We start from the raw sequence: 72,089 nt of genomic DNA, 5'->3' as shown, positions 1-72,089 counted from the left end.
TTAAATAACTTGTGCATATTTTATAACATACCCATCTCCAGTTGTAAATTATTAGTTGTTTTTTTTTTGAGTTAGATTATTAGTAGATTATACTCTCTTTAATTGTTTCTCAACTAAATATATTTTACTTTTATCTCATTTTTTAAATAAAACATCTGAAATCTAACCCTCATTCTATTTTTCGATTATCAAATATTTCTCACAAGAAGCCATTTTATTCTTTGTCATCACAATATAACTGTGTTAACAACAACAATGCTTTCATAAATTTTCTAGTATTTACTCCCTGCTTTTATTTTAAACATTATTACATTATTTATTAATTATAGGAACTATGTGCTTAATAATATTAATTTACTACTCCATAATTTCTAACTCTGTAAAAAAGGTTTTGTCTTTTTAAATCCATTAGATATCAATACCCCACTGTATACCATGGTTTAATTGTATTTGCTTATGGACTATAATTTAATAATTTATATATTAAATATTGTTTAGCATCAATATAATTCTTAATTTATTGATTAGTATTTTTTTTTTTTTTTTTTTTAAATCTTAACTCAAATTAATTTTTAATTATTTGTAATTTTTACCATTATTATTCTACTACAGATTTACAACTTGAAAATCCGCTCTGCGGTGAAACTGAGTAATTGTTTTTATCTCAAAAATAATAAATTATTAATTATTAATCTCCCTTGTGGATGGATTACTGTCCTATTTATTTGTTTTAAACTCTATAGTTAAACTATAGTACATTCAATTTAAATTTTACAAAAAACTGAATATTGATTCTGTATAAACCAACCTTGAGCATTCCAATAACTATGATGAGAAGAGTGCTGTTGTCAACTAGTTGATGGTCCATACAAGTGATACTATGGTTGATACTTTTGAAGGACAATGACTAAAAATTTAGATTAGCTTTTAAGATGTATTCAACAATCTAAAAAGTTTCCAATACAAGTTTATTTATTGACAACGCACCCGTTTTTCAATGTAAACTTTCTTTAAAAAAAATGTTTTAAAATGTAAACGTTTCTATAATTTTTGATTTAGAGCTGTAAACCTTCAGAAAGTATTTTTTAAACAATTTTAAAACAGTTAATGTGTTGAAATTTTGAAAACATCCCAATTTTCAAAAGTATAAATTTTCAAATTAGTTGAACATCTAAAAATTTTAGTACATATTTTTTTCTATTAATTAATAATAAACAGTTTACTTTTCAAGATAATTAACTTTAAAAAATATTTTTAATTCTACGTCAACTTTAAGAACAAAACTATTTTTAAAGCAAAAACAATAAAATCCTTGTAATCAGTAGAAAAAGTAATTCAAAATCAAAACCTTAATATTAAGCACAATATTACTATTTTACTATTTTTTCAACTGTTTAAACTTCAAATATTGAAAAATTTTAGCCCTGAAATAAAAAACTTCAGTTTTAAGAAAAATTAACTTCAAAATATTACATTTTATCTGTTTTTAAACCGACTCTACATCAATTACTATTTTTTATTAAAGTTTATATTTTAGAAACTTACACACTGAAACATTTTTTAAAAGACGTATAACTAGTAACCATTTAACATATTAGAAAAAAAAGGTATTTCAAAATTAAATATTACATATACATTTTAAGTACAGATAATTTTTCACATATTAAATACTAAATATACCGTAAGAATATTTTTGTTAAAAGTTAAAACACATCATCTACACAAAGTAATAAAATCTAATATTTAAATTGTATACATAAATTTTTAAGAGATGCAGTAGAAAAAAAAAGCTTCTATAATGGCTGTAAAGGTGTAAATTTAAGAACTTTTGTTAAAAGCAATTCTACATTTAAAACAGACTTACGTTTAATTTATTTCTAATAGCATCCACTCCCTGATCATTTGATCCTTCAAAGCTTAAGCATGAATCAGTTCCCTGAAAGTATGATGCTTATGTTTATACTATTGCACTAGATATATTAACAGAATTTATCTTGCAGAAACAATAACAGTATCTATTTGTAGAAATAATCAAAGTGTTAGTGAAATACTGTTTGCAACCATGTAAACACTGAAAAAAACTTATTAGTAAATAAGCTAGAATATCACAGTTATTAGACCATTAGACAACAATATCCAAAAAAAAAAGAATAAATCTCAACGCAATTTGAACTTTGACTGAAACTTACAAGGAAATTTATCCCACAAAAAAACCAATCCCTTACGAAGTTAAGGTGTAATTTTGGTAATGATTACATGATAAAATGTTTCCACTTACAGATTGACAGGTATGTGCCAAAATGCTCAAAAGCTGAAGGATCTATCTAAAGACCTTTAAAAAAAATCTTAAATTGTCTTAACTTGTAAATTTTAATGCAAGTTGAAAATTTGTTCAACAAAATATTTTGTTATCTTTAATTATATATAGAATTGTGAAATCCAAATCATTGTAAAAAGAAAAAAAAACAAAATTCATACTGAATTGTTTAAAGTTGACTTTTATAATAATTGTTTTCTTGTACAATTTGAAATTTTGTGTTTTAATTTTGCTTATAGTGTTGTAATTTTAGTTTCCTAAAATTTAGAATTAAAAAGTTCAAAACCTTCCACCAATAAAAAGTAATGTTTTATGAATTTTTAGTAAAATTCTAAATTAAAACTGTACATAAAAAAAATCTACAGTTATTACATAACTGTTACTATACAGAGATCCAAAATCTTTTTATACAAATAAACCTTGACGTTTAAATCAAAGCTTGAAGTATCAAATATAGTAAAATTTTCAAATAATGTAAAAATTGTATCTATATTTTAAGATATATTCAGTAATTCAGCATGTTTTCTTTTGATTGATACAATGGGTCATCATAGCTATTTCTGCCTGGTGAGTCTAATAAGGACAAAACAAGGTTGCAGATTGTCACATAAACTAGTGTATATGGTTGTGCAGTGCAGTCTTGTGCTCATGTTTTTAAGTAAAATAAAACCTCATACAAATTATTAAATAAAAAATTTAGTTTGAAAAAGTTATGTTGATTTTAAATTTTTATGACACAGACAACAGAATTTTTTTAATTTAAACAACTTGTAAATTTCATAGAGATAATTTGCTATAAGACAAAAAATAGTTTAATAGGTCGCTATTCTAAGTTTGTGGTAAAACATTTTTTAGGGTAATGACAACCTTGCAATTTTCAGTTTAACAGAATGATAGTGAGAAAAATTTATGGAAGTTAAATATTTAAAACTAACATATAAAGATGCTAGGTCTGTTCCTCTGACACCAGCTGCTCCTTTGTACTTTTCATAATACACTTGGCAAAATTGTTTAGCTATTGCTTCAGGGGAAGACATGTTTTAATATAAACTATTCAAAAAGCTAAAAACATATTCATAACTATTTTTTATAGCTGTTATTACTAATTTTTGAAATAACTAAACAAAGTTGTTTAACTTTAAAGGAATAGGTTAGATTAAAGTTCAAAAAAAAACCTAATTAAAATTATATATCTTATTTATAAATTTAGTTAGTCAATTAAAAGTGGCTGTAATATATAAAAATTCAACTATTTTTTCAATTTTGTAAACTGATGTTCAACTTCGGTAATACTCACTGGCTCATTGTTTTCATCATTATAGTCATACCACTCTTTTTCATTTAAATCAACATCCTCAAATATTTTATTCATATCTGAGTATACAGACCACCCACTACGAAAATCATAGTCAATGGGTTCTACACCTCTACACTCAAATGCCACTATAACTTTGAAGCTTTCAGAGTCATCCATGGTATAGCTTTTAATTGTGTCTTTTAGGATATCTATATGGTTTTCTCGTTTACACATTTTACATTTTAAAACCATGCTAGCTGATCCTCTTCCACCTTTAGTTTCAACACTCTCAGCAAGGCATACATACTGCCAACTGTCTGTCACTTCGCCACAACTAGTGCATTTTAGTTTCAAGTAGTATCGGAAATCATCATCAAGACATTTAACCTCAACAACATTTTCAAGCACAGCTTTAATGGAAAGAGCTATTTTGACCATTATATTAGTATAACACTCTAGATTTGTAAAATATGTATCAAAAATATTTTGACTAAGACTTTATATTAAATAAAAAATAAAAAATAGTACTATTGACTAATCTGGTGTAAAATCATTTAAGACTATTCATTAACAGTAAAATTAAAAACATTAAGATTTTATAAAACCAACTGTCTTCACAACTAATACTTAGTACAATTCAAAAATAATTCTTCTAGGTTTTACAATTTTCTATGGTACAAAAATATGGTACAAGTTCTTGTCCCTTTTAAATTCAAAATTAAAATCAAGATAAATTGTTAAAATTAGTATAAATTTGCTGAAAAGATACAGTAATGCTATATTTAAAACGTATTTTTTTCAAGTTATTTAATTTTTTTTATGCAACATTTAATTTCTATCTAATGTAAATTTGATTACTTGATGAATAGTTTGTTTAAAGTTCTAGATTTTTTATATTTGTCTTAAAAGTTTCTAGTTATTTCAAGTAAAAATGGCATAAGTGATTTAAAAAAACAAATAATATACTTGACAATGTATAGCATACACAAAACATATGAAGTTTATAAAGTATTTAATTAACTTGATGATGTACTAGCTTTGTTTATGAAAAGTTCTATAAAATAGTAAGCCTTAGATGTGGTAGAATCAAAAAAATAAGTTATCAAGAAAATTTATCTGAGGCTATAGAAAGCAGAATTTTTTTTATAAAAGTTAATCTTTTTTTTTTGATGTATAACTAAGCTATCAGTTTTTTTATACATTTTCAGACTCAAAGAATTTTTTGAAGTAGGTACAACATGAATGGTTACATGACAATTCAAATTTGGACAACTCAAATTCCGACAATTCAAATTCTTAAAAAGAAATTCATAAGACTATATCTCAAAAAGCAATAAAATTTGAAAAAGATTAAAAATACATATGTAGATCTTATTTAAATCTACAAGCCACTTTTTCTTTTTTGCAAAATCTTAATATTTTTCTAATATTTAAAAATTACTAAGGATAAATACGTTTTTTACTTTATTTAAGGCCATAAGGAGGGCTAAGCCATGTTTTTTACAAGTTGATTTTATTTTATAGTTTTTAAAAAGTTTCAATTTGCTTTTTTTAAACTCAAATTATTTTCTGAGATATGGCCAGTCAATTTTGGACCGCATAATAGGTTCCTTATGGGAATCAAAAACTAAAACAGCAAAAATAGACTATTCTATTTAAAATCTATTTCCTCCTACATTTTTCAAGCATTTTTTTTTTCAAACTTTCACAGTCTAATCTTTATACAATAACAAAAAATGTTACTTTGGACTTAAAAAATTTCAAGTAAAATTACCTTTTTTTTGAGAAAAAGACTATTTTTTTATTTTTATCATAAAATTTTTATTTTTTTAAATTATTAACATTCATAAATATTGTTATTTTCTTACAATATAAGGAACATTCCTGAAAATTTGAAGAATATTGTTTGAAAAATGAAGGAAATATATTTTTAGTGAATTTTAAAATTTCCAAGAAAATTGACCCTGAAAAATTTGTGGTCCATAGGTTTGTATCAAAAACTTTTTACAAAATATAAATTATCTCAAAAGTTAAATGGTATTTTTGAATTCTATAAAAACTGGCTTGTAGTTTGTACTTAACGCTTTCATATAAAGTTAATTTTGTAAAAAAACATGGTCCTGAACGTTAAGGTTTTTTTTCCAGATTTCCCAAATTTCTTCTAGGTTTTTAAAAGTACACATTTTTGGGCCTATTTTTAGTTTAAAGTTAAGTTTAGAGTAAGAAACTGTGTTAAATAGTATAAAAACATTGAAAAGATACTATTAAGCTACTATAAATGTGTTTTTTAATAAAAAAGATATTTGATGATGACCAAATTTTTTTCTATATGATAGATTTTTTGTGTCAAATCAAAATTTTACTACTTAACATGTAAAATATGTTAAAAATTCCAGGTTTTTCATGGTTTTTTTTTTGTTTTTTTCAAATTCCAGGTTTTTTTTTTTCCTAAATAGTCAAATTCCAGGTAAAGTGGCAACCCTGTATTAACCAAAAACTGAAAAAATTACTAATAACTTATCAAAAATACAAAAATACTAACAAAAAATCTTAACAATCTTCAGAAAAAAAAATTTTAAGTCATAAAAACTATCTCAAAAATTATGAAAAATTTGTAAAAAACAACCTGTATATACTGAATTATTTTTATTTAATTTTTTTTTCAATTTAGCAAAACAATGTTTGTTTATTTATTATTAAGGGCATAGGGGGGGGGGGGGGGGGGGGTAAACACCCTTTTTTGGTTTTTGATCTTATTTTATATAGTTTTTACCAAGCTATAAAATGCTTTTTACAGATTTAAAAAATTCAAAACAATTTTTGACATATAACCGGTCAAAGTTGGAGGCAACAATAGGATCCTTATGGGAGGCGCAAACTAAAACAGCAAAAATAAACTATTTCACTAAAAATCTATCTTCTCCTACTTTTTTTGAGATAACTACCTGAAATTTTCAGGAAATGTTCCTTGATATATTTAGAAAATTCTGTTGGAAGGGATTTTTTAAAAGTTTAAAAATAAAATTTTATATAAAAAATAAACAAAAAAAAGTTTTTTTTAGTTTTTTTGTTATAAAATTTTTATTTTTAAATTTTTTTAAATTTTGTTCTAACAGAATTTTTTAAATATTGCAAGGAACATTTCCTGAAAATTTGAGGTAGTTATCTCAAAAAATGTAGAAGAAAAAAGATTTTTAGTGATTTCTAGTTATTTGCCGTTTTAGTTTGCGCCTCCCATAAGGATCCTATTGTTGCCTCCGACTTTGACCGGTTATATCTCAAAAATTATTTTGAATATTTAAAATCTGTAAAAAGCATCTTGTAGCTTAGTAAAAACTTTATAAAATAAGATCAAAAACCAAAAAAGGGTGTTTACCCCCCCCCCCCCTATGCCATCAACTTTACTTTTAATCAAAGTCTAATATCTATAAGTTGGTCATAATTTTAAGAAGAACATTTCCATAAAAAATGAAGTAAATAAGTTTCTCTAGATACATAAGAGAAAATAGATTTTTAGTCATTTAATATATTTGCAATTAGTTTTCTACTGACATAAAGAATCTATTGTACTCTCTGACTTTAACCAACTATACATCAAAAATTAATTATTAAATCATTTTATAAGTCCTAGACAAGACGTTAAAAGGTATCCAAAAAGGGGTGTGACTCAATAACCAAAATATTCTTTTGTGCATCAAGTCCTATGACTAAGTATTTTGGCTGCATTTTTTCATTTTACACATACTTTTTATTTAATTAAATCATTTTAAAATTTAATATTTAAAGCATATTTTACCTTGGTTAAAACTCTACAAATTAAAATCAAGTTGAAAGAAAATATACTTACCCCCAACTTATATGCCCTTTAAATAACACTTGACAAAAAATTTTCTTTTTAAAAAAATGAATTTCTTCCAGGTTTTTAATAGTACAAGCCTTTTTTGCCTATTTTTAATATAAAATTATGAAATATCAGAAATGCTGCTAACATCCTGCTAATGTTAAAAAGTATAAAACTATTGAAAAGCTACTTGATAAAATTTAATTATTTTGTGATACAAACTTTTTTTTTAAATAGATTTTTTATATCTAATCAAAATTTCAAATTTTACAACAAGAATTTGTTTAAAATTCCGGTCTTTTAGTGGTTTTCGTAATTCCAAGTTTTAAGAGGTTATTTTAAATTGTTACATTCAAGATTGTTCCAGGTTTTTGTCTACATTGTTAAATACCAGGTTTAATCAGGATTCCAAGGTTTTTTGGCAGCCTTTTTTAATTAAAATAAAATTTTAAATAAGATTTGAAATATGTATTTATAGTAAGGTTAAAGGCTTAGGGGATTCCAACATTTTTTTTTACAAAAACTAGATTAGACCTTACATGAAAGCTATAACTATATACTCTAAGGTACTTTTTATAGAGTTTATATTTATCAACTTTTGAGTTAAAATTAGTTGTAGAAAGCTTCTGATACATACGTATGGAGGAAAGACTTTTTATTGTTGATTTTTATTGAAATTTTCAAAAAAGACTTAAATTCTATGTTCTTCTTCATTTCTAGGTAAATTAACCTTGAATTTTTAGGAAATGTTCCTTGTATTATTAGAAAAAATCTTATAGTACAAACTTAAAAAAAGATTGAAATTTAACAATTTTACATACAACAAATAAAAAAATATCAATAATACTTTTTTAGTCAAAATTTAGAAAAATCTTACAAAATAAATGTTTATAAATAGTTAATATTAAACTAAGAAAGTTTCAAAAAGATTAGTTTAACTTTTCTTAAAGTCTAACTTTAGGAAAAGTTAGACTTTTTAATGAAATAGTCTTTTATTTGCCTTTTTACTTTGGTACTTCCATAAGAACCCATTGATCTTTCCAACTTCGTACCCTTATATCTCTAAAACTAATTTGAATTTTCCAAAACGGTAAAACGCAACTACTAGCTTACTTCAAGATCTATAAAAAAAAAATAAACAGCATGTAAAAAAGTGCCTACCCCCTTATGCCCTGAATAATAATTTTAACTGTTAAAACTAAAAATACTAATATTTTAGACTAATACTGTTATTTGAAATTTTTTTTAAGTTATGTACTATATTTATATTGATATATACATTACACAGGGTTGATGAAGGTTTTCCTAACTCTTCCAGGTTTTTTAAAATACAAGTATTTGTTTTTTTTTAGTAGTAATTAAATTAAGTTTATGGTAAAAAACTCTCTTAAATAGTATAATAATATTAAAAAGCTACTGTAAACAGAGTTGCCGAAGGTTTTTGGCAAATTTTCTCCAGGTTTTTTAATTTATTTTAAATACCAGTTAATTTCGGACTGCATAATAGGTTTCAAATGGGAATCAAAAACTAAAACAGCTAAAAAAGACAATTTATTTAAAATTTATCTCCTACATTTTTCATACATTTTCTTTCAAACTTTCACAGTCTAATCTTTATACAAAAACAAAAATGTTACTTTGGACTTAAAAATTTCAAGTAAAAATACCTTTTTTATGAAAAAAAGACTTTATTTTTCTATTTTTATCATAAAATTTTTAATTTTTTAAATTACTAAAATTCATAAATATTGTTTTTTTTCTTATAATATTAGGAAAATTTCCTGAAAATTTGAAGAAGATTGTTTGAAAAATAAAGGAAATAAAATTTTCAGTGAATTTTAAAATTTCCAAGAAAATTGACCCTGAAAAATTTGTGGTCCATAGGTTTGTATCAAAAACTTTTTACAAAATATAAATTACCTCAATAGATAAAGATATTTTTGAGTTCTATAAAAACTGGCTTGTAGTTTGCACTTAAAGCTTTCATATAAAATCCAGAGTTAATTTTTGTAAAAAAAGTGTTTAACCCCCCTATGGCTTTAAAATAGTTTTATTATTACTTAATATTTTCAGAATATTTGTAGAGTTTTATTATCTTAATTTCCAAGTTTAGCTGTTCATTATTAGGAGTGATTTTATTTTAAGTAGTTTAAACAAATTCAAACAATTAATAGTGTTAGATTCGATTGATTAAAACTGAATTGTCTACAAATCTATAAAACAGTTGAACAAACTTATAAATGCTCTAAATTTTTACCTACCTACAACAACATTTACTAGAAAAATAAAGACACTATATAAAAATATAAGTTGCTCTTACAGTTTATGATTCTAATTAATATTTTAAGTATACTGACATTACTAATTCTCCCCTCTTATTTAATTATGAGATATTTGGTGAATTTTTTGTGGTTGCTCTTGTAGTGAGGGCAACAAGAAAAATGTGAATGTAAATGATGATAAAAATCAAAATCTAGGGGAGGAGACGGTGTGGAGCCCATGGTTTTCTGGTCAATTTTGTTAAAAAAGGATGCTTATCATATTTAAATTACAAAATAAACAGGAAATAAAAATAGGAAAATATTTAGTGTTAATATAATTACCTTTCAAGATTTTGTTTTTATGTTTTCATTATTGTTTTAAAGTTAGCTCAAAGTATTAGTTACAAGTAAATGGTGTGCAACTGGTTTACGGAATGGGGCCTTTCTCCACGCCAATCTATTGACCTTAGTTGAAAGCATTCACATTTTTCTTTCTTTCTTTTTTATGTTCTGATAGATTTTTGAGTAAAATCAAATTTTTACTACTTAGTATGTGGAAGTTGTTAAAAATTCCAGGTATTTCCAGGTTTTTGTAGCTATATTTGTTCAAAATTCCTTTTTTTTTCAGGTTTTTTTTCAAAATTTCTCAAATTTTAGGTTTTTTAGCCTAAATTGTCAAAATCTATGTTTTATGTTTTTTGGCAACCCTGGTATTGGCATTTGTTAAAATTAAGTTTTAATTATATCTAGCCATTTTGAATTAAAATAGTGAAGATAGTTTTTTTATTTTTGATCATTTAATGGGTAGCTTAACTTGAAGAGTGCTGGAATCCTTGAATGAAGCTGCTGAATATTTCATTAATGTCTCGTTGATTCGTTTAAAATTAAAAGTGCTAAAAAATATAAACAATTTTTAATTAACATTTATTAATACAAAACCAAGGACAAAACTAAATTTTATTCTTTAAGTTTAAGATATCAAAAACAAAAGAGTCATTTTAAATTAAAAAATGATGAAATAAATTTAAGGTAAAACTTTTTTGTTTTAATTAATTTTTTTTTTTTTAACTAAAGTTAAAATTTAAAAAACAAACATATTATTGATAAAAAATCCAAACATCTTAATTAATTTTCAAGTATACTAGTTAACTATTCTATCAAATAAAATATTTTCTTAATGCAAAATCGATAAGTTTTTGTATTTTTACCAATTGTATTATTCAAATAATTTAATTGAACAAATTGGTTAAGTTTAGCGAGTTATAATAACTATAAAATAGTGGAAACGTACGCAGACTTCAAAAAATAATTCTTTAAAGAAATTGTTTTACAGATAATTGTTAATTAAAATTTAAATAATAATATAATATCAAATAAATCGCTACACAATAATTATAATATAAATATTTAGGTACTAATAAAAAAGTTGATTTTATCAACTATCTTTAATTAACTGGTTCCAAAAAAACGCCTTTATCATTTTAGTATAATTGAAAACAGAAAATTTTTAAGGGGCAGTTCGTCTTGCTAGAATCTAGATTATCTAAAAATAAAGTAACAACTATGATAAATAAAAAGGTTTACGTAACTTCTTTTAATTAATTTTGAAATATATAAAGACGTGTTTTATGTATTTAATCTCAGGGCAGAAACGTAACATTTTCATCAAATTAGCGACCTATAAGCTTGATAAAAACTTGTTTGTCTTAACATACAGCTATATTTTAAGTAATTTGTGGCGTTATAAGAATATCTTGCAAGTAAGGATCAATAAATAAAAGTTATTTTGGCCTTAATTTGAAGTAAAGTAAAATAATCTGTTTAGCGCACGCCGTTTTTATTTAAGCTTTTTTGAATTTAGATTTTATGTTTTATACTTTTTTACAATCTACCCAGACGCATAATGATATAAAATAAAAGGAGGAAAACCATACAATAGCACAGTGGTCGACACGGTGTACACTGGTGCACACTAGTGTACATGAAATTTCTTTTAGGGTGCACGAGACTTTTGGGGTGCATGAAACTTATTTTGGGGTACTTTTTTTTTTCGCGCAGAAATTAAATTAAAGTTTTTTTTTTAATCTTTCTACATTTAAGACATTACCAACCTTGATATCTAATTGACTATTTTGTTGTTAATAAAACGACCGTTTTTGTACTCTCTTAGTTATACTCTGTTACATTATGTAAAAATTCTTCGACCCTTAGCTGCCCAAAGATAAACCGAAGTGAGCAAAACTCATAGACTCTTAAAACAAAATAAAACGGTTAGTATTCTATTAATGTTTAATTTTATTAACTCTTGTTGTTTAAAAGCGTTAGGTCACCAAACTTGGGTGTTACCGAATTATTAGGAAAAAACGATTAAAATTGTTTACATATTCTTAAACACTAGCGGTGCTAAAGAATGCAAATTGGGGTGCACGTAATTTTAATTTTGTGATTTAGGGTTCACGGATTCGAAGTAGCGTGCCGTGCCGACCAGAGTTGGTAAAATGCTAATAGTTACTATGGTAATTCAGCAATGAAGCGTATGAACTTTGGTTTGTTTTAAGTTAGTAATTTCACGCTCGAGTAAACAAAGCAGAGCTTTTTAACATGTCTGGTGCCGACCACTGATAGCATACTTAATCTTTAAATTAACATAAACTTCAAATATGACGATTTGGTTTCAAAGTGCTTTAAGTTCAATAATAATTAGTTGTTGTAGTTGCTAAATGTTTGTTTTTAACATATATTTTTAAACTAAATTGTCAAAACAATGTTTCAATCGATATCCTAAATTGTTTTGTAAAATCTGTATTTTTTTTATATAGACATGAAAGAAGACATTAGGCTAAACTTGAAATAAAACTAGCATTTATGTGTAAAAATACAAATAAAATAAAATTTACAATTTTAAAGTATCAGCTTAAAAAAATTATAGTATTAACAGGTGAAATAATCCTAAGGTTATAAAAATATAAGCTGTTTAAAATGATTTTAAATTTAAAACGAATCAGCATACTTACATTTAGTAGGCTTGTTAAGTTTTTAAATAAACAAAACTCTTATAATTATCACACTAGAATAAATTACAATGCTTCAACTTTTAACTATTATATATAGACCTAATTAAAAGTTTTGCCTAAAAATCTAATACTATAATAAATTTGTGGTTGTTTTTATCGGTTTTAATTTTTACATATACAAATTAAAATTGGGATGTATCTATTAATAAACAATGAACTTTACCGCAAGATCAACAACAACAGCATCCGAGACAATCCTACGACCGGTTTCGTCCTTATTAGGACTCATCAGGCAGGAATAGTCGCGAGAAACCGAGATGTTTATTATCGATTGCATAAAACATCTCAACTTCGTTGATGATGGCCGAAATAAATACTGGCTAAAACTGATCAAACGAGCGCAGACTACAATCTCACAACAAGCTGACAATGTCTGAGACGTTGGGCTGTGAATGATTTAGCTGTGTCATTTTTTCAACTTTACCCACAAACGATCGCTTCAGTACTTCGTACTTAAGCCCGCTTGTTTAAGATCACAATAGCGGTTTCTCGCGACTATTCCTGCCTGATGAGTCCTAATAAGGACGAAACCGGTCGTAGGATTGTCTCGGATGCTGTTGTTGTTGATCTTGCGGTAAAGTTCATTGTTTATTATAGTATTAATAAAGAATTTTTTAAGTTAAAAGTTTTTTTTCTTAAAATGGACACACAAACATATTAACTAGTTCCTTTTATTTGGTAAAACTTCTCCGTTAGCTTTCGCTATTTCAATCTTCTCGTGATACAGGTCATACAGATTCTTTGTGGATTTATTATTTCTCCGATGTTATGTAAAATGTTCCAGTTAATATAGTCAGTATCATTGTTTTTTTTATTATCCAGATAAATTTCGAAAGTCTAGTGTCATTTACCTTTTGGACTATTAAATCTATAATCTGGCCATACAACCTTCTTTCAAAATGCTACCCAGTGCTCCCAATATACTGCTTGATTTTTTTGGTGGTCACCGTAGCTTTACAAATTACGTTCTTAATAAAACATTTGATTTTAATTGGACATAATTTTTTTCCTGCTTTTGCAGAGTGTCTTTTTAGTTTCTGTGTTAGTAATTTCAGTGTTTCTATATTGTTTAAAGTTATTAAATTTTGCCTTTGTATTACCTTTTTTATTTTAATCATGCAACTGTACGACAATTTGCAGTTGTTTAATTTTATTAAACTGTTTAGACTGCTGTTTTCGTTGAAATGCTTATTTATTAGTTTTGATATATTTTCGTACATTTGTCTTTACTGAGTCGCAAAATAGCGGATTAAAAAAAATTATTATTTTTGATCTGTTTTTTTTTTGTTAAAATCTTCCGTATAAGTTAATTTTTTTAACGCGTTTTGATAATTGCATATATTTTTGTCAATTTTGTTTTTTTTTTTAGATAATTTAATCAGTCTATTTTCTATCATTGCAGGTAGGTTAAAAAAAAGGGATGATTGGAATTGTTTTTAATGAATCTAATTTCTGTTTTTTTATATTTCATAAGGTTTGAATTCATTGTTTGTTAGGTCTAACGTTATGTCTATGAAATTGCACATAGTCGCACCAGTATCTATCGTTGTTTTAAAACCAATGTATTTAAGTATTTTTGTTGTTTTTTCTTTTTGTTTTCTAAATCTTTTTGTTTTTCGGTTGGATAATGGCAAGGCCGCTGTCTTTATATAACCCTCTTTCTTTAAAATCATAAAGATATTTAAGCTTACTTAATTCATTTAGCCCAATTAGATTGCACAATTCGGCACCGGAGAAGGAGCTCACAGGAACACCTAATAGATTACTACTGACTTTTTAGATCCAGGGTTTTTTTAAAGGTTAGAATTATTTTATATGTATGCTTAATTAATTTACTGTCCTTGTCCTCTATTGTAGTGTATTTTTTAACAAACTTTGTAGCTTTATCAAATAGTTTTAAGTTTTGGGATAAATTTTCAAAATATCAAAATTTATAAAGCAGTTTTTGTTTTATTTTGGACGTTAATGAACAATTCAATTACTTCAAACGAGATTTTCCTTTGAACTAATCTTGCCGCGTACCATATCTTTGTCACAGCTCTTTCTAAGGTTTTTACTTATCCTTCCAAGTTCGTTTTTGTCTTGGTTTAAGAATCTACACTCAATATTGAAAGGGAATTGTTTTTTGTGGTCCTTTACTGTTATTAAGGCATCCGAGGTTGAGAACTTTGGTATTTTTATGTTTTTGTATTCTCTGTCGGTAATTATTTATTGAGACTCAGAACTTGTTTGTTCAATTAGGTATATGTTTGAGATTTAGGAAACTGTTAATCAACAACGTAAAAAAAAATTTATGAAATCCTAAACAAAAACCTTGTCGCTATCGGGGGTTCCACTTATACACTATTATCGGCCTAGTTTATAACGCAACGTGCGCTTTAACTTGTATAGTAGATGCCCCAAGATAACGCTTAAATTATAGTTGACTTAAATAAACTGATATGACTTACTTACTATTTACTAAAGGTTTAATAAATCAGTTGCTTATACTAATTTAAACTTAATTCGAATCTGTGATAAGGATTATATTTACATTGAAATTGCGACACGAAAAGATGATAAAATACTGCACAAAATAAACTAATAAATCAAATAATCAATTCTTTTAAAAGACGACAATACTTGAATCAAAGAAACCAAAAACTAAACGTTTAAATCAAACTCAAAAAGTGTTCTAAAATCGAAATAAACTCGACAACAAGATTGAAACCATTAAAACTTAAGTGCAGCGAAAAGCTGCACTGACTTCAGTTTGCTGCAACAAAGTAGAAACTAAAAGCCCAAATTACGCGCGATATTCTTAATTTATAATCGCTTGAGAGAAAAGAAGAAAATAAAAAAGAGACAATTACCGCGTAAGCGGCACAACCTAATCGAACAAATAAATTGTGAGTTTTTAGAAATAGTTACCAAAAACAAGAAATACTAAAGTTCTCAACTTCGGATTCCTTCATAACAGTAAAGGATCACAAGAAACAGGGATGCTGAAGTTTCGCAGATATTCAAAATCAGATATTCGCATTTTTGAACACTTATTCGCTATAAACAATCTAAACAAAAATTAATGGAGCTTACAATTCTTATTCAATTTAGACAAAAAACATCTTAAACGATTCGTCTGCTTTGTAGATATCACAGGTTTTGTTTAGATTGAATAAAAACATCAAAAAAATATCTTTTTGAACCTCAAAGTTCAACTTATTTTTTCTTATTTATTCTATATAAAACTACTAAGTTTCGTAACTTAATAATAACAACGTTCATTCGCTTAATAAAAAAAGTGGAAAATTTTTGGATTTATTGAAAAGATTATACTCCAAAATATATTTTTAGACCTTCCTTGTGATAAAAATCAACTTAAATTTATAACTGATGTAATAAACTATTTAAAAGTAAAATAAAAAATGTAAATCTTAAACTAAAAACACTCTTTAAATCACAGGAAAAACTCAACATGCACGAGGCCATATTTTCATTTTTTCAACTAGATGACCAACACTGAAGACTGTTTGTTATTTAACAGTTTTGTACAAATATTAATATACAGTTGTTTATGTAAGGAACACATTTTTTTCAGTATTTAAATGCTAAAAAAGTCTACATTTTGGATCCCTTAAAAACAAGAGAGTCTGATTAACTTAGAAATACAAAAAAAACCTCCGTCAAACTGAAGTAAAGCTCTTTGTATCTTTTGTATTTTAATCAAAAAAATTAACTTTTAACAGTTTTATATACTTTTAGCGCTATTTAAAAAAAAGTTTATGGAAGCATTGAATGGTTAAATGATTAGGAAGAAGGTTATAATCAGCATGAGCAACAAATGGACGGGAAAAGTTGTGGAATTCATATAGTTGAGGTTATCAAAGTAAAATTTTAAGTAAACCTTCAACCACAACACACAAAAACCACAAAAGGCTATAACTTCAATTAAATTTCAATATTTTATTAAATTCTATACAGATGGCTGAAGAGATACTAAAAGTGTTTCCAACAATACCAAATGAAAATATAAAATTTAGCCATCCAGAGAACAAATCCGATAAAAAAAGTAGAAATTGGTATTTTTTAATTAGCAGCTGAAGGTTTGTAACAGCTGAAAAAGTATTAAAAAAAAACAAAAAAAAAAAAACAATTATTGTTTTTATGCAATTTCACTAACATATGAACTAAAGAAAGAAGCAGCAAAAGAAAAAAGATCACGAAGTGTACCGTTAAGATTTAAAGACTTTTACCTTTTTGATTAAAATAATAAAATTCTTTATATCTCATAAATATTTATTATTTCGTTGCAATATTTTAATCTAAATAAAAACGTCATAAAAAATAGACGAGTCTTTTAAGATATTTTTACTTAAGATAGATAAAAACTGTAAGCTTAAAAAAACTTAGTTGTTTAATAAAAAAACTTAATATTTTAGAATTAGAATGAATGTTTTTATTTGATCTAAACTATAAATGAAAGAGAGCAAGAGGAATCGTATAAGATGTTTATTGTCTAAATTGAATAAGTATTGTAAGTTTCATTAACTTTTTACGAAACTAAGTTGTTTTCTAAAGAATAAACAAGAAAAAAACTTAGTTGAACCTTGAGGTTAAAAAAAAAATTGATGTGTTTATTTAACCTAAACCAATAATGTGATATCTACAGAGTAAGACGAACCGTTTAAGATGTTTTTTGTCTAAGTTTGATAAGAATTGTAAGCTCCATTAAATTTTTACGAAAACTTGTTTATAGCGAATAAGTGTTCAAAAATGCGAATATCTAATTTTGAATATCTGCGAAACTTCAGCTTACTCAAAAAACAAAATATATCATTTACGTTAATTATTTTCGTTAACAAATATAACAATGTTAAAAATACTTGATGTAAGATCTAACTTATGTATCCTACAATTTTAATATAAAGAAAATATTTGTTTTAGAAATTGTTAATTACTTTCAATAATTGTTTTTAGATATATATATACTAAAAATTTACGGGTACCTTGCCAAATTGGTACACTATTTTTGCAGTTATACACCCGCTTTTAAATGGCTTACTGAGCATAAAAAAAAGTATTTAAAATAATCACTTTCAAAGTTCAAGGCAAACTAATTAAAGACGATATGTAAGTAAATTACAAGTAAATTGAGGAACAAAAAAAGAAAGTCAATAATAAAAGATCCTTAAATTTCAAACTAACTAAGGTGTTTAAGCAAATGAATTAATTAAACATCTAAATTAAAAAAAAATATATAAATGATCGTTAATTTAACTGTTTTTGAGTTTTCCATAGTTTTAATAAGAAAAAAGCTATAAATTATTTTGATTATACTTAATGTACTAAAAAAACAAACTATTTTCTTAAACATTGTTTTATTTATGGAAGAAGATACTTTGAATCATGAAATGCTTTTTCCACTTTGTCACTTAATATTTTTTATTTAATTAAACACTTTAGTTTTTCTCGTTAAAAACTTAAACAATATATGAATATTTTACTTATAACTTATTTATAATACTATTATTTAGTGGAGAAAACTTAAACTTTTAAAAATACTTTCTTCAATAACTTAAATAATGCTAATTAGTTTGTTAAAACATATACTACTTTAAATTTTATAACAAATTTTTGTATATAAGATTTAATGTTTAAATAGTCGTGCAAAATAATACTTATAATAAAAAGAAAATTTTTTTTTTATTTAATTAGAACTACTTGACTGAAATTACTTAAAAGATTATACTTTTTATTATAATAATTCAAATAATGAAACTCTTTTACAATAATATTTCAAATAAGAAGTAGTTTAAGTATCTAAAAAGGATAGATACATATTACAGATCATTTTATGATCTTCATCATAACAAGAATATCATTAAAAAAAAACGAATTTTCATCCTCAATCAATTTCCATCAACTCATATCTTTTATGAATTGTTTTTTTTAGTTAAAAAGACTATCGAAATATTTACACTGCTCATTAAAGTTTTTGAGAACAGGTATATCATTCAAAACACACTACTGTACAACACTATTCATAATAAAATTTTTATAAATGCAATCTTACGATGAACTTTAAAATTATATCAAACTTTATTAAGTCAACCAAGTTGCATTTAACAAAACTTAATTAGTATTTGTATTTTAAAACCTTAATATTTAATACAAATATATATAATATTTAATTAAAATAAAATTATATTATTAATCCAAAAGAGTAATAATATTTACGGCGTTTTTAAAAGTTAAATTATATATTTAAGCTGAGTTGAAAGAACAACTCTTTAAGTTTATGATTTTTAAGTACAGTAACCTCTCGCATCTTTACGCACTCGTGACGTTACGCACTCTCGTTTAGTTACGCATTTTAGAATTCTAAAAAACTCAAAAAATAAAAATAAATATTTTTATTCCTCAAAATTCTTATGGCATGAAATTTCATTCTTACCTAAAAAATCCAATAATATATCTTTAATACAATGCAAAACAAGTTCATACTTATGTGCGCAAAAGTCAAATTAAAAAAAGTTGTACTAACATAAACAACTTTTATTAAACATTATCTTATATTATATATATTTTTTTTCAAAAGAAGAAATCCATTACAGCGCCAAATGCATATTTTTGTAAAAGCCTATAGAAACAAGTTTTAATATAAACTAGACACCACACCATTTCTTAATTGTAAGCAAATGCTTAATTATAAATTGAATTTCCTTAAGTAGAATAGAATATAAACGCTAAGTATCAAATAATTCACATATAAGTAAAGATAAAGATAAAATCTACTTATTTTTAAATTTAGTAAAATTTTACAACAAGTAACATTATTTTATATAAATTTAAATCCTTTTTTTTTTTATATATGTATAGTTTTATCTTTTGTTTTAATATTTATAAATAATGTAAACAAATTGTTAAAAGTGGGAAAGTACCCAGTCTAGAAGCAATACTAGAAAATAGCCATTATAGTAAGTATATTTGGTACCTCTCGTATCTTTACGATCTCTCGTATCTTTACGTTTTTTTTCTGTGGACACAATGTGCGTAAATAAGCGAGAGGTTACTGTAAATGTAAAAATAAATAATTGAAACTAAGAATGAAGTAATTTATTTGTACTCAAAACGTATAATAAAGACATAGACTTTGTAATGAGTCTTTTATCTTTTTTTAAGTTTAAGTCAAAATATTAACTTTATATTTCTTTATACTACCTTAAGTCAAAGAAATTAATCTTACATTAGTTGCGTATAAATTACTGCTAGTTATCTTGTTTGTTTTTTATATTATTTTTTTGGTGTATCACAAATTTTTTTTTGTTAACTAAACAGTTTCAATAATATACATATACTGTAGTGTTACAAAAACAGTTTACTTTTTTCTAAGTAATAAATCTTTTGAAGCAATAGTTTTGTATGGAAGAGAACTGCAATAACCAATTTTGTGGATAAAAGTAAAATATATGAAATGTATAAACCCAAAATCGGCATTTAAGTTGACTATACGTTAGCCGAACGGCGTAAATGGTCAGACTTAATTATTTCTGATCAAGAGACACAAGTTCTAAAACAGCAGTGCATTTTTTTGTAATAAAATTGAATTTAGAAAAAATATATTTATCAAATGAGGTATTTATAATCTTAAAACTAGAAATTGAATACCATTAATCCTTATTTTTTTTTTTAGAATAAAACTAAACTCTTTTAATATTTATTTAAAATAATGTTTTATCTTTACATTATAAGGTCATACTTATTTTACAGATTTACTTAAAATACTAATTTAAATATATCTATACGGTCATCTAAAATAAACATAAAAAAATTTCTAACTTTTAAATGAATTAAACATTTTTATTGATGTAAGCAATATTTGTGTTTCTTTAATAACACTCTGGGCAGTATTTTTAGATTTTGTACTTTGAAGAGAATATTATACATGTCATATAAAATTGGCTTCAACTCGAGATAGTTTAAAGTTTTTAAATAAGCTGTTATAACATAGAACAATTCGTTATAAAATGTACTATATCAATTAAATTAATTTTATTATTATGCAAACATTACCGTGAAATATACTTCAAACTACAAGGAAACTAATATCCAAAAAACATTTAAATTCTACTTTTAATGCCATAGGGGAAAAGGTTGTGTGTGCCTTGTTTTTTTACAAGTTGATGTTTGACTTAGCTAGCAGTTGCTTTTCACAGTTTTTTAAATATTAAAGTTCAAATAAAAACAGTTCAAAAGGTTATATATAGGAAAGGACCATACAAAAAAAGCAAAAACAAACTTTTTTATAATCTATTTCGTCCTCCAGATTTAAAAGTTTCAATGTGAACTTAATAGTAAACTATTCTCTGGTAAAATTTTCTTTTTATTTTTAGTAAAAAGTACTTTTTCTCAAAAAAAAAAACAACTTCTTTCTACTCTTGGTTACAAAATTTTGTTGACTATGTGTTTGTAACTGTATGACTGTTGAAATTATTTATTGTGAGTTAGCTGAAAAACTTTTTACAACAAATCAAATAGTTACAACCAGAATACAATGGAAGCTTAAAAAGTTAAGAAAAACATCAAGAGCAACCATGTTAGCTCTGCGGACAATTTATAATAAAATTCTAGTTAAGGGCTTATTTAAGGTTATGGTTATTAATTTAACAAAATTTAAACTTTGTAAAGTTTAAAAAATGACATAGGGGGGGGTTCACTTTGATATCTTTTACTTAATATAACTTTGTAGAGTTGTTGTAATGTTGTAGTAACTTTGAAGATAGAGTATATTTTGTAAAAAATTTCTTGTACAAACATATGGACCCAAATTATTTCACTGTAAATCTAAATTAAAAAAATATCTACATTTTCCTTTGTTTTTAAGCTTTTGACTTCAAATTTTTACAAAATGTTCCTTGAATTATAACAAAATATACTATTGTAACTATAAAAAAAACTAATTGCAAATAAAATTTTATCTTTATTAAAATAAGTGCACTTTTATTTGAAGTTTACAAAATTATTAATATTAAGACTGTAAATTAGGCCCTAATTAGTACTTTGGTAAATTTTGTAACGGCTTGACCAACGAGAAGGAAATGAAAGCACCAAATATTAATGTTTAGGTAACTTTAAGTCAAATAAACAAAAAGTACTTTCAAGTGTGTAAATTTTATAATAAGATTAAAACTATTTTATTATAAACACCGCCATCCTGTTTTTGTCAAAATATATTTTCTATTTGGGTTATCTTAGCTACCTGACATTTTTTATTTAATATTTATATATTTGTTAATTTGTTTATTTTCAATTATTTTTGAAAATTTGAGGTATTAATCATCGAAGACCAGCTTGTTTAAATTGTATAAATTTTCCTGAATTTATATATACCATATTATTTTGTACCCAATTTAAATTTTATTTTACTAAAAACAAATACTTTGAATTTTGTTTAGAGAAAAGGGCAACTTTCTTGAGTTTTTTCTTTGCTGGACGAAGTAATGCTGGAATTAGTGTTTGTAGTCGCTGCTGTGCTTTTGTTTAGAGAAAATGGCAACTTTCGTGAGTTTGCTTCTTTGCTGGACGAATTAATGCCGGAAAAAGTGTTTGTAGTCGCTGCTGTGCTTTTGTTTAGAGAAAAGGGTAACTTTCGTGAGTTTGTTTCTTTGCTGGACGAAGTAATGCTAGAATTAGTGTTTGTAGTCACTGATGTGCTTTTGTTTAGTGAAAAGGGCAACTTTCGTGAGCTTGTTTCTTTGCTGGACGAAGTAATGCTGGAAGAAGTGTTTGAAGTCGCTGCTGTGCTTCCGGTCGTAGACAAGGATAATTACCGTGTCTTTTTCGGTTTGACGGAAGAAATTTCTGAACAGGCAGTTGGCTCTAATTGTCCTGGTGCTGGCTGCGGTTGTGCTGACCATTGGGACTGCCTGTTGTGGTGCTGGCTAAGATGACTCTGATCGTTGGCGCTGGTAGCATAGGTGCTGGCTTCGGTGGCGCTGACCGTTGACTCTGGCCCTGGAAATTCTGGCTGCGTTTGCGCTGACCGTTGGGACTGCCCGATATGGTGCTGACTAAGATGGCTCGGATCTTTGGCGCTAGTCGTAGACTCTGGCCCTGGTGATGCTTGCCGTGGTTGCTCAGAACGTTGGTTCTCATCAGGTTTTTCTCCTGCGTTACGTGACGTTGTTTCGATTACGACCAAAGCAGATCGGTTTTGATTTTTATGCGCTGTACTTGTGACGTCATAATTCGGTATGGTGTCAGCGCGATTGCGTTTTACTTCTCTAGAAGCTATTCTGACAGCGTGCTTGCGATCGAGTTCGGCTAATTCGGCTTATAATTCGCGTATTTCTTGCAAAGATTCGCGCTTAAGTTTCTCACGAATTCTTTTGTCGGTGTTACGTAAAAATGACAATAAGTTAGCGAGATTTCTGTGGTTAATTGTGGTTGTACTGAAAAATAAACACATCTCTTTAGAAGGTAATATATTAGAAAAAAACACGAATTTTATTTTCTCACTATAGTATAACTCGTCGATACCGTTGTACCTACAAAAATTTTCGAATGTGGTAATTACGGATTCCATATGCAAGAATTCTTCTATAAGACTAAATGAAGGAAGGAATTTCAAAACAAATTATATAACTTCTAGCTCCCTAAAGGTTTCATTTCTTATGGCGTGGTAATGTGTATTGCTAAATCCTTGATACTCGAACCATACAATTTTCTCGTACTGCGTTTTTTCGAGTATATCGCGCCTACTTTGTCTTTTGCTAATCTCAGCTGTTAACAAATCAATTTTTAGTTTAAAATTTCTGACTTTGATACAGGCTGTTATAATCGTTTTGATACTATTGAGTTCTGACTCGATTACTTCGGTGCGCCTATATCCAACCCAATGGTGAGCTATATGGTCTATTAAGTAGACCGGAGCCCGACCGCGTTCGATAGACATTAAGCAGTTAGCTACGCGCTCTTCCCATAATACAAGTTAATAGATGTTAGTATTTAGACTGTGTAGTAACCAATCCGATGGGTCTCTTTCTAAGACGTTAAACTGGTTGTGATTACAATTAAGTTTTCTGTAGGCTACTGGTTCGGGACGACGATACTCGGGACAATCAGAAGTTAATAATTTATATTTGTTTTGTTTAAGTTCCTAACGAGTTGGCTGCTACTCGGCCTAGAATAGTCTATGTCCATAATACTAGTAGACATGTTTAAAGTCTTAATAAAATTTTAAACTAATTTTGGGTCACCATCTACAAAACGTAGAAATCAAAAAAGAAGAAGTTACGGACTTTACTAAGGTACGTGCTCAGTTATCCAGGGTTACCATTTGCCGATCACACGATGTTTAAATTGTTACTTAGTTACGCGAATCTGGATATTAACTGACTTAACGCGTTATAACAATATCGGTGACGGTTACTTAAATGTTTAGAATAGACTTAGCTAAGTTATTTACTATTAATTAATAAGTCGATTAATGAAATGCGAATTAAACTTAGACTATCATTTAAGCTTAGCCTAATTAAATAGTTAGATTGTTAGAATACTTAAACTAATAGTATATAAAGAAATCTAGTCTTAAAAACAAAAAGCTGTATTACGATGAATGGAAAATGCGATAACATATACAACAAACGGTAAAAATAAACTACTTCAATTCAAAAGTTCATATAAAAAACAGTCGGCATCGTACAAGTGTACGATGCGAACACAACACTTACAAGCAAAAGACGTGTTATCACTAAGACACTAAAAACAAGCGCGTTACTGAAATTAAGTGGTTTGAATAGTTTAAGAGAAAAGAAAGGAAGAACCGCTTTTGACTGAGAAAACACTACTGAAGTGTTACACTTCCATATTTTATATGGTTTTAGTAAAAAATTAAAAGTTTTTTTGACTGAACTTTAAATTTCAGATTTGTTATTATTATCTAACATGAACTAGGTAAAATGACAAGCTTGTTTTTTAAAGTTAGATAAAAGTCTAATTTCTTTATTTTTATTTTTCATATTAAATTTTAAGTTGTTTTACAACTTAGCTTGCCAAGGTTGTTATTAGTGCAATTCTAAAACATTGTTTTTTCATTCTCAGTAAACCATAAAAAACTGGTGCTTATTTTCAGAAATAAAGTACCTATTTGGCAAAGCACCCAAAATTTACTTGCTGTAAAACCTAATTTATAAAATTTAGTAAAACGAATATTATATATAAGTTAATTACTTATGATTTAGTTAAAAAGTACTTATAAAACTTTTAATCCGAAAATTTATTAAAATTTTCTATCTTATTTGAAAAAAGCTAGCTGTATAATGATATAAATAATATAACTTAAGTATAAGCATAAGTATATGATTGAATCTTTTTGAAAAATAGTTTTTTTATAAAAGCTATGTTAGCCATTTCTAAGTGTGTTTGATGTTAAAAAATGTAGATTTAATACTTACTTTTTGCTTAAATTAAATAAAACAAGTGTTATACAAAGTTATAAAAAGTACAGTAATATACTTTTATTAGTTGTTAATATTCCGTTTTAGTTAGGAACCTTAAAATTGTACACTGTTTTTGTGTATAAAAACTTACTAATCTATAAATATTTTAAAAAACTTAAATGTATAAATGGTAAGCTTAGATAATTTATAAAGTTTAAATTTGTCTATAACTTGATTATATTACTTTTTTTCGTGAATAAGTCATTTTAATAGTTAAAGCGTTCTTTGTGTCTTTTATATTATTTTTTGGTTTTAGTATTGTTTTTTAAATAATAAAATAAAGGCGCTCAAAAAGCTTGTTCTAAAGACCTGGTGTACGTAAAAACTTTTTGGTTATCGAGTCGTACAACACAATTATAGTTCAATAGTTTAGATTAAATTTTTTTTTTGAAGTTGTAAAGTTGATAAATTTTAATAAGATAAAATTGTTATTAACTTTTTATTTTTATACTGAGCATAGTTTTTAAATGTTATGATTTTTTTAGAAGTTTAAACAAACTTATCATTTTAAAATTAGTCTTTTTAAATGAAACATGTGAAAATTTTAGTAAGTCAACTTTAACAAATGAAATTTATTTATTGTCTTTTTTAGTTTAAAAAAACTGAGTTTTTTAATTTTTAATAACAAATTTTTTATCTAATTCTTAAAAATTAAAGCAAGTTTAATATGATCGAAGTTCTTTTTCAGACAGAATTTATTTACTAATCAAATTTTATTCTAACTTTTAGCCAATATTTAAATTGTAGCTGAAATTGCTCATAAAAGCTAAAACTGTAGTATAAACAAAATTGGTAGCATTTTAAACAAGCATCAAAACTTAAAAAAATTGCTGATAATTAAAAAACGTTACATATACACAACTATTTCAAAGCTTTGTAGGACTTTTATATTTTATTATAATACCTTTTATATATTTTTTGTACATTTTTCAATTTTAATGAGCTTATATTTAATAAGTTAAAACAGATTTGAAAGCATTTCAAAAAAATATCGAAACTTCACATACCAAATAGTTGAGCTTAAAAATTTTAATCTATATATATAAAATTTATTTATTTGTTTACTGTGTAAATAAAGTGTAAAAAACAATTGTATATATTGTGAAATATGTGGTCAATGGTCACATTTTAAGTGTAACAAAATTTTAGTTCCTAATTGGTTTCTTTAAGCATATCTAACGACCTTTTTTGTTTTGTTTCAATTGTTTAATACTGGAAATACCTTTTAGCTTAATTAGTAAAAAGAATTTAAAAACCTTTACTTATCTCATATAAAAAAAAGAAAAATACCCTTGTAGAGTATGTGGTAATGCATGTAGAAATTCTCAAAATAGTATAAAGTGTGACTTGTACTTCATTGTTTATTATCGATGGCATAAAACATCAATTTGGGTAGAATTGTCAGTGGGAATAAATAGTACAAAAAATATTAGTAGGGTTAATTTATCGCCATCAAGGGACCTCAGTTACAGAATTTACTGAACAATTTTCAGATATTTTATAAAATTTTACACTACAAAATAAATATGTTTGCATATTTGGAGATGTTAACACAAATTTACTCAAAAAAGATAAGGAACAGTCGATTTGAAATATTATGATAAAATTTGTAGCTTTGGTCTTACAAATGAGATTAATGTTCCAACCAAAGTTAATAACCTGGGAGGAACATTAATTGATCATGTTTATAACTCCAACCTGCAAAAAATTTTAAACTCAAGTGTACTTTTATCAGATATTTCTGATCATTTCCTACTCCATGTAAAATTAAAATGTTGTAACCAAAGTAAGACTAATATAAATTCTAAAATTCAACTTTACTAAACCTTTTCTAAAATTAACACTCAAAAACTAATGACTTATACTTACAAAGTTTTCAATAAATTTCAAATATACAAAATTATCAATTCTAAAGACTCAATTTTTTCAAAATTCGAATATTTAAGAGATAAAATCAAAGAGATAAGTGATAACAATTTCTACGAGAAAAACTTTCAAAATCTAAATTAAAACTAAATCAAAACCCTGGATTACCAAAAGTGTTCTTAAATCTATTAGGCATTAAAACAACCTTTACAAAACACTTTGCAGAAATAACTTAAGTAACATACACCAAGTAAAATAATATAAAGTTTACAGAAAAAAGTTAACAAATATTAAAACAATTTTGTAAAAGAAAGTATTTTTAATTAAAAAAAAAAAAATTTAATAAAGATTCAGCAGAGACTTGGATTAATAATATTACAAACAGACAGAAAAAAAAATTCCTCATAAACTTGAAATAAGTGAGAACTATTTTGTTCATCCATATGAAATTGTAAATAACTTAAACCTACATTTTTCCAATATGGGAAAACAAATATATTCAAAACTAAAAATTTATCTAAACTCCTCTATTTATAGCCCGAAAAACCACTATTACAGTTTTCTCTGGTTTTATGCACATCAAAATGAAATAATTAGTATTATTAAAAGTTTAAATTCAGATAAAGCTAATGGTGTAGATAATATTTCAATTAAAATTTCAAAAGACTAAAATATCATTTAGTTTCAGTTATTAGTAACCTAACTAATCAAGCGTTTCAGGAAGGTAATTACCTAAATTGTTTAAATTTAGCTTAAGTTCTATATTTAAAGCAGGTTCAAAAACACTTCCAGGAAACTATCGACCAATTTCACTTTTATCAAATATTAACAAAATTATAAAAAAAAAACATATATAGTTGTTTATACAAGTTTTTTACTCAATTCATTATCTTGAATTCTTCTCAGTTTAGATTCAGGGAGGGACACTACTACATTAGCTCTGTCAGAGTTTGTGGAAAGTACATTGTCCTCCTTTGATAAGGGAAATGCAGTTTGTGCTGTTTTATTAGATCTGAGCAAGGCCTTCGACTGTGTGGATAGAAAGATTTAGTTTGACAAGTTAGAACATATTGAAGTAAATGGAAAAATGCATAAGTTAATAAAATCATATTTAACTGTAAGTAAGCAACTCGTTAATTTTGGAGGGCATAAATCAGACTGGAAGGGTATAGAAGTAGGAGTGTCACAGGGTTCTGTGTTGGAACCACTATTGTTTTTGATATATATATATATATATAAATGATCTACTAATCAACACCAGTCTAAAAGTAATAATTTTCGCAGACGATAAATTATTATATACAACATTTAAAAAAGACAATTACAAAACAGACACTGCATACCTTAAATCAGAACTATATAATATATCAAAATGGTTTAAGGATAATAGGCTTAAACTAAATACTGATTAGACAAGATGCATGTTATTTCATTCGACAAAAAATATCGGCGAAAGTCTGCAGAAGTCCGGACTTTCGTTTGCCGTGAGATAAGCTCATATTTAACAAAAGGGTTGATCATGCCAATTCGATCATCAGACTACAAGTTTCGGTAGACTGAGACCGGAAAAATTGTAGGAGAAAATAAAACTGATGTAAGTATTTATCATGATGGGAGAAATAGTATGTATGTATGTATGAGTCTGTTGAGAAGAATTTAGTTTTCTCAGAAGAATTTAGTACAGGTTCAAACATAATAAAATAAAGTGCAATACTTACAGTAACTCTTAAGTAATTTGTATCTTCTGAACACCAGTTTTTTTAACTAAGTAATAACTTACTACATAAAATTATCAAAAAAAAAGATGTTTTTTCAAAAACCTGGAAGAAAATCTTAAAAACCTGGAAACAACAAACTTAGAATACCTGGAAGAAATTTGGAAAACCTGGAAAAAAAAAACGAGTGGCAACCCTGACTACATATACTAGAAAAATAAAGACATTATACAAAAATACATGGTGCTCTTACAGTATTATGATTATAATAAATATTTTATGTATTCTGACATTACCAATTCTCCACTCTTATTTAGTTCTGAGAAATTTGTTGCATTTTTTGTGTTTCCTCTTGTAGAGAGGCAACAAGAAAAGCGTGATTTTAAATGATCATAAAAATCGAAATCTAGGGGAGGAGACGGTGTGGAGCCCGTGGTAGACTATAGTTTCTATGGTCAATATTGGCAGTAATGGGTTAAAAAAAGGTGCTTACCATTTTTAAACATGAATTTTTAATAATTTTTTTTATGTATATCTAATTAATTTTTGAGTTTCTTATTTTTGTTTTTTCAGTATTGTTTTAAAATTAGCTCAAAGTATTAGTTACAAGAAAATGGTGCGCAGCTCGATGACCGAAAGGTCTTTCTCCAAACCAATCCATTGACTTTAGTTGTGAGTGTTTACATTTTTCTTTCTTTTTACTTGAAACTTAAAACCTTTATATGTATTGAAGACAACAGGTACAACATATCTTTTTTCAGGATGATAAAGCTTAGTTGACTTCCAATCAATAAGCTAGAGTTTTCTTGAATCGTATTCAATCATAATGCTGTGACGCTCAACAACTTAATGTATAATATCCATGTTTTGATAATCGTCAAAAGCTTTAAGTATTTTAATTATACAATATTTAATTTACTAGTCAGTCGTAAGATATACTTGTTGAAAACTAATATTGTTAACACGTTTCGAATCTAAAGCAGGTTTCGTTAGCTCTTGGTTTTAAACTACTTTAGATAGGTTAAAGATACAGATTAGAATTGACACTATACAGAATATCGAAATACTAGTTTCTCATTTATTTTCATAAGGCTGTTTGGTCTCAAACATTAATCACGAGTATTTTTTTTGTTAGCTATATTTAAGCATAAAAACTATACTGTCCTTGCTTACTGACCAACTAGTAGTCACTTTGATCTCTTAACTTACATTCATGATCTTTAGAGCTGTAACATTCGTAAAAATTGTTAAAAAGCACTTGCCTTACTTTGTTTTACCAATTTTTAAGGGATTATAATTAAGGTTAACAGTTGAAATAATACACTATGTCCTCGGGCGGATGAAAGGTGGCCTTCAGTTGAGAAGTAGATTAAATTAATTAAGCTAAGTTCAATGTTTCTATTTAAAACCCTTAATGTTTACTGTGTGATTTGCCTTCGTTAAACCGATTTAAAACTTTATCAAACTTTCTTCATGTACTTTTTTGTTTAATTGTTTGGTTCATTGAAATATTCAAAATTAAGTTAAATCAACGGAAAGTTTGGTTACATGAAAATTCAAATTCCGACTGTTTAAATTCTTATAAAAAATTCTAAAAGGCCATATCTCAAAAAGTAGTGTATGACCACATTATTAACTAAAATGAGCTCATAAAGTAAATTTCATCAGCCGACTCGTAAACTTTAAAGAAAAAAGCTCACAATAAAGGTTTGAAAAAAAAGCGCGAATTGAATAAATAAAAAATATGCATAGTTAAAACAGTTCTAAAAAAAATAATCTAAAAATAGAAACTCAGTAATGTCAACTATAAATAAAATAAAGAAGCAGCTAAAATATAACTGCAACTATTGAAAGCTTAGCGCTCAATGAAAAAATAATAATAACGATTTTTTTAAAACTATAGATTTTACAACTGTTGACAAAAATATCTTATAATTAAAATTTGACCTATAACAAATAAAACACATTAGTAACAGATATAAAAGACATATAAGATGTTTGTTCAATTTTTTGTAAGAAATAATAACAGAAGTAGGTTAAATCATTTTCAATTCTAGTTTTTATCAGCAATTCAGCTATTAAACTACTTTTTATAATTAAAAATACAAGTAGTATGTAAGGATTAATTAGTAAACAAAACCTGTCTAAAATATAATTTTAACCGTACCAAACTTGATTAAGTTTTCATGAAATATATAAAGTTTTAGTTTTTAAAACTATACGTAAAAAAAATCTTTTTGCATTTGTAAAAACATTTCTGAACAAAATGTAGTATAACAGAAGTATTTTTTTTATTAAAAAACTTATACATAGTTTGACTAATATTAAAAGAAGCAAGGTTATCTGACTTTAAAGATACATAAAGTATGTATTAAATTAAACATTAAAAGCCCGGTTATACTTTAAAATTTTTAAATCTAGTTTTTACCAGTAATTTCATAAAATAATTTAAATTTTTATTAACTTAACATCAAAAAATATTTACGCAGTAAACAAAAGCTCGTTTAAAAATCTAAACTAAAAATATAAACTGGTGTAACTGTAACATTTAAAAACACACTTAGAATATAACAATAAAATAAATCTTTTAATTTTGAAATATTAGTTTTTACAACTTTGAATAAATATCCAAGTCTAATGGTTTTACCTAAACCAAAATAAACGGGCACAAAAAACACTTTAAGTCGTATCTTAGTTTTTTGTAAAATAGTTGTCAATAGTAGTGAAGTAAGTCAATCTTTCATCATTTTTACACTTTATCAATAATTTTAGCTCTATTTTTAGAACTATAATTTTTTTCATAAAATGTTTATATAGTTTAGTAAGTTAAATTACACAAAATAATAACAGCTATTTAACGAGATTCTTTACAAATAAACAGGAAAAAACAATATAGAAGTCTTACAAATTTTTACCATCTAGACCAGGGTTTCCCAAAGTGGGCCAAGTGGCCCCCTAGGGGGCCATGAGCAGCAAAGGGGGAAGAGGGGGAGCCATGAGGCCATAACTTGAAACTTACACTAGATATTCTTGAGTTGTAGATGAAGAGCAAAAAAAAAAGGTGTGATGTGTAATTTATGGTAGTTTAGAAACTTACACTAGGTATTCTTGAGTTTCAGATGAAGAGCAAAAAAAAAAAAAAAAAAGGTCTGATGTGTATTTTATCGTAGTTTATGAGTGATCTATATGTAGAAGGGGGCAATTACTTTTTCAAACTCTTTAAAGGGGGCCATTAGCAAAAAAGTTTGGGAAACCCTGATCTAGACTGAAGTAATGCCATATAAACATTCATAGAACCATAGAACTTATTCAATAGAATCACAAACGAATAATTTCAGGTATGAAAAATATTAATCTACATCTTATACATATACAAATATTATTTCTGATTATCTGTCTAAATTATCCTTCAATTCAACTTGGAGCCGTCAGAGGTTGCTTCAGTTTTTTAAATCATTAGGTAGCTTTGTAACTTGCCTACTACCTTGATAAGTTAGTGATTTCTAATTATATTTATAATAAAATATCGATAACAAAAAGATTGGTGTTAAAGAACTTGTTAAATGGCCATCCACTTAAAAATAAGAACTTAAAGCTTCGAGGTTAAATTTTATTTCTAAACTTAAACATGAAAGCACCAAAATATTTTCTTTAATATTTAATGATTTTTTGTCTATTTTTAAGTAACTTAAACTTATGTTGTATCTTTTACAACAAATGCACTCGAGTGCTTTATTTATTAAAACTTTGACTTCATCAACTTTAAATAAATTTTTACTCTGCACCAACATAGCAAACATTACTTACATGAGTTATGAAATATAAAAAGATTTCTCAAATGAAAAGTTTTTTTGTTTTATAAAGATTACCTTTAACAACTTACTTTTACGTTTAGATAAGTTTTAAGCAGTTTAAATTAATTCTTACTATTATTCCGAAATACTGATATATTTTAGTTTTCAACTTTTTTACAACTAACTTACCTATCTTGACTTCAAAATGGAAATTTTTCCATAAAATTGTTATAATTGCATTAAGCAGTAAACTTCAAGTTTTATTGTTTTAAATCTAAGTTTGTTTTCTTAAAATTAACTTGAGACCTTTAAAATTAAGGTTGTCGCTCTCTTCTAAATATGTATGTTTTTAAATGTTTTATATATTAAGGAATAGTCTGCGAAATTTAATATTTTAGTGTGTTGTTATTTAAATCATTACTGTCAATTTTAAACAATATAGGTCCTAAGACTGAACTTTGTGGTACTCCTACATCAAGTTTTTCATATGTTGTAAACATATTAGTAACAAGTTTTCTTTTAGCTAAATATGATTTAATAAATAAATCCAAATGTCAAAAAGTCTTTTTATGCAATAGCATTATAAATTGTTTATCAAAATGTTTCTATCAGCACTAAAAAAAACTGTTTTTGTTGATTGTATTCAATACGAGCGTATCATGTGTATTGCCTAGTGTGCAATGTATTAAATATTGCACGGCAAATGACAATACTGACGTCACCGATCAGTACCAGCAAACGGTTGATCCGTTTCTTACATAATACAGTGCTTCCTCGCTAATCAGGTCCTCGCTAATCCGGTTCCTCGCTAATCCGGCCGGTTTTAGTCGAGAAGTCGACTTATTTACTTTAGAGGTTTTAGCGTTTAATTTCATTTTACTTCGAAAAAGTATTCAATTTACGTTTTATAAGTATGCAAGCAATATATTGTTACGTCATAATAAAGTATCATTTGTATAATCTTAAGTTTTTTTTCATACTTATCCCGCTCAGTTGTAACAAACTTGTTTATTATTCATTTGCAATTTTTCTGTCTTTGCTAAGCAAGTTACACTTTAATATACTACAATCAACATATCTGGTTAAAAAATGGATAAGACAGCAAAGAAGCGAAAACGCGTTTAACTAACAATTGAAAACAAGTTAAAAGTTTGCGAAATGGCAAACAATAATGTGCCTAAAGCTGTTATAATGAGCCAGTTTACATTAGTAAGTCAACTTTAAATGACATTTTGAGAGGCGATGAAAAGTTTAAAGCCGAATAGGAGGAGCTGGGACTAATTGGAGCTGCTAAAACGGCAAAAAAGTAAATGGAGGCGTAGATAATTTGTAAAAATAGCGATATTTTGTTCTTATCCGGCCAAAGGCAAATCCGGCCGTATTTTCAAAAAATTCTTGCCCAACTTGACCGGATTAGCGAGGAAGCACTGTATTTGTAGACTAATGACTGCAAGACCTTCGGTTGTTACTGACTAATGATTCGTAATCAGGACGAAACCGGTCTCAGCCTACTTAGGACTTGTGGTCTGATGATCGAAGTTACATGATAAAACCTTATGTTAACTTGAGCTAGTCTCACGGCATACGAAAGTCTAGGCTCCGTTTTGTAGACTATCGCCAATGTTTTCGTTGATCAAACACTGTCAAAAGCTTTACATAAATCTAAACCCTCACGTACTGCTTTCCGCTTATCAAATATTCAGAACCTTTTTTTTTACAAATTCAGACAAGTCTATGATGGTAGAACTGTCCCCTCTGAAACTAGATTGGAAATTTTTTTAAGATGTTATGTTTAGTAAAATAAAACTATACTTTGTATTAGAGTATACAAATAGCTAATGATATTAATAGTTCGTTAAGTTATACAATTGTATACTAGTTTTTCATTTTTTTAATTAAACAATATTGAGACTGGACTATAGTTACTTCTAGTGTTTTTGATCCTGTCTTAAGTATTGAGTTTATTTCCAAACAAACAGTTTTAAACTTTTACGATGATAACAGTAATATAATCAACAGGTATTAATTAGACCTACATACGCATTTTATATTTTTTAAAGTATCTTTTCCTTTTGAGTTTTTGCCCTTATAATTTGTTTTTAGAATGCGAATTGTTCAATATTGATTAGTCGTGCATTTAAGTGTAATGCATCATAATAAAACATTTTTTGCATTGAAAACTACACCATTAACTAGTATTGAATATATTTTAACGAACAAAAAAACAACCATTATTACATTAAGTAAACTTAGATTCAATTTTCAACTAAGTGTTAAACTATTAGTTAAAACAAAAAAGATATTTTGATTAAGTAACTTCAGAAACTTTCAGATGTATAATTTATATTTTAAAATTTTGTAAGTATAAAAACTTCTCACACTAAAGTAAATAATTATAAAGAACAAAGCAATTTTTATTTGAAGAAAAAATATAAAATATGATAAAGATAATAGTAAAATGATTCAGTGTATACAAGTATAAAATGATAAGAGCAATCATCTTGAAGAAATGTAAGGCGTAGCAACGATAGTTGTATTATTAAAGAAAACATCGAAATTAAGCAGCCATACAACAAATATAAGTAAGCTTACATTTGAAGTTCTCTAGCACCGTCTGAAGGAACAGCAACATAATAAGTTGCTTTACCACTGTAATTATCCTATTAAAAAATTATCAAGAATTACATAGATTCAAAAAATAAGATGTAACGTTAAAAGGCGTTAAATCCTGGAGATCTTGATAAGCTAAGCTTATCAGAATATATACCACAGATGTTCTTGTGCTAAAACTTTATTTCAACTAACGGCGTTTCACTGCTTTTTGAGACTCCGTAGATCTGCTCTTAAATTTGTTTGAGAGCAGTGAAACGCCGTTAGTTGAAATAAAGTTTTAGCACAAGAACATCTGTGGTAGATTCAACTAATATATTTTTTTTATAAATTTCAAAATTAAAAGATCGAGTAAAAAATAAGCACATTTTTATAAAAAATGGGTTAAGTTTTTAAACATTCAAAATATAATTCAAAACGTTTTTAACAACTTTTAATATATAAATGTTTTAAAGTGTTTGATTTCATTAGATTTTAACAATTTTTATAATAACTTTTTTTTCAAGTACCTTTGTGTCTGAGAAACTTCAACGAAATACTTTCCAAATTTTGGATCTTAGTTAATAATTTTTTATAAATGTTATTTTGTTATAAATTTAATGACAGTTTATTAGTATTTTCCAAAAAAAAAGTTTTTTTTCCATAAATATATTTTATACCTAAAAGTTCTTAAATCTAAACATACTATGATAAAGTATATAATAACCTTGTGTTTAAAACATGGGAGTAACAACACATGTAGTAAAAATATGTTAAATAACTGTTCTAAGTGTTTTCGTAATAAATTAAATCTATTTTTCATTTTAGTAGAATCCATTCAACTGAAGCAACTTGAAACTTTTTGTTAACGTTAAACTACTCAAAACTCTCAAAGATTACAAAAAATAAAAATTTTTATTGTGTTGCATACTACAACCAATGCAAAAATAATTTTAAATACCTCTAAATGTTGAACTACTGCTTCTAAGTTTGTATTTTCTACCATGGCAACAACGCATCCTCCAAAGCCACCTCCAGTCATTCTTGCTCCATAAACTCCTTCAGAATTGATTAGCAAACTTTGAAGTTCATCTAACTCTGGACATGATACTTCAAACAAATCTCTAAAATAAGGGGAAAAACAAGTAAATGTTGCTTTATAAATTTGAAATGAAATAAAACAGAATTAATATATTTTTAGTAAATAAGACACGCTGGAAATCTAACTACAAACAACTACCAAAAAAATTACAACTATACCTAAGTGAATCATGACTCTGTTTCATCAGTTTTCCCATTTTAACATAGTCGTTTTGTTGAAGTGCCAATGCAGCATCTTTACATCTAAAAATTTCTCCAATCACATGAGAAGCACGTTTAAGCATATCTCCTTCGATATTTGAAGCTATAAAAACAGTTTAAATTTTTTACAAAAAACACTTGAGATAATTATAAATAAAAATTACAATTATATACTAATAACTAGTGATCTACCGAATCCAAGATTCGGACGAATCCGGCATTTTTGGACTCGGCCGAATCCTAATTTCAAAAAAAGACTTGGACTCGGATTTGGCAAAATCCAAAATTTTGGATTCGGTAGACCACTTCAAACTTTTTAAATTTTACTTAATTGTCTATCAACAGTTAAATAAAATCTTAAAATAGTTAATAATTTCTTGCTTGAGTGGATAAAAAATGGTTTTTCACACTTATAAAAGCCTTATCAATTTTGATTTAAAGTTTTGCACACAGTATAAAAACTATGACAAATTGTTTTTGTTAAACTCTCAAATAAAATTAAGTACATAGTTAAGGCGTTTAATCTCAGCTTTTTGGATAAACGCTCTTATTTATTTATCATATGTTTAGTTTGCTCATTTTAATGAAATGCTGCAACTTAAAAAAGAAATAAAATGAAACTTAAATATGTAACACTAAAGCAGATGCTTGCATACTTTTAGCTATATACTTTTTGTTAATATATTATCACTAATTACTTAATAATTTTAATTTATGACATATATGTTATAAATTCAAACATTTCAATATTTTATTTAAAAAAAAATGTTCTAAAGAAAATAAAATCTGTTAACAATAAAGTATTAATTGTTTTGTAATGAACTGCTGCAACTACTTGCATTGTTCATTATTGAACTCTGAATACTAAGAGCTTTTTGCAGTTATGAGAAATAAGGCTTAAAATCAATAATACAACATTTCATCAGAAAACTTTTGCCTAGTACAGTATACTACCGCTTAAGTACGCACTTTTTTTGGTACGCATCACGCCTTAAGTACGCACTTATCCAGAAAGACAAAGTAAAGGATGTTATACTAGAACTTCAAGAAATTCCAGTTTTTTTGCCTAAATTTTCAATCATCAAGTTTTTCCAGATTATTTTATGTTTCCAGGTAGAATGGCCAACCTGCTGAGTTAGCCTGATACTTTCACAACTTTTAAACTAGGGTGAGTAATCCTGAGTAGGCCAAGTGGCCTGAGATTGAGACAGTCCTGTTATTAAATGTTAACAAACTAAATACTTATGTAGTGGTTGCAGAAAAGTAAAAATAATAATGATATTTGAGCTGTAATGCTATAAAATAAATAAATCTAGATGACAAAGTTAAAAAAAACCTACATATACAAAATAGTTAAGTCATAATTTAATTTAAATGTACATACATTGATGTTTTGAAAATATTTGTTAAACACAAAGTAGTTTGGTACTTTCCCTCTAACAAAACAAAATGTAGCTTAATATTTTTTTTTAAATCATTGACTGACATTGACTTTCTATATTAAATGTATGTATTAATTATGTAGAAGCTTTTGATAGAAAAAATAAATCATTTTAAAATCTATTAAAAAAATTTGCAAATTAGAATTATGTTTTAAATGTTATTTAAAATAAATGACTTGTTTATTTGGCTTAATTATTTGGTGGCTAGTTGTAAGAAAGAAAACAAACAACTAAATTTCATATTATACTATATCGTCAAAAAGTACGCACTACCCGTGCTAAGTACGCACTTTTTGGTCGGGTTCAATTTGCGTACTTAAGCGGTAGTGTACTGTAATTTATAAAAGTTAAAAAAGCATCTTATATTTTTTGAGTAAGAAATTTTTGTAACTTAATTTTTTGGTTCTTTTGTATAATAGATACATCAACCTAACTATCTTGCCTAATTTTTTAAAATAGTCTATAATAGTCAGTAGTATTCATAGATATATTTCACTGATACATTATAATAAGCTAGTATAAAATCATTTTACATTTATTATGCCAAATTCAAATAACACCATTACTAAGCTACCCACAGAGGGTCCTAAGCACAGACGTGCTAGAAAGTCACCTCGTCTGCAGAAAAACTATGAGCAAAAAGGCCAGGTTGACAATCTACCACAGACAGTCAACCATACCCAATTGAGACTTTGGATATTGGCCCGCCAACATCCATAGCTCACAAACTTTCAATAAGTTTTTATTTTATTACATTTCCTATTTTTTGAGTGAAAGATTGTGATGAAAACTAAATCTTAAAATAATTGAAGTTATATCATTCTATTTAAAGGGTTGCCAAAAAACCTGGAACCATAGAATTTGACAATTTAGACTAAAAAACCTGGAAAATTTTGGAACTTGAGAAATTAAAAAAAAAAAAAATGTTAAACAATTTTAACATTTTAAGTTCTAAAACTATGATTTAAAACAATTTAATCTATCACATAGATTAAAACTTTTGTCATCATCACATTTTTTTTATTAAAAAACACTTTTAAAGTAGCTTTACAGTATCTTTTAAATGTTTTTTACTTTGTTTCATAACCAATTTTGTTAAGAACTTGATTTTTATTGATGTCGAAAAAATGTTAAATATTTTAAGGATTTAAAAAATCTCGAGTTGACTCAGGACAGTTTAAGGTCACTCAGGGCAGTTTTTTAACTTAAAAAATCGCAAATCTGAATAATGTAATGTTGTTGGTAGTTTATTTATGATCTAGCTAGATTTTGACCAAACACAAACAAAAAGCCTTGCTTCTTGTTCATGATGTGGATACAAGATCTTTTGCTAGAGAGACTGAAGAAGCTAAAATCAAGTGTCCTTAACTATGTTGCTAACTATAAAAACGATCAAGATTCGAATATTACACCTGAAGAATGAAAGCTGGTTAATGACATTATTCTACTGCTCGAACCTTTTTTTGTAACAAAGGAGTATAGCAAAAAAAATGTATTGCTCTCAAGCGTGATACCGCAGGGAATATCACTGACAAAGTTTGTTAACTTTTATGAAAATTCAAAAGAAGTAAAAAATATTTGTAAAACTTTAGCCAAAAAATATAGGAAAGGCTTGCGAAAGAAGTTTCTAAACCAAAAACAACAACTTAAACCTGAATGAAAAAAAATTACTGTTAGTCACAACAGCTGTTGATCCATTATATCGACTTTTCGTTTTCTCTTCTTACCTCAAAAGTAATGTTAAAGAGCAGCTAAAATTAAATATTAAAAAGAATATCTGTTTTGAGGGTAATCACGGTGGTGGTTCTCCTATATTGCCACCAGAGAAACCAAAATACTATGTAAATTTTGATCTAAAGAAGTTTTCTACTTACTATTCTTTGTTTAAAATAGAATAAAACACAGCTACTCAGGAGGACGAGCAACAGGATTCTTTTGATGAAGAAATTAAAGCAGAAGTAAAGTTTTTTTTTTGCTACAGAGAATTTGAATGCAGAAACTGAAGAGGTTAAAGTCTTAAACTGGTGAAACTCGAACAAGACAAAATACCCACATCTTGCCAGCTTTGCAAGGAAATATTTTACTGCACTATCATCTACTGTGTATTCTTTAAAAAGATTATTTTCTAAGATGGTAATTTGTACGAGAAAAAGCGTAATTGATTGCTTACAAAGACCAGCAAAATACTTTATTGCTACACCACAATTTGAAAAAAACAACAATAGTCTTTTTTAGTATAAAAACATCTTTTGCAAATATAGTTCGTTTTATATTTTTAAACTTATTTTAAAGTTAATTTATAATAACTTTTTTAAATGACAAAAGTGTAATCATATGTGGAATTTATTTTTTTTATTAGTTGTAATTTCTATTCTTTTTTAGGCATTTACTATAGTTGGTATTAATTTAATTTTATTACGGATCCATGTTGTTTTCAATTGCACTTTGTTTTATAAGTATGAACACTTGCAAAAGTTTATGTTCTAGTTTAGGGGTGGGCAACGTTTTTCAATCGACGGGCCGGGTCCGGAAAAAATTAGTCCTATGCGGGCCGGAGCATTTCAAACTAGTTGTTTACCGGTTCCGGATCCAGCCGAATAATGACTTTTTAGAACCGAATCTGACTGGAAACTAATTTTAAGTCGAGATACGGATCCGGTCAGTTTCTAATGTAAATAAAAGCTTCGGATCCGGTCGGAATCTAATTTTATGGATACAGTTGATCACTTTTTAAAATCCTTCAAATTCAAAAAAAAAATCTGCCTGATAACTTAAAATGTAGATCGAGACATGGCAGATGTTTAAATAATGTCTATATACAGAATTGACATTGTAGTTCATAAAGGTACGTATGTAAACATCGTACTTGAAAAAACATTTTGAATTGGGGTAATTGAAAAAAAAGATATTTCAACTAAGTTAGAACAACACAAAATATTAGGACAAAATGGTGTTACTAGTACACATTAATTGTACTATTATTTTAGCATATTTTAAAAATCAAATTCTTACAGTTTTGTTTTGTAAAAATATGAAACAAGTTTTTATAAAAATTTAGTAAAATTGACCCTTTGCGGGCCTGTAAATTTGCTCGCGGACCGATCATTATAATTTGCGGGCCGGATCCCATTAAAGTTTAGAAAACGGTAGGGGCCGGTCATTTTCACTCTGCGGGCCGGATCCGGCCCGCGGGCCGTACGTTGCCCACCCCTATTCTAGCTCGTTTATGGTGACAATAAAAAATAACTTTTAAGTTAAACATAATTAAATAAGTTAACGTAAAATATTTTAACTTTGCTTGTAATTTGTTTTCTGCTTTAAGAATTTATTTAAGTCGATGATTTATTTATTTTGTATAACAAAAATACAAGTTAGTTGTTAATGTTGCTAGCATGGATATCAATATATTGAAACTAAGTTGTTGTGTATGTAGCTTAGTTTTTTATTTTCAGGAAGACATTTGTTTTTTTGTTTGCTTTTGAAATAAATTATTCTTAAATATATATGTATTTGTTTATTAACACGTTAAAAATATTGTTCAAACAAAATTATCAAATAAGTAATAATATTATAAGTATATATTGTTTGTAAACTTGTTTTGTATTTACATTACAAGCAGCTTAATTCTTTAGGATTTCAATTTGAAAACAAGATTCGGATTCGGCCGAATCCTAATTTGAAAATAAGACTCAAGTTCGGATTCGGCCGAGTCTAAAATTTTTTGACTCGGTAGATCATTAGTAATAACAGTAAAGACATAAAAATTATTATAAAAATATATACCAGCTAATAAATCTTCGTTAGCATCTCTCAGACTTTTCACATTTAAGATGCTAGCTGCTTGGTGACAGTGTTTCCTTCTCTGAGGATACTCACTACCCGTTAACTCATGTTTGACATTACTATTGACGACTAGAACAGAAATATTGTTATTTGTCAAAGGTACTAAAGTTGATTCCATCGATCTAATAATAATTATACACTCATTATTTGAAACGCCTAATAGAACAAATAGAAAAGATATACTAAATGTTTGCCACATTTTTAAAAATGAAACAATTAGTTTTTTAGTAACATCAAATAGTTTTATTTAAAAACTAGTCAGGCAAATAAAAACATTTAAAAGTTAGTCTCAGAATTTGAACTAAAACAATAAAAAACATAAAACAACTATTTTTCTTTTTGTTGACGAGTTATAAAAGAGACAATCAATATTTGGCAGCCGATAACTTATAACCCGGTCAGTAAAAATTTGTTTTTTCTACAATTTGTTTTAGCAACAAACCAATCTCAACAAAGTTGTTCTTATATTTAAACTAAGTTTATTTTGTCCTAAACAAAACTAAATATTTATATAATTTTACTTAAAATATACATTCAATATTGAATTAATTTTATTATTTTTATATCAATCTTCTTAAATGAATCGATTTTTTTAAATAAGAATTACGAAACTGTTTGAAAATGACGAGCTCTGCTTTGTGCGATTCTTTAATTAAGCTGTTATAAAAGTATCTAAGTAAGATCTTTTTGTCATTTACGTAGCTAGAGTATTTTAACGCACGTAAAATTTAAAAGTTAAGCCTTTACGAATGGTTATTCAGCTACAAATATCTTCATGTTTCAGTCTTTAAGCTACATTGCATGTCTAGCGAAAATATTGTTTAGTTGTCGACTAATCTATAACTACTTTATAGTCGGTTAGTATTTTCAGCGTATAAAATTGCCACAGACCTCTCCAAATAAGGTAATTTAAACTAAACATCAGGCGAACTTATTATAATTTCTTTTTATTAATTTTGTTTTAATTAGTGGAAAGCTATAATATTTGATATAAATTATGTAAATAGAACTTATAAAACAGCTATGTAATTAAAGGACCGAAAATGCACGTAATATTAGCTGAAAGCCGCTGAAACTTGAACACATTTGTTTATTAATATAATAAGTCCGTAGATGATTGAATGTCGTCTAGTTAATCTTCTTACAAACTTTTACTTAAACTTGTACAATATTCAAATAGTAATATTTCTATATATTTTTTTGTTTTAAATACAACTAAAATGTTGAACAAACTTAAATTTTTATTAAGTATCACTACCAATCACTTTTCAACCACTGTTCATAAAAAAGGTTGTATTTACAAGAAAAGCGCTTTAGTTTTAAATTTATTATGTAAACAGTATTTTACAAAGCTTTTTCTTATAAATTATTATTAGATTTCACGCGATTCTATACAGTTTTCTTTTAGTTGTTTCTTAAAACTATTTTTACCTTTTCATAAATTTCTGCTGGAAAAACACCATTTGTTAATAAAGTAGTTATATATTATTTTTTAAATGTTCTTTTTATTTTAACAAACCCATGTCGTATGCAGGGTTGCCACTCGTTTTTCCAAATTTTTTCCAGGTTTTCCAAATTTCTTCCAGGTTTTTAAAAGTACACATTTTTGGGTCTATTTTTAGTCTTAAGTTAATTTTTAAATAAGAAACTGTGTTAAATAGTATAAAAACATTGAAAACATACTGTAAAGTTACTTTAAGTGTGTTTTAAAATAAAAAAACTTTTTGATGATGACAAAAAAATCTTTAAATTTTTGTGTCAAATCGAAATTTGACTATTGAAAATGTTAAAATTAATTCAAATTCAAGGTTTTTCCAGGATTCTAGGTAAAGTGGCAACCCTGCGCCAAATACTCTAAGTATAATAAAAGGTGTCATATTGTGACAATATATTTTGTATTTGACTTATATTTTGATTTATATTGATATGTTTTTTTACACTTATTTTATTATAAGTATTGAAACAACGTAAGCACTAACGAAATAACAACAAAAAAAAATAAATAAATTCACTTATAGTTAAACTTAATATCATTACAAGCAAAAGAACGTAAAAACTTAATCAAAGTTCTTTCTTCCTTTTCAAAAACTTTTTTTTTTCAGACAGTTATTCAACTACTTATTTAATTATTTATAAGGCAACATAATAACTTTTCATGATTGTTTAGGAAAAAGCCTTTGCGTGCCGCTATTATTTAGGGTTGCCAAATGTTTTTGGCAAAATTTTTCCCGATTTTCCAAATTTTCTCCAGGTGTAAAAAGTACATTTTTTTGGGTCTATTTTTAGTTTAAAGTTAAGTTTAAGGTAAGATACTGTGTTAAGTAGTATAAAAAGAATGAATTGATACATTAAAGCTACTTTAAATAAAAAAAATTTGATGATGACAAAAAAAAAAATTTGTAGGATAGATTTTTGTGTCAAATCAATTTTTTTCTACTTAACATGTAAAAATGATTTAAAATTCCAGGTTTTATGCCTAAAGTGTCAAATTCTAGGTTTTTCTAGGTTTTCGGTTTTTTTGGCAACCCTGCTTATTCTAAAATAAATGTTCTAATCAATTTAAAAATATTATTTCAAAGTAAAAGTGTGATAAATATGCCAATGAAAGAGCAATAGTAGTAACTGATATTAAAAACCTAAATGTAAGTTTTATCACAACATTTTTTCTTTTAATTGTTTTTAAAGTATGTTTTAGCTAAAAAGTAGCTCGAGGGCTCAGCTCAGTTTTTGGTTTTATGGGCCGCATTTGGCCCGAGGGAAGCATTTCAAAACATTCTAGCTCCGTTAATGAAAACAATATTCAACTTAAATATAGTTATAAAATTTAAATTAAGAATCCCACAAAGCAGAGTTTATAAAGTTTTTCAAACAATTTAATTCTTGTTTAAAAGAAAATCTTTTTAAGCAGATTGATATATAGAAAAAAGTATAGATAAAAGAAAAAAATTAGAATTATAATAAATTAAAGTTAAATTGTTAATAAAAATATATTTAAAGTAAAAATATATAAACATTAAGTTTTGTTTCAGACAAAAAAAAACTGAGTTTGAAAATAAGAACAGTTTTGTTAAGGTTAGTATATTTTAAAAATAAGTCTTGATTAAAATAATATAAAAATAAACAAGGTATTACTGACCGGGTAGAAATGATCGCATTAGAAATTATCGGTAATAAATGGTCAGGTTAGTAATGACTGGGTTAAAAATTATCGAGTTAGAAATGATAGTACACACAATAAACTATATTACAGGAATGCGAATAGTTATCTAAGTTTAAAAAAGCAAAAATTATTATTACAATAGTCAAATATATACAATAACATATTATACAGTATCTTATATTCTACTTATAGTGTTTATTAGTTTTTTAAGTTAAATCATATGACATGGGTTTATTTAAATAAAATGAACATTTAAAAAATAATATTTAACTACTTTATTTACTAATAATGTTTTTCCAACAGAAACTTATATTAAGCAAAAAACTTAGTAAAAAATTATTTATATAATAAATTTAAAATCAAAGCGTTTATCTTTTAAATACAACCATTTTTGTAAATAATAGTTGAAAATTAATTGCTAATGGAACGTAATAAAAAAAAACAGTTTGTTCAAAAGTTTATAGTTCACTGGTGTCTTAACACTTCAAGTGTAATAAAAAATTATAAACGTAATTAAATTTATTTAGTCGTTTTGGGTACAGCTTCTTTTTCTTAAGCAGCCTTTAATTAATGTTTTTCACTCAATTTATTTAAAAAACTATATCTACCTTCAGTTATATTTCTTTTCTACTTACCTGCAGTCAATTAATAAAGCATGGTCTTTTTTCCCCATTGTAGAGATAAACTGATCCATTATACCACAAGGCATGCCAGGAAACTCATGCTCTGCTTTTTGACAGGCTAACGCTTTTTCTTGTAATGTTGCTGCTTTAACTTAAAATATATTGGTTTGAAGTTATACTAAATAATATTTATTTTATATAATTGTAAAGTTATTTTAGGTATAAAGAAACATTGCATACTGAACTTCTTGATCTACATCAAGTAGCAATTTGTATGTATCTAGCTTTAGTATTCCTAAACAAAAATCAGAGTAAATTGAAGAGCCGAAGATGGACTAAATTGTGTGGTGAGGCAATGTCTTAAGTTTGTTTTAACAACAAATTTTGATCATACCAGCTGGAAAACAAGATCACAAAATTTCATTCTCAATGAGAATCGTTATTAAGTTGTAACAAAAAATCTCATGGATTCTAACCTACAAAAAGAGTTGATATTTTACCACAAAGCTAATGGGATACTAACGTTTGCTGGGCTGATGAGTTAAATTGAGTTCTACTACGGCTAAACATATAATAAGTCCACTAGCAAGACAGCTCGTAGGTAATACAACTTAATAAAAAACGGCTAAAATCTTCAAGGCATAAGTTAAAGCAGTGGTCGTCAAGCTGATGAAAATTTATGCACACTATACTGCAAAAAATATTTTCTGTGCACCCTTAGCTGTGATACATACCTGTGTTCTTTTTCTTAGCGCCGCTAATGGTAAATAACGTGTAAATAGCTTTGATCGTTTCTATAAGGAGACTGCAATTTTTGCTGCACATTGTTGATATAACTTAGCTTATTTGTAATTACAAAATTTAGGCTATAATGATTATACTTTTTATATTTCCAATGGGCGTTTTTGTTTCATCAATCAGACTTTTAAAACAGCATTTTATTTTTATGCTCGCTAGGCTCGTAGAGTTGGAATGGTCTTTGTCCGTCAATATTTAAGTGGAAACCCGCAATAATTGAAACTACAGCCTGCGAGCATAGAAATCTGACCCGCTAAACCAATTTTAACTAACAAAATATATTCTGGAAATCAAATTAATACTAAAATAGTCTTAATATTAATTTATGGGAGATATGAATTTCTATAGTACTATAAGGTCAGATAAAACTAGAATTTTGTTGAAAGAATTTAATAATTGAGTAACTTTTGTGTATTAAAGGAATTTGAAATGCCCAGCTATTGCTAAATTTTTGTACAACTGGCCGGATAGCTAAAAACGTTGCCAGCCCCTATCTTAAGTATTAATCTAACATAACATTTCAACTTAGTATGTCTTATTAGCTAACTTATACAAAAATATGTTTTTTGTTGATTATTATTTGATATAAACAAAAAAGCGAAAAAAAAAGACATGTTATTATCAATCAAAAAAATAATTCCGTTGAAAGCAGTATCTACTGATCATCCCAATTTGAGCTAATGTCTGTTTAATACAAGCTGCGCTGGTATGATGCTTCTCATTCTGTAAGTAAATGTTAGGTGTTACAATTATTGCATTTTGAACAATAACAAGTTTTAGCTAACTAAAGATATTACTTTTAAATTCCATTAATTATAAATCTTTAGTACTTATAAGAAAAATATCACTAGTAAAAAGAATAATAAAGTAAAAATTTTGTTATTTTACAGGTACTTCAACTATTAGAGATAAGCTACTATTATTTATTGCATAGCTTTCTAATACAAAATTAAAAATACTTAACACAAATAATGTTGAAACTTAGTAATAGTTATACATTTATAAGATGTATTTAAGTTAAGCAAAAAATTAAGAACTTTAAAAATTTTAAGTACGAAAATATATAAAAAATTACCAAATTTAAGTTAAGTGTTAATTAATTATTTAGAAAAAGTTTTGTTATTCACAGGGTATTTAGGTTTCACTTTTCATTTTCAAATTTTAGCTTTTAATGAAAGAAAACAAAATATTATTTTTTTAATAATGTTTAAGGGTATTTATAAAGTTTAATAAAAATCTATTTAATCCCACTGTCATATTGAAAATCAATCTGATAAAACTGTATAAATATTTAAGTAAGTGCTTAAAAACAGATTACTAGTTTTAAGTCTTATCCAAAATAACTTCTATTGTTTTAAAGGAGTATAATTTTATCAAGTTTGACTATTTTGAAATCTAAATTCAGCCTAGTGACAAAATACTAATATTAGCTGCATCTAATTTGTAAGAAAAATTAGTAGCCAAAAGCTTAACAGTTAAAAATATAAACATAAAATTTTAGATATACAACAAAAGACACATGTTTTATGAAAATTAAATCATCCTGGGCCACCTGAGTGGTTTTACAAATAATTTTAATCAGCCTAAGTTGTTCAAAAGACTCAAGCTACTCTATTTGTATGGCAACCATAAACTATAATGATAAATTAAGCTGGATACTCAAAGGGTAGCAAACTAAATCAGTTACAGATTAAATTTGATTGGGTCATCCTAAATTGTTGAAAAAAATTGATAAAGTTAATTAAAAAAAAATTTAAATAGTTATTTAAAGTTGAACACCTAAAAAAACTACTTTATAAATAAAAGGACTTAGAAGCTAGATTTAATTAATTACATTTAATAAAACACATTTTGAAGCCATGAAAACTAGTCTAAAACTTAAAAAACAAAATTCCAAACTAGCTTAAGTTTAGCAAGAAATTAAAAAAAACTTAGTCAACCATAATTATTCATTAAAAAAGTATAAACTAGCCTAAAGTTGTCACAACTTTGTATTAATTTAACTTTAAGCGATTTAAAGATTTTTTCATTTACTAAATCAGTATAAGCACACTCATATTAAAAAAAACTTTTAATAATAATCTTCTAGATTAAAACAGATGAAAAAATGAGCTACATTAAAACATAAGAATTGTACACTAAATGTGAAATTATTTGAACCTTAAGAATATTTCTTTGTGCATATTTACAATGTAGTGCTATTATACTATAAATAAAATTATAAATTCACAAAATACTATTAATTTTACTTAAAATGACCAAACTTTTAAATATATGAAATACTAATCTAAATATATTATTTAGTTTCAGCTATGATACCAAAAAGAAGTTTTATAAATGTTTAGTATTAGTTATAAAAACAAATTATACAATAATCTTTCTTTATTGTACCAACATATGTTTGTGTGTGTTGGTACAATAAAGGAAAATTACTGTATAATTTGTTTTTATTATATTCCAGTAAACTTGTTTCACTAGGATCTTTTGTTAACAAACACTTAAATTTATATTTTAAATAGTATTAGTTATATTTATTTTCAAGAATTGGTCTTACACTTTTTTAACACTAATTTTTTTTAGAGTGACAAGAGTGTAAAAAACTATTTTTAGTGACCAAAAACTGTATTAAATGGGGACACGTTAAAAATCCACCCGCGATCAAAATCCACCCAGTCAAATTCGAGAACTGCTTACCGAACGAGGATAAGGGTTAGGGGTAACAGTGATAGTGAAAAATAATCAAAAAAAAAAAAAAAAAAAATTAGTAAATAAAGAAAACTAAAAAAAAAGGGTGGATTTTGAACGCAGGTTGATTTTGATAGTATACCATTAATGACCTTGAAATTTCTTTAGTCATCAGGAGTATTTTAAAATCTTAAAAAAATATGAAATGAATAAACAAAAAAATCAAACAAACTTTTTAAAACAACCTAAATCAAGTTTTTGACAAAATTAGTTTTAAATTATTTAAATATTGATAGTGGAACAACTAAATCTCAATAAAGATTTAAAAAGAAACTAGCTTGATATTTATAAAAAAAACTTGAAGCTAACCTTAGTTTTTAATAAATTAACCGAGCTGGCCTGAGTTAGTATAAAAATTTAAACCAGCCTGAGTTATCCTAAGGTTTTCAAAAATTTTATACTGTTCTGAGTTTTCCGGAGTATATTAAGTACCATGAAAGTGTTGCAGCCCTTATGTTTCTACAGACTATATATTTCTAACTTTATAAGTTTTTTCTTAATATACATTTGAAACTAGTTTAAATAGTTAAATAATAAATTAATACAAAATTTATCAAAAAGTTTACCAAGAATTACTAGTTAAGAAATCTAACTAACATTTTAGATACCATTTAGGTTTTATAGTTCCCCTCTTGTTTGTAGCTGATTATTGAAAGGTCCTCACCTCATCAATGCATTGGACTAATTTTAACAGATTTCACTTTTGTTTTATTTCCATTCAGCTGCTTTGCTTATTGTAGAGAAGAATGTTTATACTAAATTGATTTAAGCGTTCAGAATACTAAAATGGTCAATTAGTAGAATAACTAATAAATGAAATTCAAACTAAAGCATCAGGGCTGAATTTAACTTTAATGTTGAACTTGTCACTAGAATTTAGCAAATAAAATAAATTCTAACTCTTTAATACACCATAAAATTTCGTGCACCGTAAAATTTCGTGCACCGTAAAATTTCTTGTACCCAAAAAAAGTTTTCGTGAACACTAGTGTGCACCAGTGTATACCTTGACGACCACTGAGTTAGAGTATAACTGAGTTTTAAATTAATGAAAACAATAAAAGAAACATAAGTACTATAATTGAGTTTAAAAATCACTCAAAAATTGATTACTAATCGAATATTACTAATATTAAAAACATAGTCATATTCAAAGTAAACTCTTTATAATAAAATAATATATTTTCAAATTATTATACTTTAAGGCATCTGCTTAAACTATATGATTCTAAATCATGCAAAATCTAAAATAAGTAAAAATCGAGAAGAGATTTTGATAAAAAATTATTTTTTAATTTAACATTCAAAAAAATCTTATTTTAAATATTTTTTTCTTAATATAAAAATAGTTAGAAAATAAAACAAATACCTTTAGTACAAGTCTCAAGAAAAGTATAAGTTGCAACCTCTAAAGATGCAGAACTTGAAACACCACCACCTAAAGGCACATTGCTTACAACAACAGCATTAAATGCAGGTACCGGGCATACTAGAAACATTAGTTATAAGTAAGACTTTAAATTGTATTGGCAACTTTAAAAAAAGTAACAGGCTAGATTTACTATAAAAAGTCTTTCACAAATTAGATTTGTTAAAAAAATCTTCAGGCGCCGCAGTAAATATCTAATACTTTACTAAAAATATTAGAAAAAATTATAAAAGTCAACATCGTTGTTAAAGAATCATTAAATAAACACTAATGTTTATTTACAATTAAGTTAAAAGAAATTTTATAAATATTCATTACAAAAAATAAAGGTTAAATTTGCTTGTTTTGCACAAGTTGTTTTCAAACTAAAAAGTACGGCGCAGGTTAAAGATTTTTGCTTTGATGGGGGAGTCTGACCCGCTGACCGTATCCTCCGAAGTTTTATGTGTTTTTTAAATGTCTAAAAAACAACTAAAAACTAAAAAGTATTTGAAAACAATATATTGTAACTTAAAAAAAAATATATGATAGTTTAAAAAAATTAGAAAAGAAAACTTATATAAATAATTTAAGTAAACCGCTAAAGATATTGTTGAAGTATTTTGTCTAATATTTAAGTTGATATTATAAAACTAACATTAATCAGGTTAGTGATCCTTAAAAAAAATATATACTAAGTTTATTATTGAAAAATTTTCCATTAAAGTTAACAGATAAGTATTACAATAATATAAAATCACAAACTAAACTTTAAAAGTATTAAACACAGTAAATTAAAACAAAAAATAATTTTTGTGTTATACAAAAATGTTATTTTTCAAACAAATACATAGTTAACTAATAGTATTTTTGTACTTTAATAAAATAAAATTATTTATAACCAAAGAATTTTATTTTGTCACCTTATAAACATTATTCATAAAGACTTTCACAGCTTGTTAATTAGTTGTTAATTTACATGGATAACATACTAAGCTCTACAAGATATCCGACATATATTTAATATTATAGCAGTATTTGAAATGACATATGACTTGGAGTTTTTCTTAAATAGGATACAAATAGATTTATGCAAATTTTATATTTTATTCGCGACCGGTTTCGGTGGCAAGAGATTGCGACCTTTTCAAGCAAAAATAAAATATGAAACTGCCAAGAAACTGCCATGAAACTTTTTTGTATCCTTAAATAGGATACAAAAAATAAATTAACGATGGTTTAAAAATCTACCAGTTTATTGCACGTTTTCTTCAAATTAATTTCGGACAACCGTCCTTCATCAGTGAAAAATTAAAACTAGTAGAACTAAACGTAGTGAAGTTTGAGTGCAGCTCGATCATTTGTCTCGCTGGTGGTCATGTTCTTCCAGTTATGTCTGTGAGAGCTGCACTCAAACTTCACTACGCCAACAAGCATCCAACATCGAACAAAACCTTTGAAGAAGCATATTCAATCACTTTTACAGACTCAACAAGCAACCATACGAACTTAGATTATTTAGAGAGTAAATGGGTTAATTTATTACAAGCAAGTATAAATATAAATAAAACAATACTGCCTTTTTATAGATAAAAGCAAGCTTATAAAATCAATAATTTTACAGTAATCGGTTTTTAATAAGATAGTTTCACAAAGAATATTTTTTGTTAACAATAGTTTTTAACTGTTTGTTTATTTGATAAAATGTTTACCTTAAAAAACAATATATTAGAAAAAATAATTTGCTGCTGGAACAAGTTATTTTAATTCTTTATATAATTTTTGTATTATTATCTTATTTAGATTTAAGTTTCGTTTCAAAATAGTTATTTTTATTCAGGGATTAAACTATTTCTTTTAAGATAAAAAGTTTGTAAGATACAGCTTGTTATTAATAAAAGTTTTTATAATTACTTTAAGTATTGTTTGGGAAAAGTTTTTATTTTTATTTATATTTCGCCGATAGCAGTAACTATTTATTAACAATAACTAACATCAAACAGTTCCTTACTAAGATAGTTTTAATTTAATTTAAAGTTTATATTGGTAAAGTGTTTGTTTTTATATTCATTTCATTTGGATTTACTCTTACTTACAAAAATACTATTACAATGTAAAAATCGTCTAGCTTTTAAAATTTTAGTTTTATACACAGTTTTGAACTACTACGTCATAATATATTTTTTAACTTTTATTTTATTTATTTTTTTGTTGCATGAATGTGTTTAGTTCTACTAGTTTTAATTTTTCACTGATGAAGGACGGTTGTCCAAAATTAATTTGAAGAAAACGTGCAATAAACTGGTAGATTTTTAAACCATCGTTAATTTATTTTTTGTATTTACTGATGCAGGGGAAAAAAATCACTAGTAAAATCAATTGACTTGTGTCCTGGACCGATTGGCGAATTATTTATAAATCTTAAATAGGAGTAACGTTTTTAATGCGAGATTTACGGAAGATTTCATTAAGAGTTTTTTTGACAAGTATGCTGCTCTGAGGTTAATTGTAACATAAGTCTTTTAAACTATGTCTTCTTGTTTAAAGTAAAACTTCGACCTACAAATAGAGGACATTCGTATAATTAATATTTTAAAAGTCGGTAAGTTTTAGTTAATTAAAAATAAACATGATCTTTCTTACAGCTATATCAACTACATCAAATGTATAGCCTGACAAGCTGAAAATATTACTGACATTATCCAACTTATTTTCCATTGCAGCTTTAGAGGTATTAAACACGTAATTAAACTTAAATTTTATAAAATAACGTAAAAAGAACACCAAGGAATGCAATGACTTGCTAATTTTGCTTAAAAATAAGTAGAAATTTTTTAAGTTAGATGTTTTCCAAAAAATATATATATAGAAAAAGCGAGTCTTAAACAGACTTGGTAAAAAGCAGTTTTAAAAATTTCTCGGTAGTAGGGCTTAATTTACTATTTAAATTAATTTAAATCCTACTGCCAAGGATTTTTTAACACTTCAAACATTGCTTATAACCAAGTCTGGTCTTAAAGATAAATGCCAAAGGTGGTAAGAAAGTTTTTTACAGCTTGTTCTTAATTTTCAGATAAAAAAAACTAACAATCGCTTTTTAAAATTAAAAGTAACTTTTGATAGCAGGTGAAATTGAGGAGTTCAATATAAAAGGAATAAAATAAAACACTATCTTATAAAAAATCCATCATGGCTTTTTTTGCAAACTTTCTAAGATTTAAAATCTTCTTTGGATTTTGAACAATCGTATTTAATATTTTTTCGTCTAACAGGGTTGCCAAATGTTTTTGGCAAATTTTCTCCAGGGTTTAAAAATTTCCTACAGGTGTTTAAAAGTACATATTTTTGGTTCTATTTTTAGTTTAAAGTTTAGTTCAAGGTAAAAAATTGTGTTAAATAGTATAAAAACATTGAAAAGATACTGTAATGCTACTTTAAATGTGTTTTTGTTAAAAAATAACTTGATGATGGCAAATTTTTAGTGTAAAATCAAAATTTTACTAATTAACATGTAAAAATTGTTTTAAATTCTAGGTTTTACAAGATTTTTTAGTGATTTTTGTTCAAAACTCTAGGTTTTTTTTCAATTTTCAAATTCCAGGTTTTTTAGCCTAAATTGTCAAATTCCAAGTTTTTCAAGGACTTCAGGTTTTTTGGCAACCCGAGTTAAAATAAATACATAATTTTTTGTACAAAATTTTGGTTTTAATCATAATTTTAATTCTTTAATGCTACAAAAGGGTTGTTTTATAACAAAGTAAGGAACAATCAGGGTTGCCACAGATCTAGCTGAGAAAAATTTCCTGACTTTTTCCTGACTATTTATTAAAAATTTTCTGACTTTTCTAAATCAAACTCTTAATTTAAACTTATTCTAAAATACATAATCAAACATTTGAAATTGTATATATAAAAGTTTCAATCTTATTTTTATACAGGTGAGAACCAGTTTTTTGCTGAATTCAATCATCTAACTTCCATTATATCACTTGAACCATCTGTGTATGATTGATGTATTTTCAATTTACAGCTCTATCAGCAAAATATAGTCAGACTTAGCATAAAAGTTGTAAAATAACCTAAAGGTAATAATATCTAATAATAATAAAAAAATTATCTAAAACATGTGATACTTATATAAAATATTAACTTAGTTTAATAAAATACTACCTAAACCATGTAATATAAAATCCTTAAATTAAAAATCAATTAGAAAATGATATACATAAGTAACTTTTTTAAAACATATAACAAAATACATTTCATATTTAAAATTTATTTTAGTAATTTATTTTAATTTTAATTATAACTTTAATTATAAAAACTATAAAAAGGAGAATGTTTCAGTTTTAGTGAGAGCAGAGAATTCTTTTTAACTGCATGTTCTGGAAGCCTTATGTATTCAATCTTTAAGGCCCAGTTTATGCAAGCAGAAAAAGTTCGTATACCAAACTAGACTTTTTAAATCCTTATATTAACAAATTTTAAACTAATTAGTTTCTTGTTAAAATTTATTTTAAAATGTAGTTTTAATGTTAACTTATATCGTTGGTTTATTTTAGATTGTTTTTAATCTAACAATTTTATTAGTACAATACCAAATGTATTCAGCATAAGCATTTATTTAATTTTTTAGCATTCGATTATTACATCATTTTATATTTTAAAACTTTAAACTTCAGTATGACTTTATTTCAATTTCTATTCATTCTAATTCAGTAAGATATAATATCTGATGAGTCTTACTACAAAAGTACTAAAATAAATTTTAAATATGAAATGTATTTTGTTATATGTTTTTAATAAGTTATGCACCGGAAAAAAGCTGTTTTAAGTAACTTTAAAAAGTATAAAAAAAAGTAAACTATATATCTGTTACATAAAATATTTCCTCTTATCATTTAGTATAAAATTTGAAATAAATAAATTTACTCTTGTTTATTTTAAAAACTTAAGTTATTCTTCAAAAAATTACAAATAAGAAAACTTATCCATGGCATATACCTCTCTTATAACTTATTATTCAAGTTTAAACAAGTTTAAAAAAATTATAAAGAGATAAAGTATACACATAACCTTGTTACATAAAATACTAAACTTAGTGATTTATTATAAAGAACTTAATTATTGACTTAAACAAAAAACACATTAATTCTTAAATTCTGCAAGATAACTCTTGTGTATATATCACAGTTTCACTATGGAAGTGTCCTTGCCACAGACAGGGTTTACAAATTTTTTTGACAAATTTTCTCCAGGTTTTCAAAATTTCCTCCAGGTTTTTAAAATTTCACGTTTTAAGGTCTATTTTAGTTTAAAATTAAGTTTAAGGTAAAAAACTGTGTTAAATAGTATAACGACATGGAAAAGATATATTATTGATTTTTTTAATATGTTTTTTAATAAAAAAAATTTGATGATGAAAAAGAAAAATTATCAATATGATAGATTTTTTGAGTAACATCGAAATTATACTACTAAATAGATGTTAAAACTGTTAATAATTCCAGGTTTAAAGATTTTTTGGCAACCCTGCACAGATAATCAATACTAAAAAGCATACATAAACTGCTTGTTCAAGTAGGGTAGTTGTTCAATACGTTAATTAATAAAAAAAATTTGCAGCTTTATAAGGTATATTTCATTAATTTATACCAGATGAAGGCATTGGAAATTAAGTAATTTTGTAAACTTCTAAGAAAATTTTGCAATTTTAGTCTGACAAAAGAAGTTTTGATTGATTTTTACCATTTGAAGGCTTTGAAAAATAAGGAATTTTGTAAATTTGAACTGCCAATATCTAAATTTTTAATAATTTTTGTTAAATTTCTGGACTTTTACTGACCTTTTTTCAAAAAACCCCCATTTTTTCCTGACTTTTGTAGTTTTTTTAGTTTTTCCTGACTTTTTCTCATTTCCTGACCTTGTGGCAACCCAGAACAACTCTTGAAATTTCCAAGGCTGTTTGAATTCAAAACCTGGATGGGATGTTTTTTGATTAATTTTTTTTTAAATCAAATAAAAATGGATCAGTGTTAATTTGAAATAAAAAACTGGACTTCTTTATGGTCTAAAATGCTTAAACTTTATTGCGCAAAATTTTATGTACAATTAAAATGTTATCTAAAAATCTGAAGTCTTTTTATGGGTAACGGGTCATAATTGCACGAGAAAAAAACTACACGAGTGCAAAAAATTGCACGAGCGAACAAAATTGCACGAAGACAGTTTTGCATAAATTATATTTTTACACCAAAGTAAAAAAACAGAAAAAAATTGTAAAACTTAATAGTGTTTAACAGTCAAAATTGGCTTTCTTTCTTTTCTCTCAAATTATTTACCTGAAATTCATTCAACGCGCTTGTTTTAGGCTGGTTTTTAGTTTATTTGGTCGCTTACATTTTAATTGCTTGTAAAGTGTTGTATTTCCCTACTAGTATAACGATGGCGACTGTTTTTTATCTGGACTTTTGCTTCAAATTAGTTTATTTGGTGTTAATTTTTAGCAGTTTGTTGTAATTTTGTTGTACTTTTATTCATTTGTAAATACAACTTTTTGTTCTGAGACTCGATTTCTTTTATACTTGTAGTTTAAGCATTCTAACAATCTTACTACTTAAATAGGCTAAGTTTAAATGATAGTTTAATATGCGTTTGATAAATCGACTTAGCTAAGTTATTTAGCTAAGTCAATTCTTAATATTAGCTTAAGTAACCGTCACCGATATTGTTATAATAGCGCATTAAGTCAGTTAAATGCCAGGTCCGCGTATAACTAAGTATTAACGTCGGCTAACCGGTTCAGAAAAAAAAAACTAAAAGATAAATTAAAAAAAAAAGTTACTGACCGAATCAGGGTTAACAGCAAAAGTAAAAACTAATAAAAATTATATTAAAAAATAAATTACTATTTAAAAAATAGCTATCGACCGAGGGTAAGGGTTAGGGGTAACAGTGGTAGCTAAAGAAAATAAATAAAAATTAGAAAAAAAAAGTTACTGACCGAGGGTATAGGTTAGTGGTAACAACAGTGATAGTAGAAAAAAATTAAAATAAAAACTAATAAAACAATTCAAACCGTGCAAAACTGTCTCCATGCAAAACTTTCTGCTCGTGCAAAAATTTCTTCGTGCAAAAGTATATTCGTGCAACATTGTGCACTCGTACAATTTGGACGCTCGTGCAAATTTGACAGCTACCCCCTTTTTATGGCTATGAGATTATATCATCCATTCCTGTATTTTGGGTATAGGATGAAATGCATACCACTTAAGTTTCCTCAAGTCTCTGTATATCAAAACTTCATAGCCAAAATTATGTAAACAACAATTTGTTTAAGCTCACGACTGTACAAATTACTGTAGTTTTTATATGTTGATTTATAACTAAACTTATTTTGTGACTAAATTATCTATTTTCTTGTAACATTTTTTTTTTTACTCTTTTATGTCGATTTTTATGTATTAATTGTATGTTAAGTTTAGAGTTAAGGAGAAACCACCATTCTGATTCTGCAGTACACATTTATTACTTACATAGGTTGCAACTTCTTGACTTATTATTAAGTATAACAGAATTCTCAACAAATCTTTTACTAGGCGCTCCTCTTTAAGATTCCAGGATTTCCTAAATATGGGTTGAAATGAAAATGAGAAACTATCTTGCAATTGACGTTCATACTCAATATATGATTTATCTTGGGATACTTGACAATTGCTATTAGTATGCCTTAATTCGAGCATCAAACTTAAAAACTTATCTTTGTTCAGGCTTCCTAATGCATTAAAATTGGATTATCACAACCTTGTTGCCTGTTTGGCAGCTACTTCTACTTTTCCTTTAAAGTTTGGAAGCTATTCAACCAAAGTTTTCAAAAACTTATTTGCTGCACTAGAAGTAAATTCTCAGTTACCACTTGATATATCCTCAGATACCTATATTAGATATAGAACCTAAAAAAATCTTGAAATCACTTAGTCAACTCATAAGAACAAGCGTAAGAGGTGTAGAAATTTTTTCTGACCAGCTTGACAACCTGCTGCAAACTACTATATAAAAAAATTCAGCAAACTTAAACATAAATTACAAAAAATAATTTAAGAGGGCTTGTACGAAAATTATATACTGTTTTTTAGTAATAATGATTTGAAGTTACAGCTTTGATACTTGGCCCATTTTCATTAAATGTTATGTGTAATACAAGTCAAGAAAACAATCTGTTGGAAACAATTATGCTTTGATGTCACTCCTGATGAATGTAAATTGTCGATGCATTAGCAAGCTAAGACATTTCTTTTTTAGTGTGATACTTTATTTAAACTCACAATAATGCTGATAAGGATATTGAGATTAAATGGTGAGGAAAACTCTTGTTGATAATCAGGAATTAAAGTAGTTTTATGCAAAAGAAAAATAATGAAATTATCCCTTATATTAATGTAGTTCATTTTTCGATGCCATAATCGCTTGTATAAGTTACCCATCTCCCTGACTTCATAAACAAGATAATGATTAAATAAGATATACTCAGCGCTAAAAATTTCTCTTCTAATGTCATCGCCTCAAACACTTGCAACCATCACGCCCTTTATTGCTTTTCCATATAGTGTTTCATATTCTGCTTACCTAATTTAAATTTGCTTATGTGGTGAATTACATGTTTCTACTTTGCTATTTACTTAAAAGGCAAACGTTCTGAAAGATTAAACATAGTCCTAGTGCAGGCTCATAAGTTCTAATATTTTTACACTTATGTTAACTTTATATACAGAAGCCAACTTCATCAATTCAGCTACACAGTTTCTGCCCTACGTAACTTTATCAGTGTCAAAGATAATTAGAAAGCTGAAAATTACCTACTTTGTCTTGCGCACATATGAATAACTAAACTCCTAATTTTTAAGTTTTTACATTTAACCCAAATTTAAACGCCTAAAAATCTTTTGATAAACACTAGCATTTTCTCTTGTCTGATCCCCCGGTCATCACTTGGTTGAATTAGCAGAAAGGTATTTGTAATAGATGTAACATTAGATGTTTGGTTTTACTCACTGCTGTGAATAAAAAGAAAAATTCTCATAGTATTGTCATCATGTCTCTCATAATCACATTCTTGAATTTGAAAATATTTATTATTATGTTACTCAACTATTTGGGATCATTCATCAAGAACAACTTGTTTAATTTGTTTATTTTATAAATAATGAAAAATTTGTAAAGGTAATAGATAATGATATACAATAACCTATATAACTCTGCATTGCGCACCTAAGCAAAACATAACATTATTATTAACTACTTAAATCTTAAATTATAACAAGTTAAACCTTTACAAAAATTTTTTTACAAGAGTTCAGTTGTTTTATATGAAAATACCCAATAAAAAATTTTACAACAGAAGGTAAAAATTGAATTTAAATTTCCTTAAATACATTAAATAGATACTGTTATTAAAATTTACAACTTATTAATTCTTTCACAGAACTACTTCATTAGAAACTACACACTTTTATTAAGCTTGAGAGATGAGATAACCTGTTTACCAAAATTATAAAACCAAAATTGTAGTTAAATATGTTTTATTACAGTATCTAGTAATGCTTATTGAGTTTGTTAAATAACAGATATTGAAAAAAAAAGATTTTGAGTTTAATCAATATTTTAACACTAAATATTACTGTATACAAACTTGTGAAATTCTGAATAACGCCCTTTAAGTAATTTGCCCATTTAGGATTTCCAGGGAGCAGAGGTTGACTTGCAGATGGTACATTAAACACGCAAGAGTTGGGATGATCTGCAAACTCTGAACACGTAGTCACTCTGATAACATCATCATTTGTTTTTGCACCAACTACTACTGTTACTTGTGGCAGAGCCTACAGGTAAAATAAAAATAACTTTGAGAAAAGCTACTAAATATTCTTATATTTCCATACTTTTATCATTATTTTAAAATTAATTCATAAATTAACTTATATAGAGGATAATAAAAAAATATGTTTATTTATAAAAAAATTTCTGTCCAACAAAAACAAAACAGAAACATTTTTTTCAAAATATAGGTAGTGTTGTTCTAGAATATGCTGTGCAACTTGAAAACAAAATATTTTTAAATAATTTAATTGGTTTAAAATATATGTTTACTTTTAAAACTTATCATGTTACATAATTGCCTAACTTTACAGAAAAAGTACCCTGTGTCTCAAAGTATATAGAGAATCTAAAACCCACCTAAAGTTATGATTTAAGTGTATCAAGCATTAGTTAGTAAATTATTTGAGAAGTAGTTTTTTAAAGTAAAATTTAAAAATTAGGGTCAATTCTAAAACTGTAAAACAATCCAAAAAACTATATATCTAAAACAATCAAAATTTATATTTGTTATATAACTTAAGTAAGATTTTTATGAAGAGTATAGAGTTCAATAATATTTAAGTTAACAAAAAACCAACTAAAAGTTTAAAAAAGAATCTGGTTAAACTTATCAAAAGTTCAAGGAAAAAAAAGAAAGAAATAGTATGAATATATTTAGTTTGAGTGGTAAATCTAACAATAGTTAAAATATTTGTCAATTTTTTTTTCAACTATAGTCAATTCTTATAACAGTAAACAGTCATACAGATTAGTTTAATTTGTTTACTATCAGGGTGGCCACTGGTTTTTGAGAAACCTTTTCCAGGTTATCTGAACTTTTTCCAGGTTTTTGAAAGTATAAGTTTTTGGGTCTATTTTTAGTTTAAAGTTAAGTTTAAGATTAAAAACTGTGTTAAGTAGTATAACAACATTGAATTGAAATATACTGTAAAGCTACTTTAAATGTGTTTTTTTGATAAATACATTTATGTTGATGACAAAAAAAAATTATTTATATAATATATATGTGTTTATTAAAAATGAAAATAAATACTATAGATTATTGTAGATTAATGGCTAATAATAGATACAAGACATAACATTAAATCCGACTGTTATAAAACTATATAATATTTGTAATTATTAAATCTAAATTATGATAAAGTAAAACGAAATACAAAATAAAATAACAAATCATAATATAAAACACTCACATAAAGTTCAAGAAATACTGATTCAAAATATTACTGTTGGTAAACATTGAAAAAACATCCAGTAATTATACACAATATTACGCTCTTTTACACTAACATTAATACAAGTCATTTATCTTGCACTGAAAACTAGATAATTTATGCTCTATGTTTGGAAAAAAGTGATAAGGGACTTTAATTTATAAATAAAAATTGTAAATAAAAAGAAGTAAACAAACATCAGTTTCTGAACTATAAATTAATTTATAGTTTAAGGTAATTAAAGCCATAAAAACTTAAGATAATATATATTTATACAATTTTAATAATGGTTAATCTGAATTAAAACATAAGTTAAGTTAGAAAGAACTTAGATAACAGATTTAAATTTTAAAAACAGAGCATAAAAACTAATATAGATATTAAGCATTCAAAGTCCTGACCAATAATTAAGTCACAGCACTGTACATAAAAACACCTCAACTTAAACTGCATATAACTACATATTAAGTAAGATAATTAATTATTGTATTTGAAAAGAGCAGTTGGGTATTAAAAATAAGAAGATCTTATACAAATGTATATTATAATAAATTACGAATTTGTGTTTAATATGAATGTAAAACATAAAACAACAAGGTGGTTATTTGCTAAACCTTCAGTAAAACATCTTCTGGCCGATCTATTGGGGATAGTAGGTAAAATGCACAGTTTATATGTTACTTAAATACTGGTTTCCAATTAAACTTAAACTTAACACATAAAGGAACATAAAAATGTATAGTAAGAGACAAAAACCATGTTGGAGAATGAAAAGTGTCATGTAAAAAAATAAATATTTTTATATAAATAAATAAAAGTTTTGTATTAACTTTGGATACACAATTATATTAATATATATGAAGTGAGTGTGTGTTCATGTGAAGAAGAAATGAAAGGTGAGAAAGCGGCAAGGTCTTATTTGAAGAAGAACCATCAGTTGTGTACACGGTTTTTTGAAATATCACGTCTGTTGTTTAGAAATTGTTTACTATCTTCTGCTACAATCGTCATTCGTTCAAGGTTGCATATTTGGCAGATCTTACTCGCTACCTATGTTGTTATTGGCATGGTTAAGGATGTTTCATTCCATTTCTGGTTTGGAACCATACCTGTCAAAATACTGCCCAACTAAATCTGACATATTTGTGCTGTTATACTTACGCCCAGTTTACCTATCTTTAAGATGACCTCCTGTCAGAGTACCATAAAATTTATCTTTAACATTATCAATTTCATTTTTATCACCACTAAGATTATATTTAACACGTATATTAAACTATTTTTATAACACTACTTCTTAGAATTAAAATATACAAAATAGTATTCGTATTTATTTATTGTATTTATATATACGTACTACAGATAAACTATTTTAGATTTTACTAGCTAGTTGACTTTTATTTAAGACTATAAATTTTCTACCTGTATAAGTCATTTTGAAACTAGTCTTAAATATGGAGAGGTTAACTAAAACTTTTGAGTTTATTACTTAATAATAATGCCTAAAAATTATGGGGACAGGTCATGTATGCACTAAGAGTCAATTCAGCACTTAAGTATTGTAAATACATGTAAAAAATTAATTTTAGAAATTTACCAACCAAAGGTAAGGGGCAACAGTGATAGTAAAAAAAAGAATGAAAAAAAAGATAAAGACAAAGGGTAAGTTGTAACAGTGATAGAAAAAAAACACTAAAAAATTAGTTTAAACTTGTGCAAAAGTGACCCTTCATGAAAAAGTGTCCCTTTGTGCATTTTTGACACCTACCCAAAATTATACACCTGAACTTTTTTTAGGTATTTCATGGTAAATGCCTTTTTTTATCTAACAAAATTAAAAAAAACTAACAGTAAAGACCATCTAAATGTATAATATAGGGTTGCCTGTCTTCGTGTCAGAAAAACTATCCTGAGTGACCGAAAACTGTCCTGAATAACTTTTAACTGTCTTAAGTTTTTTTAAGTTCTTTGAAAAAAATTAAAATCTAAAACAAAATTTGTTATAGAAAAATCAAAATTTTTAAACTAGAACAACTAAAAATCTTATTCAGATCAAGAGAAAAAAAATAAACAGAGACTTTCAAAAAAATTCATAACTGTTTTGAATAAAAAAAAATTTGAGTCAACATGATTTTTTATATATTTCAAACTAACCTGAGTTATCCTGATTATACTGAGTACCCTGATTGTGTGGCAATCCTGATAATACTTCTTCAAAATAATTAAAATTTATAAAAACAATATTTCCAACCATTGGAAAAACAAATCCATCATTGTAATCGGTGTGTTCCCCAATAAGATTAACTCTCCCAGGTGCACATGCCCCAAATATTGGTTCTTGGTCTGGATAAAGTTCTTTGAATTTTTTTACAGCTACATTTTTCAACTCATCAACAGATACAACCTTTGTTATTAAGCTTGACATTAGACTTATCTAGGATTAAAAAAAAAATATTTTCATTGCAAAAATTTTATAATGTATATATAAAACTAATAATAACTGATTTAAATAGTACTCTTTCTTTATTAAAATTAATAAAGATTAAATAAATATATAAAAATTTTGGGATATACGCGGCAAAATGTAGTGAATGCAAAGAGTTCTATGTCGGCCAGACAATCACGTCCTTTTTGCAAAGATGGTGCTCTCACAGACACATCTGGAAGAATACAACCACAGATGATGTTAGTGATAGAGCAGCACTTAAAATACATTACACCAAAAAACACAAAACATCAAAAAAAGATTTAAAAGAAGCTTTTTCAATTATCTTTGTAGACACCACTAAAAATTATTCAGACTTAGATTTTTAAGAAAGTAAATGGATCAATAAACTCGAAGCAACAATAAATATACACAAAACTATATTACCACTTTACAGATAATTGACTAGGTTACTATTATTTAACATGTTTTAATGTTTATAAAGTTTTTTGATTATACATTTCTAAATAACTTAACAAGTTAAGGTTATACGCACTACTACTTTTATCGACTTATTTATTATGATTATTTACTCTTTTTATTTTTGATTTTTTAACTTCAACCAACAATAAGCTCGATTACTATTTTTATTACTATTTTTATTTTGATTTTATATTTTAAAGTATTATAAAACATTAAATCAAACACATCAAAGCTTAACAATTTAATTTCATTTAGTCCTTTGTCTTTGATTTGATTTTATTTCATATTTTTTTATTTTTTATTTTATTTCATTTAGTTTTTAGGAGTTTAAACTATAGATACTAATAAGATTTACTATTTAAAAAACTTTTAAAAAACAGACTTTTAAAACAAAGTATACCTTAAAACTTGATTTATAGTTACGTAATAATATCCTTTTTTAAACTTTTATATGCAAGAAAATTTTGAATCAATCAGTTCTAATTCCCTACTGAAGAAGAATTTGAAAGTACTTTAGGCAATATAACGAATACTGATAAATTTGTAGATTATTTTGTTAAATAAAAAAAACTTTTTTATTTAAAACGATCGATAAAGACAAAAAAATCACAAAGAACATCACACAACCAAGGGAAGATTTGAGACACTTAAAACTAAAACATTCTTACTGTTTACTAAAATTACACATTTTTCTGTGTGTTAAGAAATTAAAACACTTCAACGGAGCTCTGTAAAATAATAAATACTGTACGGAAAGAATATAAGCTAAAGTATGTATATAAATGTGTTTAAAAAAAAAAAACAAACACTCAAGATTATTGTAGATTAATGGTTAATAATAGATACAGTATATAATACTAAATTTTAGTGTTATAAAACTACATAATAAATAATAATTGTAGTTACTAAATTTAAATTATGATAAAGTAAAATACAAAATAAAATAACAAATATATAAAACTATGAATTTTACTTAGAAATTGGGGATTTAACATTATACTTTTAAATATGTGTAGCAATACAGTAGCTAATAGATATAACACGTTCATAAACTAATGACACAATTTCATAACTTAAATATAATTTTTTCATAAAACTTTCTTTTTATAATGATTTTGAAGACTTTTCTTCCGAAGATGTCGTTGAAAACATCAACTATTTGTTGAAGTATTGAAAAAAATTTATTTAAAACTTCTTAAAAAAGTTTACAAAAAATAGCACTATTTTAAAAACTACCTTTAGCACTTTTTATTAACCACTTAAAATTTAGTGTACATAAACTTTTCATATTTCTTTAATATTGTTTTCATTTAGTCATAAAATTTTATTTTGTTTAATTTTAGCTTATATACAACTAGTTTTTCATACAAACAAATTTTTAAACCTTTTCTACTTTCTAGACTTTTAAAAAAACTTTAATAAATGCTTATTTCTAGAATTTTTTTGAATTCTTCTAAATAATTAAATTTTAAATTTTTTTATACACCACTAGGATTTGAACCTGTGACCTTCCAACTGTCAAGGGTGTTAAGGCTTTTAATTTTACAGTTTACTTTAAACTAAGTTTCTTAAACAAAAATTTCAATTTACAGTTTAAATTTCAACTAAGGTTTATGTAATAAAGTATGAATTTTTTTTTTTTGACCAGCAATTACATTTTCTAAATAAGTTTGTTTATAAAACATTTTTATCTGGTAAGTTAAGACTAAAACAGCTGATCACCCCTACTTTAGAATTTAAATATTTGATTGTGGTATATTCTACGTAATCAATACTTATTAGTAGTATTAAAATATTATCTCTAACCTCATCTATTCTTTTTACACTACACAAACTCTGCAACCATGTGCATTGTTGTTAATGATTAACTACTATCTATTTAACTATGTCCTACAATATATATTGTACTAAGGTCATAAAGGGGGTTTACCTAGTTAAAAAAACTATTTTAACATCTGACTGTCAAGGTTAAAAAAAGATGATTTTTTACACTCCACTACAACTTCAAGCGTCAAACTTTGGAACGCAATCTTAGTTTTAAGCACATTATACTATGTATATGTATATATATATATAATTTATTCAAATGGCGATTTTAAAAATTCTGGAACATATGTTTCACAAAGCTTTAATTTTTCATAAAGCTTTGATCATCAGCCAGTTAAATTCAAAATAAAAAGCACTGTACTAAACAAAGATACAAAAGTTATGCAAAAAAACAAAAAACAGTATGACGTAATATTGTACATTACAAATATTCAGTACAAAAATCGATCTACCTTCTAACTAATTAAACAATTAAAATTAACGAAAACAACAGTTAGTTGACTATAAAATGCTTCAAAATTTGTTGTGTTTTAAGAGAAGCTTTTTTATATGTCGACAAGACGATATAAATTCGCTTCTCTTATTTAAACAACCTTCCTTTTTTAACGCATACATAACGGCTGTTGATTCTTTTAAGCACAGCCTACAAACAGGGTTGTTACCATCTGCTATTGGCTGTGCTCTTTTTATCACCTCCTAAGTTAATTTAAAATCAATGTTTTTGCGCTTAAGGCCGCAAACATACTTCGAAAGCTCAGTTTCATTTTCGTATACACCACCTTTAAAGGGTTTTTTATGGTTGGCATACCGAAATCTGAATTGAGTGGAGCATAGGCCGATGTAGAACTTCTTTTCAAAGTCAGAGTTAACTGTTGCCTTGTAAATAATGTTCTCTGACCGGCAATTGCCCCCCTTCAAATTGTATTTACAGCCACCGGCGCAATTACACTGATTTTTGATTGAATTACTTTTGTTTAAAATCCTTTGATTATGTGACTTGATTAATCTCTCCAAATTCGCCATACATGAATAACTGATTCGCATATTATGTTTGTTAAATATCTTTGATAATGGGTTATTTTTGTTGAAATGTTTTTTTACTAGATTTATAAATTCTCTGCCGATGTTTGTTTTAACTGAAGTACAGAATGGGGGATTATACCAAATTATATTTCGCTTTCTTTTACTTTTATTGGTCGTTTTGTTTTTTTGCTCCGTTGTTTCAAAATTAAGTTTATCATTGTAACCGCATTTTTTCATTATTAGTTCGTAATCTTGTTTTGTCTTTAAAAAGTTTTCTTCGTTGCTTGATCTTTTATTTAAACGTTTATTAATTATTTTTGGTATTTGGTTTATAATATTTTTTGGGTGGCTAGAATATTTATTTATATACATAATTTTTGCGTTTTGCTTTTTATAAGGCATATAGGAAAGATCATGCAAGTTGAGCTTCACATCCAGGTATATTCATATCACAATTTTCTTGCATATAAAAGTTTAAAAAAGGATATTATTACGTAACTATAAATCAAGTTTTAAGGTATACTTTGTTTTAAAAGTCTGTTTTTTAAAAGTTTTTTAAATAGTAAGTCTTATTAGTATCTATAGTTTAAACTCCCAAAAACTAAATGAAATAAAATAAAAAATAAAAAAATATGAAATAAAATAAAATCAAAGACAAAGGACTAAATGAAATTAAATTGTTAAACTTTGATGTGTTTGATTTAATTTTTTATAATACTTTAAAATATAAAATCAAAATAAAAATAGTAAAAAAAATAGTAATCGAGCTTATTGTTGGTTGAAGTTAAAAAATCAAAAATAAAAAGAGTAAATAATCATAATAAATAAGTCGATAAAAGTAGTATCTTAACTCTTAACAATTTTTTAACTTTTTTGTTAATTTTTTAGAACTAGTTTACTTTAATAAAAACTAAATAAAATTAAAATCTTAAGTAATATTTTTGATATAGAAAGTAAAGTCGTAATCGTCTTAATAATTTTAAATCAAAGATAATTGTTCTTAAGCAAACTTTATAGTTTAAAGTTAATTTTTTACCAAAAAAAGTATTGACGTTAACAAACTAGATCAATTAATTAGTAGTTACAAAAATGTAATAAAGTATTAACTTTTAACTATTTTATAAGTTTTTTCCTAATTTTTTGATTAAACTTAATTTGATAAAAAACAAATAAATTGTAATATTAATTGTATAATCACTAATTACGAATTTTTATAAAATAATTATAAGTTTGAATTTGAAATTAGAATAGTCTAACTAAATTTAAATCAACGATAATTGTTCTAAAGCAAACTTTTTCACTTAAAACTAAATTTTTAATTAAAAAAAGAAATTGAAGTTAAAAAATTTGAATTTTGGTTATAGCACAAAATTTTAGTTATAAAAATCGGTATTTACCTTAATTAATAAAATGGCTTTTTATCAATTGTTTCAACTAAAAAAAGTTTACAATTTTCTTTTGAATTATACAGTTAGTTAAATAAAACTAATATTTCATAAACAAAACCGTGAAAATTTCATTTACGGTCTAAAATTTACTAAAAAAAACTTTTACTAACATATTTTTCTATCTTAGCACGTTTACTATAACTGAAACTATATAGGTTATTTATTAACCAGCCTAGTACACTAAGCATATAAGATACAAGCTAGGCTAATTCATTATAATGACTAATTTAACTTGAAAACTTATAAATTTCTAGTTTCTTTTCAAAGATTTTGTAAAAACTTATTCATAGTATGAGAAAAACATAAAAATATTTGAATTACTGTACAATTACACTTTTTACATTTTATTTTATAATTATTACTTAAACAACTTATAATAATGGTATGAATAACTATAGATACATTAATCTAAGGTCAACCTTTCTACACATCATACTATTTGTATGAATGAAAACCATAAGATTTTAATTTATAGCTTGCAGCTTGATATAAAGAAAAGCATTTATTTTTTTACAGTCATAACTGGCTTTTCTTTCAAAATTTTGACATCTAGATCAATGGCTGAGAAACAATTTACATAGGAAAAGGTAGAAATGTTGTATTTATTTTTTTAAAAGCTAGTTTTTTGTAAAAATTAACGATTTATAATATAACTAGTTGTAAAAAGTATTTTACAATACTAGATACAATTCTTTTAGATGTGTCTTGTTTACCTCAGTACCTACTATTTTCCATTACTTTGCTCTTAACAGGTTAATATTTAAAATGTTAAAGTTAAGGACATAGGAAAGATCTAACATTTGAAAAATTTATAAAAGTGGCTATTATTGTTTACATGACAATTTAAATTTGGACAACTCAAATTCTTAAAGAATATATGAAAGACTATATCTCAATAATTATTATAAATTTGAAAAAATAAAAAGTACATATGTAGATCTTAACTGTTCGAAATATATATTTAGTCGTTTGCTAATAAAAGATCGTAGTGAAACAAGTTCACTGGAATATAAATAAATAAAAACAAGTTATACAGTTATCTTCTTTTATTGTACCAACCTATGTTTCTGTGTGTTAACTAATCAACACACTTCAACTGGGTTATTAATGGAAAGAAATACTCTTATATTTAGTTTTTAATGTTTTGCAAAAAGAAAAAATGGCCTGCAGATATTAATAGGACCTATTAAAAATTTTAATAAAATATTAATTTTAAAATTAACTATAAATATTAATTAAAAAAAATTGTTTATTTAAAAAAATACAGTTGTTTAAAAAGTTTGAAAATCTGTTACATACAATCTTTTTTAAATTTCAACAATTATTCTGAAATTTTTTTAAAACAACTGGTCAAAAACTAAATGAGATAGATTTTTAGTGAAAAAGTCTATTTTTGCTCTTTTAGTTTGTGCATTACATTAGAAAACAGTAGAATGCTCTGAATGCTTAATCTCTATAGTTACTTTGAATTTAACAAGCGGTAAAATGTAAGATGTAGCTTATCTGATTAAGTAAAAAGTAAGATAAAATTTGAAAAAAACTGTTTTAGTTCCCCTATGTCCTTAAATTAATTTATTGGAGGATTTATAAAATATTTAATAATTTTTTTAAATTTTATGAGTCTATTATACAATTCGGTTTTGTTTAACATAAAAATGTAACAAGATAGAATTGTGACCTTTAAAAATATGAATTATATTTTATAAATTAAAAAATAGGGGTGGGGGATCCACTTATGGTTTATTATATCTTAAGAGTTTTATCTTAAGTACCAAAAGCTTTTAACAGCTTGAGAAACTTCAAATTAACTTTTGAAATATAAGCGATCAAATCAACCACAACATAATAAAATAAACAAACATAACAACTTGAAAAAATAAAAGTAACTTGTATTAATAAAATAAAGAAAATCTTTTTCTTAAATAAATATGTGTTGTAGTTTACAGTTGAAGTTTGCATATTATAACCAATATTATTTTATATTAAAAAAAGTGTTAGACTCATGTATGACCTTAAAAAAAGCTTGCATTTAAAGTTTAAAAATGAATTATATTAAATTTAAATTATATTCACAAAATAAATAAAATATTTTTGATATGTAATCTCCAATGTTCATAAAATAACTAAACAATTTTTTTATTAAAAAAAAAACAATTTAATTTACATATTTCCAACAAAAAAATTTGATGAAATTGTACTTAACATCAACTTGACTAATAAAAAAAAACACTTATATCAAAATCTTTAAATTGATTCATTGCTAAAGATAAAAATAACAAAGTAGATATGTACATTTAAAACTAAGACTTATAAGCAATTCAGTAAATTTTTCAAAATAAAATATAAAAAAACTAAATTATGAATCTTAAACTTTTTGATGCTAAACAAAATGAAAATAACATCTAATCTATCATTCATAATTATTATACACTTTTTTAGAAAAATACTTTTTATATTATTTATAAATAAGATAATAAATTTTGATCCTCTGTATATGTCAACCATCTGCAGTTAGCAGGTACTCATTGGGCATGCTCCAAAGTTCATTATCCTTTTTCAGTCTGTTGTATTTCAGTTGTTTCGTTACTACAAGGAGGAGCGACCATTTAAGATGGTCAAGGATCTGCTTCTGTAGGCTTCCTGCCCAATTGAGATGGCAAATGCTCATGTACTTGGTGTTCCATGAGTTGCTCTGGTGCTTTAGTCATGTCCATTTGTATTATACTACAACTAATTTGTATAAATCTGTAAAACATTTAAGTATAAGTATTGTGCATTTCTATAATAAAAGATTTTTTTTTTGAAAAATATCAGCTGTCATGGTTTATTTCATATTAATATAAATTAATTCAAGAATATCATATTTTTTCAACAATTCTCCCTTAATAAACTTATCCAAAAAAAAATTAGCTATGAAACCCATGGTGGGAACGTCATTCTGTAAATAATTGCTTGGTTAAAATTTCAAAATTAAAAACCAAAAAGTGTGGGAAAATAGTTAAGCCGAAATCCCCAAGCAATTTTTTACTGACACAGAAAGTAAACAATTACAAGCAATCTGTTCATTCTAATAAATCCCACCAAATTATTATTATAATCAGCTGCTTTTTTGCATTATAAATTTTCAATAATTGTAACTCTATTTGGAACTTCTTCACAAGAAGAAGTTTCAGCTTTACGTATACGGTCAATTGATAGAGTTGGTTTAGGACAACCAGAACTAGTGCCAGGCTTACGCT

At 26.0% G+C, this 72,089-nt stretch overlaps 3 protein-coding genes across 3 annotated transcripts in view; all 3 read right to left on the bottom strand.

Annotated features, from left to right (window-relative positions):
• Nucleotides 1–3,381, bottom strand: part of LOC145840455 (putative nuclear transport factor 2) — a 9,317-nt gene extending 5,936 nt beyond the window's left edge. Inside the window, exons 1-3 of the mRNA XM_082947717.1 lie at nucleotides 3,253–3,381; nucleotides 1,865–1,936; nucleotides 809–907 (exon numbers count right to left, since the gene is read on the bottom strand). Of these exons, the coding sequence (XP_082803843.1) occupies nucleotides 809–907; nucleotides 1,865–1,936; nucleotides 3,253–3,354 (273 nt within the window). The 5' untranslated portion in view covers nucleotides 3,355–3,381. The remainder of the gene's footprint in view (nucleotides 1–808; nucleotides 908–1,864; nucleotides 1,937–3,252) is intronic.
• A 4-nt stretch (nucleotides 3,382–3,385) lies between these two features.
• LOC145840454 (CXXC motif containing zinc binding protein-like) lies at nucleotides 3,386–4,065 on the bottom strand. The gene has a single exon (XM_082947716.1). It carries the CDS (start codon nucleotides 4,050–4,052, stop codon nucleotides 3,567–3,569), a length of 486 nt encoding a protein of 161 aa, XP_082803842.1. The 5' UTR covers nucleotides 4,053–4,065; the 3' UTR covers nucleotides 3,386–3,566.
• Nucleotides 4,066–34,825: 30,760 nt separating this feature from the next.
• LOC145841763 (galactokinase-like) lies at nucleotides 34,826–66,436 on the bottom strand. The gene is made up of 9 exons (XM_082949117.1): nucleotides 66,359–66,436; nucleotides 63,896–64,078; nucleotides 60,243–60,432; nucleotides 50,516–50,635; nucleotides 45,616–45,754; nucleotides 41,761–41,942; nucleotides 36,494–36,638; nucleotides 36,195–36,357; nucleotides 34,826–35,304 (listed from the first exon to the last, which is right to left on the bottom strand). The coding sequence occupies exons 2-9, from the start codon at nucleotides 64,067–64,069 to the stop codon at nucleotides 35,233–35,235; spliced, it is 1,185 nt and encodes a 394-aa protein (XP_082805243.1). The 5' UTR covers nucleotides 64,070–64,078; nucleotides 66,359–66,436; the 3' UTR covers nucleotides 34,826–35,232.
• Between the last annotated feature and the right edge of the window lie 5,653 nt (nucleotides 66,437–72,089).

This window comes from Thalia democratica, chromosome 7 (genome assembly GCF_965202585.1).
Source record: "Thalia democratica chromosome 7, ktThaDemo2.hap1.1, whole genome shotgun sequence".
Classification (NCBI taxonomy): Eukaryota; Metazoa; Chordata; class Thaliacea; order Salpida; family Salpidae; genus Thalia; species Thalia democratica.
Note: the sequence above shows the minus strand (reverse complement) of the source record. Positions and strands in the feature narration are given on the sequence as shown.

Coding starts and splice junctions, on each gene's coding strand:
- LOC145840454 (XM_082947716.1), bottom strand. CDS start 4,052: ATGGTCAAAATAGCTCTTTCCATTAAAGCTGTGCTTGAAAATGTTGTT.
- LOC145841763 (XM_082949117.1), bottom strand. CDS start 64,069: ATGTCAAGCTTAATAACAAAGGTTGTATCTGTTGATGAGTTGAAAAAT. Junction 41,943..45,615: donor GCTTTATTAATTGACTGCAG/GTAAGTAGAAAA, acceptor AATTATTATTAG/ATCGATGGAATCAACTTTAG. Junction 36,358..36,493: donor CAGAGTCATGATTCACTTAG/GTATAGTTGTAA, acceptor CCCTTATTTTAG/AGATTTGTTTGAAGTATCAT.